General features: G+C 35.3%; 2 protein-coding genes across 9 annotated transcripts in view; both read left to right on the top strand.

The window, feature by feature from the left end:
• Positions 1 to 17,308, top strand: part of AK7 (adenylate kinase 7) — a 26,229-nt gene extending 8,921 nt beyond the window's left edge. Inside the window, exons 8-17 of the mRNA XM_026079450.1 lie at positions 392 to 482; positions 2,885 to 2,962; positions 3,715 to 3,864; positions 5,428 to 5,556; positions 6,047 to 6,218; positions 7,728 to 7,856; positions 8,864 to 8,932; positions 10,748 to 10,945; positions 14,000 to 14,220; positions 16,787 to 17,308. Coding sequence (XP_025935235.1) covers positions 392 to 482; positions 2,885 to 2,962; positions 3,715 to 3,864; positions 5,428 to 5,556; positions 6,047 to 6,218; positions 7,728 to 7,856; positions 8,864 to 8,932; positions 10,748 to 10,945; positions 14,000 to 14,220; positions 16,787 to 16,954 — 1,405 coding nt within the window. The 3' untranslated portion in view covers positions 16,955 to 17,308. The remainder of the gene's footprint in view (positions 1 to 391; positions 483 to 2,884; positions 2,963 to 3,714; positions 3,865 to 5,427; positions 5,557 to 6,046; positions 6,219 to 7,727; positions 7,857 to 8,863; positions 8,933 to 10,747; positions 10,946 to 13,999; positions 14,221 to 16,786) is intronic.
• A 2,816-nt stretch (positions 17,309 to 20,124) lies between these two features.
• Positions 20,125 to 69,801, top strand: PAPOLA (poly(A) polymerase alpha). 8 transcript variants are annotated; one of them, XM_026079594.1, is made up of 22 exons: positions 20,132 to 20,533; positions 30,993 to 31,163; positions 31,910 to 31,976; positions 33,545 to 33,626; positions 34,101 to 34,210; positions 36,125 to 36,178; positions 39,486 to 39,597; positions 40,952 to 41,041; positions 41,137 to 41,275; positions 42,778 to 42,850; positions 44,257 to 44,377; positions 45,338 to 45,422; positions 50,240 to 50,293; positions 51,087 to 51,206; positions 52,873 to 52,982; positions 57,080 to 57,201; positions 58,922 to 59,064; positions 60,409 to 60,509; positions 62,135 to 62,355; positions 62,751 to 62,816; positions 65,434 to 65,511; positions 67,648 to 69,801. In XM_026079594.1, exons 1-22 carry the CDS (start codon positions 20,526 to 20,528, stop codon positions 67,741 to 67,743), a joined length of 2,223 nt encoding a protein of 740 aa, XP_025935379.1. In that variant the 5' UTR covers positions 20,132 to 20,525; the 3' UTR covers positions 67,744 to 69,801. The 8 variants fall into 8 exon arrangements, 7 of the variants coding, with proteins under 7 accessions (XP_025935381.1, XP_025935380.1, XP_025935379.1 ...); XM_026079597.1 differs by lacking the exon at positions 20,132 to 20,533 and adding an exon at positions 28,851 to 30,676; XM_026079596.1 differs by lacking the exon at positions 40,952 to 41,041 and having other exon boundaries at positions 20,125 to 20,533.
• Positions 69,802 to 72,089: the final 2,288 nt, after the last annotated feature.

The following is a 72,089-nucleotide window of genomic DNA, read 5'->3' as shown; positions in this document are numbered from 1 at the left end:
TTTCAGTTTCTTTAGTACTAGGTAGGCCTCCTGGAAATTTTATCTGACTTGCACTGGTGCTGTGCTTTTAAGAAATTACTAGCAATACTGAAACTAGAACATAGTATCAGTTAACTGGTGCAGAAGTTGATCATGGGCTCTGCAGTAGCTTAATTAATATTTTCTAAAGATGTTGCTTTTTATTCTTGGGACTTTTGGCCAAGCAGAATATCTAGTTGTGCTTCTTATGACGGAAAATATATATGAAAATGTCATGTTCTGAAAAGTTCTCCAAGACCCTACGTATCCTTTGTCTTTGGACTGTTTCTGAAACATGTTTAATGATAAAAGCCCAATCTGCCAATCTGCTTCCCTAACTATTGTTACTTTGACTGTACTTGCTATGTTTTAGGGTGTTACAAAACATAGCAGACCATAGGCCAAAGACTCACTACATAGTTGCAGTAGATGAATCTATGCACACTCTTAAAGAATTAATAAAGGTAAGAGATTTAATTATTTTTTCAGATATTTGTAAGGTTTTGAAAGCTATACATAGTAGATGTCTCTGGGCCTTCCTGAATTATCCTGTATAACAAATGATAGAAAAAATATTTTGAAATTCTGTAAGACTCTGTCCTTTAAACAAAATGCATTATTTGGACCTGATTCTGCAAAGCTTTTGGCTTTTGGCAAAAGTCTCGGTAACTTCAGTAGAAGAGTTACCTAAGAAAGCTCTGCTGAATTAGATATTGTTATGGGATTCACAGTACTGCAATTAGATGTTCAAAGTCTTTTAAAATGTTTTTCCCTTGATTTGGTAGGAAGATATTCAGATTATTTCTGAACTTTATTTCAAGATGCTTGGAAAAACAAAATATCTTCCAATTTGTTTAAGTGACCATAAAGCAATTAGTCAACATTCCTTTGGAAGAAACAAAGGTCAAAATATTCAGTGCAGTTGTGGTCAACCATAAGAACACAAAAAAAATATATAATGTGCACCTGTTACATAAAAATAAGCATAAAAGAGGCTAAAAATATTAAATCCTTAGAGGAGGGTAGAGGCTATTGAAAGTTACATTATTAGAAGTGCAGGGCTTGCATGCTACCCATAAAGGAAAGCTTGAGAAAGAGAAAATGAAAATTGCCATGGTTAAACTGTAGGCTGAGTGAAACAAGGTGGCAGCCTTCAAAAAGTTGTACTTATGTCCGGATGAAGAAAATAGAAAGGATCGTAAAACCTGGCAGGAAACCTGGCAGGAACAAAACCTGGCAGGAAACAAAAAAATGAAGATTAACTGTCAAAAAAGAATCAAACTGAATAGTCTGTCTTCAAACACTTCAGGAACCAGTAGCCTGCCAGAAAATCTATAAGGCCAGTAGATGGTTATGGTATAAAAGAAGCACTTAGAAAAGAAGAGGCGATAGCAGAGATGCTTTGTATTAATGTGTGTGGATAAGAATTTGGAAACATCTTGATGTTTCAGGATCTCTTTATGGTTGACTCATCAGAGGATCTGTATAAAACTGAAGTGACTGTAAAAAAGGTTATAGAATGAATTGACAAAGTGAACACTAACAAATCACTAGAATCTCATGGTATTCACCAAAGAGTTATGAAATAACTTAATTGCTAATTCGCGTGTACAACCTCCTGCTTAGCATTGTCCTGGCACTTGAAGACTGATGCATGATAAATTTGATGCCAATATAAGAAAGGTTCCTGAAAAGTTTGGGGAATTACAGGYCAGTATGCGTAATACCACTGGCCAATAACCGGGTACGTTATTAGAAACAGTAATAAGTAAATGCATTAAAGGACACCCAGATACAATTGATCTGTTTGGGAAGAGTCAATGTGGCTTTTGTTAAGGAAAAACCTACTTTGGAAACCTACTGAAGTTCTTTGAAGTGACCAGCAAATATGAACAAGGATGAGTGAGCTGATGTAATCTACTTGAATTTCTCAAAGGCTTTCAAAACAGTGCTTCACCAAAAGCAGCTGAGAAGCTGCTGGGCACCCTAGGAAAAGAGAGTGGGTCTTTTCATGAGTATGTGATTGTTTAAAAGATATGAAATAGAGGGCAGTAGTAAATGGACATTTCTTGTAGTGACAGGAAGTTATCAGTAGAGAGTTCTGCGGAGAGCTACCTTGGCTGGGAGCTGTACCAGCCCAGGGGAAGACTGGAGAAGTACGTGGGAGAGAAATAGCTTGAGAGTTACTAAGTACACAGCAGCCGTTTCTAGTTTAGGAATTTTCTGAGATGAAAATAGCTAAAGGCTAGGAGAGTATTAGGAAGGAGTATCATATGTGCTTTTTGTGTTCTTGCTTTTGTTTAGGCATCCACTAACAGCCACTATTGGAGACAGAACCCTGGGATATTTGTAGATTTGATCTGGTCCTGTAAAGCCATTCTTATGTTTTTATGAAATCTAGTCATTTTTTTTAGAGTTATTGTTAAAGGGCTGTAGGAATAACTAACAACTTATCTATCTACAGATGCAATGAAAATACTAATATGGAGAGTTATTGGTGTTGTTCCATTGACCTTGAAACCTATCCTGATTCTCAACAGAATTAAATGTTTCAAGAATCTGAAATGGAAGTGCTGGGAAATAAAATAGGTCTCTGCTTAGATCTTAGCAGTAGGAAGTCATATATGGATTTAAGAGCTTTGGAACACTTGGGGGTTTTAATACAGAGGGCTTGATATATAGCAAAACAGAGGTATTTAATACTAATATTAAAGTTAATATCATAATGTTGGTGTTCCAAATCAGTATACTGATTTTTCAGGTATAGTGTAAAGTAAAATTTAAAACACAGATATTTCCAGAAATCCTGTTCACTTTTTTCAAAGAATCTGAATTTATGTATGTATTATACTTTTTTTCTTGATAGTGTATCAGCAAAAATGCTGGACCTGGAAAAATTGAGATGATTCCAAGAGAAAATGCATTCTTGAGCAAAGAGTTAACAGTTAGTATTTTTTTTTCTTTTATTACTTAAGGAAGGGATATAATCTTAAAGTATGGTAACATGAAATGTATTATTTCCTTATTTATTTCAGTACAAAAATATAACCCTAAAACATGGCTAAAAAAGTATCTACAGTATGTTTAAACTTACAAAATAAATAAACTGAAAGTTTAACCATCCTAGAACAGAGAATTTTGTGGAGTTACAGCCTGATTTAGAAAAGCAGAGAAACATTGATGTCACTGCTGCATTGAGCATACAGGAGCACTCTTACAAAACCTACACAAAATCATAAAAACAAACAAAAATTTTAATAATGAGGTGCTACTAAGGCTGATGAACACAACACATGTAAATTATGTTATATTCATGTATTTATCTGGAATAAACTGTTCACGGAGGCAGAAGAAAGAGACTCCTGCCAGTTTTAAGATGATACTTGATAGATTTATGAAAAAGATTGTTTCCTGCAATAATATGGAACCTCTGTATAGTGCAGAATAATTGCTCAGTGGTTACTATTCCAATAGTTGATGAGAATACTTAAATATAAATGCACATTGAAAGATCTTTAAATTTTTAAAAAAGCTTAGCATTTCTGGTTTGCTTTGTGCAAAAACCTTCTTCTCCTATGCTTTTATTCTTTCTGTTCTCTCCAGTCCATCSCAGTCTTCAGTTTAAGGTAACCAACATTGCCCTTTTAACATGCATAGCTTAAGTCTGTAAAACAAAATGTACTTTTGCTCCTTCAGCAATCACATTTGGATATGTTGCTTGTGAACCTACGAATGGAGGCTATGTTTCTGAAAGACAATTTCAACATTAAGTGGGTAGCTCAGAGAGGATTGGTGGAGAACATTGAAGAAATCCTCAAAGAATACAAGGAAAGTCGAGGATTACTGGTAATGGTTTGGCATATGCTATTTTAAAGTGTTTTCCTCTTTTTCAAACAGAAGTGATTATATAAACATATACTTTTACTTCTTTAAGTGACAACACTTGGGAGACTGATAGAGAAGCAAAGTAAGTGGACATATAAACTGAAAATTACATTGAAGTTTAAAGAGAATACTAGTTAAAACTGTCAGCTACAATTTTCTTTCTGTTTGGCCTAAAACTGAAACCCTGTAAGTGAAAATAAGCTTCCCAATGGAGAAGCTGCTGCTCTGGAACTAGTTTCTGTATGCAATATATATGACATCCCTGGTATATTTTGTTTTTAAAATGCAATAAGTATATCTTTTTATTTAAGCTTTTTTATATAATAGATTCAGTAGTTAGGAGAGTATTTTGTGTCCCTCGTTATACTTAGTGAATCAAGATATTCAACTGCCATATAACTGTCATTTTACCCCCCTCCATTTTGTAATGACCTGAACAACTCTGCTGTTTTCTGTTACCTGAATACAGAACTTCTAAATATTTAGCTGTATAGGGAAATAGTTATTTAAAGTTACAGAAAAATGCTTGCATTCATACAACTGTTGTTTGCCTTTGGTATGATAAAGCTGTTTAGTGTCTAAATCTTGTTAAAACTTTGATGGATTCAGGAAGTGTAAAACAAAATACAACTTATATTGTTTGTTGGAAGTCATTCACTGAAAGTATCTGCATACATCAGAAAGGATTTTCAGGTCTGAGTTTGGGTTAAACTGCTCTATCTGTGTGTGTATGTGTGTATGTATGTAATTCAAAAAGTTCAACACAAACTATAGGCATGCCAAGCAGGAGGCAGAAGGCTGGCTAGACCTTTGTTTGCTAGACCACCACTCTATCGAAGTTTCAGAGTTTGCACTGTCAGACTTCCTGAATTAGGATAGCAAGTTTATCATGTATGGTTTTGAGTTACGTTGTTGCATGATATATTTACTAAATATATACATAGTGGTTACAGTTATTCAACCTCTGTCAGGATAATAGGCTGAATCTTTGTTAAACAGAAAGTGGAGAAATCGTTAGTAACTTGGAATTATGATGGGGCTGAAATTTTTAAAGTTAAAATAACCACTGTGATGACCCCGACTCTGCCTGAGTTGGGGAATGGAGCTATTGCATTTGCATAGTAAAATATCTGCCACGTCATTCCAAAATCCACTGCAGCTTGAGGTTTAAGATGTCTTATTTTGTTCTGTTTATGGAGTTATGTTTTGTCCCTTTTGATCATTCATACCCTAATAGCGCCACCATAAGTTAGTCTGTGAGTTTAGTAAGTAGAACTACACTATTTCTTCAAAGGTGAAATTGTACCATTAAGTTAAATAACTGTGTAACTCAAAGTCAGTGGAAGATATAGGAGATATTCAAGGACATGATAAATACTTAGTGTAAAATAAACTAAAATGTATTTTCAGCTTTAATTATTTAAGGATAATTATTCCTATTAGTTATAGGGAAAAGAATGTTCCTTTTAAATAAAATGATCCATTTTGTTTGAATGATGTTAAATTTTTATCTTTCTTTTGCAGCCTTTCAAAATTTACATTCACGGTCCTCCTGGAGTTGGGAAATCTACCATTGCTGAAAACCTCTGCAAGCACTACAAGCTACATCACATTAAAATAAAAGATGTGATTTCTGAAGCAATAGCAAACCTGGTGTGTTGCTAACTGTTTTCTAGTATTGTTATTATTTTAGTGTCTGTGATTTTAAAATGTTGGGCATTATTTTAAAATTAATTAGAATTCCATGATTTAGCAGTTTAAGAATGACCATAGGAAACAACCATATCCAACACAATGTATTGAGAAGTGAGAATACACTAATTATTTTGTAAGTTTGGGTATGGCTGTTGACATAACTCGCTTTCTCAGTTTTCTGACCTAAAAAAAACCTAAATAGTTTTAGTAATCTACTTTAGAATGGAAAGATCTTTTGACATACTATCACCTCTGGGGGATGCACTCAGGTCTTTTTAGTGATTGCAAGTTGCTCACTACTTTACTGTACAGRAACATATTTGAAATTAAGATATAGAATGGAGTGGGGTTTTTTTGTTGGGGGGGGGAGTGGTCCTTTTATTATATCTGTGTATAAAATGAAACTCAGCCATAATATTTCTGAGTCTGTTCATATTGTTGTCTTCAGGAGAAAATTGTGGCTCCCAAAGAAGTAGAAGCAGACGATGTGGAAGAAGAGGGAGATGATGATGAAGAGGAGGGTGAAAATGTAGAAGAAGCACAAGAGTTATTAGATGGAATCAAAGAAAGCATGGAGCAGAATGGGAGTAGGAAACACCAAGTACTAAAATGGGATTTAGGTAACTAGTGCAACCCTATACAAATAGCAAATAATGCAACAAATTTGTCCCTTGGAACTTGTAGATCCTTTTAAAAGCAAGAATCATGCCTACTCCATTTGTATTTACCTTATTAAAAATTCAAATACAATTGTGAAATTATACAACTATATTGAAATGTGTGTGGCTGTACATGTATAAAAAATATCTTAATCAATTCAGCTATTAAAAGCTATATATTTAAATACTGTGGTGGTTTTTTAATGGTAGATGTTTTATCTGTCTACTTTTTTGTACATTTTATATAATTATTTTTAAACTATAAATTGACAAATAAGTAACAACTGAGTATTCAGAATCTTTAGATTCTTGTCCAGTTCTTTTTCTAAATTACATCATCTTCTCATAACTAAGAACACAATTAATGTAATATGAAGTAAAAAGTTAGTGAAATATTTCTTAATCATAACTGCAAAGCAGAAAAATATTCCAGTGAGAAAAGCAGTTAGTATGCAGTCATATGAGATTGTTTTTAAATTCTTTATACCTCATTTTGGACATCTCCAATGAGTAAATAGCAATTATTCAAGAATCGTAAAGTCTGCAGATTGAAAAAGTGCCATAAAAATTGCCATTACTCAAAAGTACTACTTATCCTCTATGTATGAACCAAAGTCATGGGTTTTTGACTTAGTCTTAACATTTTCATTGAGGGATACCCCTTAAAATGCATTCTATCACTACAGTTTTACCTGATCAGGATCAGATGTATCTGCAAAGCAGTGTACTTGTAACTCATCCAAAGATTTCAGTAATGAGATCTATGGCAACATCTTTTCTGCATGCTTTGCTTTATTGTTTAAAATAATAATGTCTTTTGAAATTGTAAAGTACTTTGATGATTACAATGTTTTATAAATATTTAATTAAGACTTTCAAAAGCTGAAGAATAATAAAGTAGGAAACTGGAGTCAATGGTTACAAGAGGAGGAAAAATCAGGGCAGACCAAGCTTTTTTTGTCACACATTTGCTCAACAATGTAGGCCAAATTAATAGACCACCTCGTACCTCAGTCTATTCATCTGAAAGTGAAACCTGTAAATCCTATTTCACATTTGTGTTGCAAGGCTATTCTTAAGTCTTATTGTTTATTGTAGATATAAAACATGATTGCTTTGTCACATTTTTTTTCTCTCTCTATAAATGCCTCCTTGCTTCTTCTATTAAAATCTGAAGAAAGTTTAAAAATTCTTGGGACCCTATTGCGTTATTCTAAAATATCTAGTTCAGTTTTTAGTATCCTTAGAGTTCTAATATTTATGTCCTTGTAAACACTAATAAGTTTAATTTATACCTACACACTACGTAGATCTCTGGCAACATGTAACATACAAATAGTTACTCAAAATGTATAATTATTTTTAGAGCCTAAATAAAAGCTTCTCTGATAAATTAATGAAAAGGTTAGTAAAATTTCAGATATCTCTTTTCTATAAACCATGTACCTATTAACTGTCTTTGTGTTTTAGGTCATCTAGATGATCAGTATGTTATTAAATTCACAAAGGATAAGCTTAAAACTATGCCTTGTAGAAATCAGGGATATGTTTTGGATGGGTTCCCAGAAACCTATGACCAGGCAAAAGATCTTTTTAATTGTAAGTACTGCTGGTCTTGTTTTTGCTACTGTTAATGTTGTCATTATCATTATATTTCTCATTGCCATATTAGTTGTTTATCAACACGGCAATAATTGCTGTGCAGGACACACAAAATACTTGTTCTCACAAGCTGCTCAAAATTTAAAAAGGATTGCAACAAATGTTTTTTTTAATTTAAGCAAGATATTTTTCAGGCTATCTTTGCTGGCAAAGTAATAAGTAAATGTATGAATATGGCAGACACTGTATTGTTTTGTGTTGGACTACTCCACCTAAGCATGCTTCTAAGGCAGAATTTATTCATGATATGCAAGGGCTGCTTAACAAGGAGATCCAGCCAGTATGCCGATGCACATTCTGTGTGGGTATCTCAGCTTCAGTGGATAGGAGTTCAGTGGAGCTCTGCAACACACACAGTCAGTAATTTAGTCTTCAGACTCTGAGCAAGCGTTGTCTATGCATTAGGACCAAGTATTATCTACATATGTAAATTACAGCATGAGGTTTAAAGAAAACAAAAATCAGTCCTGTTTATCTTAATATGTTAGGTTGTAAATTACCATGTTCAGCTGATGCTCTTCAGGCACCTGAGCTGACTATTCAGCTGGAGAAGAGCAGACTGCTTGGAGGCAGAAACCATTTTAACCATACTTCTGCAAACTGTTTCTACTCTGTATTCGGAGCCCTGACTCTGTTTTTAGCAGAAGAATTTATGGGACAGGAGGAGAGACCAGGGTCAGAACAATGCTACGGACACATTTTTAAATTGCATATGTATGCATATACTTCTGCTGTATAGGTGAATAAATATTAGTGTCCCATAGGAGAATTTTGTGGTGACTGGCAGCATTAATGACCTCTCTAAATCAGGGTCCAGTTTAGATTAATTACAAAACAGTATAATTTGAACATATGCAAAATTATATTTGTGCTGGGCACCTTTTTAGCAAATGCAATGATATTATTGATTCAAATGACAATGTCAATTTATTCTTTTGTTTTAGTGGAAGATGAAGATGAGGAAAAGGAAATTAAAGGCAAAATACCTAAATGTGATAAATTAATCACACCTGGTAAGTTTGACAGATTTTTATAAACAGAGGAGTTTTCAAATTATTGCTACCACCAACGAGAAGTCTGAAATACCGCTCCATCTGTTCACATTTTATTTAACATAAAAGAAATATCTAATTCATGTTATGCTGCTGCCCTTTTATTTGAAAGTGAACAATTAGTCAAAAGGAGGGTTTTGGTTTGGTTTGTGGGTGCCTTTTTTTCTTGCTTTCTTTTTGTGAAGATGGCACATCAAATGCTTGCTTATAACAATAGTAGTGGCTGCCTTTGTTGTGATTACAGCAACTATTAATGGAACAAACATGAGCCCCTGAACTTGGCATATTAAAAAGACATGTTTATCTTTAGCCCTTTTTAGAGTTCCTTGTACTTCTTAATATGATATCTTGAAAGACGTTACCAAATTGATTTTAATACATCAGTTAAACTGGGAATTAAAAAAGGATGGGTTTGATCTATGCAGAAATGACTGCTTCCTGGTGTTTTCACTCTTTTTGATTTCTTTGGAAGTTCTGATTACGTTTGAACAATACATTTGGCATATTTTGCATTATAAGATGCATACACTTAAGCATTGTAAAGGTTGAATTTCTAAAATGCTTAGTGTTCTTTGCAGCATGGTAATTTAACGGCTTCAGTGGAAGTGAAGAAAATCCAGAACTTTCTGAAAAATTCCTTAGTGAATGGGACTTATAGCACTTATGTGAATGGGACAAAGGTTTGATTCAAAAAGACGACTTCTAATAAGATTTTGACCACTTATGAATTTCTGGAGTAAATAATTTCTTTTGTTCATAAACAGTGGCACTTTTAGTCAGCATTTTGAAGTAGAAAATGTGAATTATTATAATGGGTTGCAGAAATACCACTTTGTCTCCCATAACAGACTTCAGGCATGGGATCTGTTTTAAGAAGACACCTTCTCAACCTTGGAGAAAACTTGTTTTAGAAAACTGAATGAGTTGAAAATAATTTTTTTCTTTTTCTTTTTTCTTTTTTTTGGGGGGGGGGCATTTTGGGGGGCGAGGGCTGTCTGTAATTGAGTCTGTAAATTTCTCACTGGCGTCAGAAGAATGATTTCCTGATTATTTTTTTTTCCTGTTAAATTAACAGGTTTCAATAGCATTAATGATATTAGACAGAAATACAAGGAAAATATTGTTACAAAATTATATGAGTTAATATTTAACAAAGCACAAATTCTTTTGATTTTTTTGAGTTGATAAAATAGAGCAAGATTAAGCCTAATTAAACTATAAATATGAGACTTTTGAAGTATAGTAGGGAGATACAGTTTTTATGTATCCTTGAAAGCTTTCTGTTGTTCCTTTCTACCAGCGTACTACAAATATAACTGATGCTAAATTTTATGGCATGTGGCATAGTGTGCTTAAAGCACTGTTTGAATTTATTTTAATTTACTTTAATTCAACAGAGATACCTTTGTTTATAAGATTAAAAATCATAGTATAGGGTGATCAAATTTTTGACAAATGAGTTGTTAAATTTTCCAGTGTCACTTGCTACTTTGGCTGCACTAAAGAAGAAGAGTCTTGCTGATACTGCTGAGAAAGAATTTGGTGAAACTGGAACATGCAACTCCTTTCTGGACATGTCTCCTCTTAATAAATACTGGTGGTTTGCTCTAAATGGAGACGTTGAATATAAGGCATTTTGTAATGAACTTCTGTATAAAGATATATACAATTTACATCTACTTATGTTAATTTATGGTTTAAAATAGGTAATAAGGAGGAAAAATAATAGTATATGGCACAGAAATTAATTCTCAGAAAATATGTTCTTCTTCACAGAATTTGTTATTTCTTTGACTGCACCTGATGAATTCCTTAAAAACAGAATAATGAATCTCCCGGAGAGTGTTGTTGCTGGAACTCATTATACTCAGGACCAGTTCCTGAGATCTCTTAATCTCTTCAGAGAGTTAAACACAGAAGATGAGACTGTTCTCAACTATTTTGATGAACTTGAAATACATCCTCAGATTATTGGTATGAAATAATTTTTAAAAATTACATACGCTCTTTAGAAATAATGTAGTAAATGTACATACATATGCAATATTTCTAATTAATAATATTAATATTGATATTAATTAATAATAAATATTCAATAAGCATTTAAGAATATCTGCAGAAATATCTGTATGCCCTTAAAAATTCTGAGTCATTCTCATTGGTTCAAACAGTTAACCTGTTTTAAAAATTTGCATTTTAATTGTAGGCTAAATAACCAAAATGATTTTCTGACATAGGTTGCAGACTTCTGCACTGGCATCCTTCTGTATTGTTGTGATAGTATATTTCATGGTATTTCAATGTTGAAATTGCTTATACTTTTTTAATTTAGATTTATCCTCAGGTGCCATGATACTATGTGGGAAATTTGTAATAGATGAAGTACGAAAGAAAATGATTAGTGACTTAGGGCAGAAGTTTTGTACTGCTCCTGTTTTGTACTATACCTCTATGTAGGAAAAAATTTCTTTCTTACGCATTCTCCAAGAAATCCTGATCTGTCTGTTCATTCAAAACAGTCTGTACATTCAAGACAATGAGAACAGGGTGACAGCACTCTTTAGAAAATTCTTTTTAGGCTATGGAGAGGAGGGAAAAAAAAAAAAAAGAAAGAAGGGGAGAACAGGGGGAAAACCCTGGAACTAGAATCAAATTGGAGATATTAAGAATGTCCCTGTTTGAGATGGGTTATGAGAAGTTAATTATGGAACAGCCTGAATGATAATTGAGTTTCTCTTCTTCTTTATGTAATGCCAGTCATTATAGAGATTATCTTGAGAATAATACCGTACTTGTGTTGTAAGGAAATATACTTGTGGACAAAAATGGTGTGTTAATATGATGATTTTAGGTTTAGAATTCTTCCTAAATTACGCTTCTGTCTTTCCCCTTCCAAGTATCTAGGTGCATATTATACCTCTGCCGAGTGATTTTTATATTCTGTCCTGCTTATTCTCTCATGCAGTTTTCCACTAAATTCTATTTTACCATCTTTCAATTTACAGAAGGAAGGAGATGATAGGATGTAAATATTAGTTTGGCTCTGCTCTCTTCAGCTGATGCTATTGTTTTTCGTATCGGATTTAATACCAGATTTAAACAGAGACTTGACTGTTTTCTCAGTCATATCCTGAAGGAAGTTGGCTGGGTTTACTGACTTCAGCAGGGATTGGTTGAAGAATTGTGCTTGATTCTTTAAATATTGATTTGAATTAATCAAAACTTACTTCCATATTAATTTGGGAAAATCATAACATATGGTCATATGAATTGCTTTTTTATTATTTTTTCTGAGTCTGAAATACAATTAGTACAAAGAAGTGGGCTTCAAGATTCTGGAAACCCTTATTTTCTATAGTGACTCACTACATGAATTCTGTAAGTCAGTTTTCTTTGTGTCTTGTTTTTCTCATCTGCAAATTGAAAACAGTCACACAAGCATGTTAGATCATCTACAAAAAGGCATGTTAAAATTATAATGGTACTTTGCTTTGAAAATTTAATTTATGAACTCCTTTTTTGGTGGTGGTTCCTCTCGATTAGGATCAGTGCTAACCCTATTTTTATTTAAAGACATTTATCTTTGTAGATATGCAATTAATTATGATTACTGTAACATTTGCATTGAAATCTTGCTCGGCCATCTGAGAAAAGACTGCAGTCTTTGAGAGCTCAAATTCAGTGCAGACAGAGTTCTAAGTACCTTAAATGATTAGAAAATAGTCATTTAAAGTATTTCTAAGAACTCATTAGTGCAAAATAGTTTGCAATGTAATTCATATATCCAGTTGCAGCTAAAATTACAGAAATAATGGACTGCTTGACATAGAAAATTTAAAATTATTTTAATTTGGAATACTTCAGGAATGTAATTCCTGATTTTTTGATAGAAGAAACTAAAAAAGAAACTTTATCATGTAGAGTTATGTTATCTTCCTGCCTTGGATAATTAGCAGATTTTGGACCTCAGGTCCAAATCACAACTGCATCATCTCCTGGAACAATGGCATTAGTAATGGCCTCCTACGTTCTGTCAGAATTAGTGCTTAGAAAGACATGAGAAGCATCCTTTGCCAATGGCTTTCAAAATAACTTCATAAAGCAGAGGAATGTATACTAAGGACTATTAGATTCTAGTCTAAATTCTGTATTCTAGTTGTTCTGCTTTTTCCTCTTTCTCTGCTTGCTCTCCTTAGCCATTTCTGTGCCTTTACACCCCCAATCCCTTACCATCTTTACCTCTGTATTTTTAATCTCTGTATGCCTGAAATTCCCTCTTTTCTTCCTTTCCATGTACATTTCTATACCCCTTCTGCCAGATGCCTCCACACGAAATACACACAGAGCCCAGAAAGCCCTGGAGACAGTCTCCATTTTTCTGAGTGTTTTTGCAAGTCTGATCCCCAAATAGCCTCCAAAGTTAAAAGCGAGAAGTAATGAAATGAAAGAGATCTTGCTCAGACCCTATGCCCCTAGGTGAAGCTACAGATTGGCTTTGTAGGTATAACATAGTAAGAGTTTAACTAGAGATAGGTCTACATTCAAAAACAGTGCATGAATGAACTTTGGAGAGTTTGTTGCCAAATTCTATCAGTCTGTTGTGCAACCTGTGGGGCAGAGAGGGTGGGATTCAGAAGCTTACAGTTTCGTAAGTTTGGATGATCTGACATAAGACTGGCTGAAGGAACATCTCAGATGCTTCGATGACCTCATTTTCAAGTTTCAAAACTTAGGCAAGCTGCAACTGCTGAGCAAAACAGTTTAAAAAAATCATTTAAATACATTTCTCTGTAACATCATCTTGAAAAGACAAATTATTTTAGCTGAAACTATTAAAGAAACTCAGGCATAGAAAATTTATTTTATACAGCAAAAAATTGGCAGTTATAGACACTTGAAAACAACACCTTATAATGGAAAATTCAAACAACGTGGACACCATATATTGTTAGGTCTTGCAGTTGTTCACCGATGATAACTGATACTTGACAAAAGCCCTGAAAATTTCTCTCTTGTATTGTTTAAAAGATGTAGCCAAATTTGAAGATCCTGAGAACAGAATTATTGTAAAAGATATCATTAAAGAAATTGGGGAACCTCGGAATTATGGTTTGACAGATGAAGAAAAGGAAAAATTAGAACGCAAAGCAGCTGAGGAACGTCTTGCCAAAGAAGCTGAAGAAGCAGCTGAGCGAGAGCGTAAAGAAGCTGAGGAAAGGGCTGAAAGGAAGGAAAAATGGGAAGAGTGGGTAGGTTAATACATATTTCTGGGAAACCATTATTATTTGTGTGATTTAAAAAGTAGAAGCAAAGGGGCTTCCAGCAATCTGTTAGGCTTGGAAATGTGGCATATGCTGCTATACTTGGAAAATGTGGCATATACTCTCTAGTTCCTTATATCGTACTTCGAATTTGGCTCACAATACCTTTATGATGAGGCCCTAATTAAAGAACATAGTCTTTATTCAATTACAGACATAGTATTGTTTGCATGTTTATATCAGCATATGTTTAAACTAACTTTTCTGATCCTCCTTTTCTTATTGCTGTGTTATAGCTCTTTTATTTTACCATTTATAAATATCTGCTATAATCCACTGTAAATTTTTTACAGTGATGACTTTCCATAACCAATCTTCTAGGAATTTTGCACTTTGTTCACTTTATTTCTATGGAGCTGACAAAGTCTTATTTATCATCCTTATTACTTCATTGAGAAATATTCAGGATGTTAGGTATGCACAGTGCTTAAACCCTAGTCTATGAAAGTAGACTAGATCAGTGAGATGTCTGACTTTGTCCTCTGTTTCTAACAAAGGCTGTATCATCTGTTGAGAGGAATGATTAAAAAAAAAAAAAAGTTTAAAGGTTTCCATATAAATTCCAGTAGTTAGAGGCTGGAAAATGCCCTGAAGCATGTGAATGATATTTCTTCTGGTATTCCTGGGTTGGTCTTTAAATATGTACTATTATAATTTGATATATTTTCTATATATAGTTGTCAAATAATTTATAGAAAGTCTAAATTCAAGTAAGAGGTGCTTTTGCTCATATTTCCTTGACATACTCCATCCTCTGTTTTAGCAAATTGTCTTTAGCCATTGAAGATGCCTTTCAAAAAAAGACTTTTAACTCCACATTGTCTGATCACTATTCCAGTTTGCACTGGAGCTCTCTGCACTCCCAGCCTGCAGGAGAAACAAGGTTAAGAGCTAAGCAGGTTTTTAGTGAGGAATACCTGATGCAGTCTGAAGGATGCTTTCTGTTTGCTAATACTTTAATAAATACTTAGTATTTAGGGTACCTCACTTCACGGGATTTGCACCTGATGCTTTTTTTTTGTATTTACTTTGCCACACTTAAGGGCATTTTAGGTAAGTAACCTGAAACGCACACTACAGTAACTTCTTTGCTCTCACCCAAAGTCAGGCTGCTTCCCCAGAAGGCAGCTCTTCTGTTGTCTCCTTTTAGAGATATTTAAAACAAATTGATCATTCTGAGGAGGAACTCTTTTCTTACATTTGAATGTGCATACCCTGCACATAATACCCTGAAATTGCTCACTTTTAAACAAGCTTTTATGTTGCTCTGCTGTGGGCTTGTAAATACAAGAGTTAAGTTTTCTTTGTTATCTCTATGCTTATTTTCAGCTTCATTCAAGATTAAATAGCATTTTGTGCTCTCCAGAAAGATTGTCTGAAAGGCTAGCAAGGATAGTTAACACATTTTTATCTACATTCAATTCAAAGCCATCTGACTTTAAGGAAAGCAAACTGCACATTATTTGAAGCTAAAGTAGGTGTTTAGATAAAATGTGCACTTAAATAGGCAGGTACTCAGGAAATCTAAGCAACTATTCATTTACCCTTGAGATTGTAGATTAGCTACAGTCTCTGGGTAGAGTGACCAAAGACCAGATGATTTATTGAATATCGCTCCTGGATTGAATGAATCAGGTAAATCAGTTTTATTGGAACATGGCTTTTGTATCATCCTTGAGTACAGAAGAGCAGTCTTCAGAGTTTTCTTCAGAGTCTCTTCTGCTTGTTGTATCTATCTATGACTCAGGCTACTGTTGAATACRATGAGAGAAGAGAGTACAATAAATGTTTGAGTAATCTTCTGGCTAAAACTATTGCAAGTACAGATGCTATTAAGTGCTATTAAATAGAAGGCTAACTCAAGGATTTTTTTTCCCCTACTTTCTGAGTGTAATCATTGTATTGGATTTGACCAGAATACAAGAATAATTTTAGCTGATGTAAACAGATGTAATTCACTGGCTTTTTAGTGTATTGAGCTCTCCTCCCCTCAAAAACAACATAAATGAAAGCCTAAAAAAAGAGAATTTTGAGGCATTTTGCAGTTATTTAGAGAGTCAAGGCTCTTCTCAGAATTAAAACACTCTCCTGCCCCCAGTTCAAAGAACCGTCAAGAAATTATCTGCATTTGCAATAACAGTAATTTTTGAAGTGATACATACTAGTGTTTCCCAGTAATTTTGCCAAATATCTTATAGAAATAGGAGCATGTAAAACAGAATAACCTTTCCTTTRGGTGTTAAAGAGAGTAATAAAATAATTTTACTAGATACATTATTTCAGCTTTCATCATGCTCAGTTCACTTTCCTCAGCATGCCCTATGATCCAAATTTAAAAAGGAGTTCATAATTGTGCTGTTAAATGTGGGTTTTAAAGATTTATCCGTGGTTTCTAACTCCTATTATTTCTCTAGGCCACCATTATTATTTAGTCAAGTGCTATTTGGTAAATGCTATACATTTTCTTCTTTATTCTTTTGTTCATTATTTGTAGAACAAACGTCTGGCGGAAGTGAAGAGACAAGAAGAAGAGTTACTGGAGGCCCAGTCCGTTCCATTACGAAACTATTTAATGAAACATGTCATGCCCACACTTACGCAAGGTTTGAATGAATGCTGTAAGATCAGGCCAGATGATCCAGTCGATTTTCTGGTAAGGTGATTACATTTTTTTTTCTTAAATATCTTTGAAAAAGCTTAATGGAAATATTCACTTAGACCCAAAGAATCTTTGATAACATAAGGACTTAGATTCTTTTTCTCATTTTCATAATTACAGTTCATTAGTGGTTAGTACCTACAATTCAGGAGAGCAATAATTACTGTTAAAATCAAAGAATACTGTAGCTACTCTTTATGAGATGGTTTGACACTTTGTTACCACTAAGGGGATCATCTAATTTTACTATGCAGTAACAGGAGAGAAGAATTACTATTAGAACTGGTCCTGGTGTGTGAGCTCTCTCCCTGCCCTTCTTATGTACCCTGCCAATTCTGCAGTGACATAGGGGCCTGCAGAAAGAGGGACATCAGTTTCCACACTGCTTATACAGTTCTAGGCACAACACTACCTGTAATCGTAATGATCAAAGAAAGTTCTTTCATAATCCCTTTCACAATACACAGATAAGCTCAAGAGTAAATCCATAGAATTGCAGAGTAATTCAGGTTGCAAGGTACCTCAAGTTTAGTTCAACCTTCTGCTCAAAGCAGGGTCTACAGTGAATTCAGATGAAAACTTGGCCACCATTATTACTGTACTGCTATTCTTACTCAGTTTCCTAGGAAATATATTAACAAGTAATCTGTGTTATAATGAAAAGAAACATTTTTATTAGCTAAACAAAAGCTTAAAATGAATGCATCAGTATTATGTGCCATTTTAAGCAGGAAGAAATGTTTAATTGTTTTAACATCGATGACTGATGAGTGAGTGATAACTACCTGTAGTGGTAGGAGGATAAGATCTTCCCTATTGATTACATAACTTGTAAGAACTCTATTATCTACTCTTTTGGGTCCAGAAATCAGGCCCTAGGGTACTCCCACCTAGGATTTTCCATGGAGTGCAAATGCTGTCCTATTAACCCATGGTAGAGATGGGGTCACTGCTGCCAAGGGGGAGAACATGGTAGGTAGTAGTTGTGGGGAAGAGGTTTCGCTAACGTCTCTGTCAGAGATTACATCTTAGAGCCATTTAATATTTTCTGTGATTTTGTTTAAAGCAATGTTATCCACTGTTTTTGTTAGTTTGTGTGCATTTTTAAATTGGGCACTTGAAAAGATATGTAACTTTGAAAATCTTCTGTTTATAGGCAGAGTATCTCTTCAAGAACAATCCTGAAATCGAATCAGATAAACAGTAAATCCTGACAGCTGTAGATACTGTGAAATAGAAAGGCAGAACATTCCTAATGCATTTTACCATAAAAATACTTAGTTTTTGAAATGTTTTTGTTTAGGCTTATTATATAATCTTCATTTTTATTTCTCATACTGTATTACTATGTTGTATTCGTTCTTTAATGTTTCTTCTACAAGAGCAGTGTTTACTACACATCTTAATACATTTGTGCATCTGTATGTCATTTATTTATGTGAAACTGTGATCCATAAGAATCCATTATGTCTCCAAAACTTTCTTCCTGGTTTATTTCAGTTACACCATCTAGCTAAGCAGGATATTCTTGCCCTGATCCATAGTGGAAGTAGGCAACTTGACTGAGAAAAACTTTTCCTCCAAAAAAGAAAGGTTGTTTTCACTGAAAATGGAAATAAATAGAAGCAGCAAGTTCTCTTACTTCCTTTGCTCATTAAACGAGAGGCTTACATCACTAAGAACACGTTCAGTCCTGCAGCAGTTTCAACAAAAATAAGCAAATGAGAATTTTTTACAGGGCATCTTCTCTTTGCCCATCAGCTAACAACAGACAAAAAGCCATGATGCAACACAGGCCTCTTGTGTTGTACTAATGACTGGCTGGATGAATGTTTTCCCAGTAAAATCCGTAAATCTTAAGTTTTTCTTTGGTACCGTAGAAATTGGTGCAATTCTCATGACTTTTACTATTTCTTCATCATTCAAGTTTAATACATGTTTTTCATAGATTCTTGAAAAAGCATCTGGAGTTTCTAGCTTGGTCACAGGGACTTTTCCAACTACAGTTTGGCTGCCATTCCCTTTTCTTATTGATTTCATACGCCTTTCAGAGAAACTGCTGGTAAAACTATGCTGACTGAGCTGAAACCGATATTATATTTGGTGTAAAACGAATATGTAAATACAGTATTTTGCCAAAACAAAAAGCAAGGACTGTTGGGAAGAGGAGGGAAAAAAACCCTAAAAAAATGGTGACAAAAACATTTTAGCTATTTTTTTAATATAAGAATTATTAATGCTCTGTGTGCTTACCTAGACATTTCACTATTTTTACAGAAAACTAGTCTTATCTTGGCTGTCTTTACAGTCATACAGCCATGTCTTTGATGAGAGCCAGGAACAGCACTCAGAACCATCACCTCTTATTGTTTTAAAAAAAAGGGGGGGGGGGAAGATCTACAATTGTTATATGCTGTCAAGCCACGTTACCGTTTATCTTATGAGCCATTGGGAGATGAATTTGTAATTTGAGAGACTTATTTTTCGATACAAAGACAAAAAAAATAGGACATCTTWAAAAAAGGGAGACAAAATAGTTTTTTTGCTATAATACATTTACTTTTCTAAGAAGAGATTTTCTTGCAGAAACATGTGAAGAGCTGGTGATTTTTCCCTTTAACTTCTTCTGAAAGCTATGCCATCGATTGCAGGCAGAGCTTCTGAAAACTGTTACTAGAAAAGCGTGTTTTTGCTCTGTGCGGGGGGYGAAAGCGAAAACACGTCTGACGGAGGTGAATACGAACAGAGAGATGCAAACCCTAGTACTGCAGCTCAGCGCAAAGCAGCGGGGGCCACCAGGCCGCTCCGGCCCGCTTCAGCGCGGTGCCGCCGCCCGGGCCGCGAGCGCTCTACAGAGCTTTTTGCTGCTCGTTGGGGTAACGAGGAGTCGTGTTCCCCCCCGCCGCATTAGTTTCCATGGCAATTAAAGGCCGCGCTTACGCCCGCCTGGAAACCCCCCGGTGCCCGTGCAGGTGGTGAGCTAGGCCGAATCCCTGCGGGAGCCCGAGCAGCAGCCCCGCGCCCCCCTCAGCCCCAGCCGCCTCCGGCCTTGCCCGGCGCGAACCCGACAGCGCCAGAGCCAGGCGCCGCCTCGTCTCGCCGGGCGCATGCGCCGCCGCGCAGCCGTTAGTGCTTTGTTTTCAAACCCGGGCTCGCTCCCCCCCCAGCCGGAACTACGGCTCCCAGGATGCTCCCCGGCCTCGTGGCCGCTGGGCATGCGCGGGCGAGCTAGCGTGCGCGGCGTGCGGGGGTGGCCGCGCCGCTGCGTAAGTCCCCCCCTGTTCTAGAAGGTTGCTGTGGTAGCGCCCGGGCGCCATGTTAGAAGGCCGGAGGGGAAGAGGAAAGTGAAGCGGCGGCGGCCGGGCCTAGCGAACGGCTCTCTCTTCCCTCTAAGGTCCGACCCTGGCTCGTACCATGATCACGATCCCCGCTTCCTGGCGGGAGGAGTGACCGGTCCGGAGGCAGCAGCGGTGGGGGAGGACGAAGAAGAAGAGGAGGAGGGAGAAGGGGAAGACGCGGTGGTGGTGGCGGTGGCGGCGGCGGCGGCGGAGGAGGAGGAGGAGCCGGAGAGACGATGCCGTTGTAAGTTGGAAACCTTGTAGAGCGTCTTAAAAGCCTCTGCCTTGTTACTCCTTAGCGCTCCCCTCGTAGCGCCCTGTGCTCCCTCTTCGCTGGGGCCCTTTCTCCTCGCTCTCGCCCTTCCCCCTCTCTCGTGCTTCCCCCCCCCCCCGGCCTTGGGCTCTTCCGGTGCCGCAGTGTGAGGGGCTGTGGGGCCGCTGCTCGCCGCCCAGTCCGCGAGGAGCGGCTTTCTTTCTTCTCCCCTCATAGCTGCGACCTCAGAAGGAGATACTGAGGTGCCTCGTACGTTATTGTTGTTGTCGCTTTCTCCTTCGCTGTCTTTTAGCAGCGAGCGCGAGGGGCTGCGCGGCCGCGGTGCGGATATCCGTGTTGGCGGAGCGGGGGCAGACTTGGCCCCAGCGCGAACTCGAGCCATATCAAGCGGGAAGGTACCGCATATCTATCTTCGTCTTGCCTTCCACCTGGCCGCAAAAGATGAAGCTTCCCCCCCCCCCCCCTTCTCTCAAAGATGTCGCCGAACCCTCTCCCCCAGTTGCTGTGTGAACGGCTTTTCCTCGTTCCGTGGGGGGAGAGGCGCGGGGGCCGGTTCTAACATGCGATCCGAGCTGAGTCTGCTGTCTTTGCAAGATTCAGTCAGCCAGTCCTCGGTGACTCCGAAATGCCAAGCCGCTTAGCGGCCCTCGCTTCCAGCCCGTGCGAGGAGCGCCCCCTGGCCGGTAGTAACGAATGGCGGTCGCCGTTCCCCCGCACCGCCATTCGCCGCCGGGAAGCTGGGGGGCTTTTCCTCTGAAAAAGTAGGCCTTGTCCTTTTGACCTGCCGTGCTGTAACCGCTCTCGTAGTCTTGAGGGACGAAGCGGGACGTAACTTAATCTCTGTTTCTTCGCTGGTCGTTTTTTTATTCTTAACGTTTGGAAGGTCCAGATTGAGACAACAGAACTTCCCAGTCCCTCAGTTCCATAATTCATAATGTTTGTACTTTATCTTAAATTAAGTCGAGAAAACCAGCGATGGACAGGTGGTTAAGTGGCTATTAGGAATAAGATGTGTTGTTGTTCTAGGCCTTTTGGGGTATTCAAGGAGAAATACAAAAACTTGGAGTTACTGTGTTAACTATAGTTTTAAATACGTAGGGTTTATGTAAAGAACAGCCCTGTTTTCCTGTTGTGCTTGTTTTATAGAGTCTAAAAACACTTTTGTATTAGTCATGGTGCAAATAAGACAAACAGTTCAGCTGAGTGGGGAAAATATAGAGTGGATGAGTGCAGAAGGAAAAATAGTTATGCTGAGGCTTTGTAACGAGATTGCAGTGTCTTTATAGATAAGTTTTGCTGCTGTTCATTATAACAGTGAAAAATTCCCAGAACCTTAACTATGGAGTTGGCTAGGCTTTTTTGCTCCAGGAAGATGGGAGGGTGTTTATACTTTCTGCTTTCATTCTTGCTTATTTTGTTGTAACTACATAAATACCAAATGCTTAATAATAATATTTCAAATCTGGGCTACTTTTAATGAATGAATTGGGCTACTAGTTGCCTTCAACTTTGAAGAGCTTAAGAATGACTTTGAAATTTTTCTTGCTGTAGGAATTCATGATAAACTTTAAAAACTCTAATAATATTACTTAAGTGTATTGGCATTATTCTAAAATATTGCTTTTTTCAGCACAAACACTAATTAGCAGCCATACTGATAGAAAAGGTTATTCTAATGAGGAAAGTGGTAAAGTTTTCTCAAATTCTGCGTTTGTTCTATTGTTTGTGCATTTGTGGGGTGGTTGACTTCATATTACTCAGTCAAGGCTTTAAAGCAAGCATTGCAATGCTAGTAATATTTTATTCCTTGTCTGTGAAGTGGTACCTCTGATTTAAGTTTAGTGAGTATTTAATGTTTAGAATATTTAAAAACTTAGTGCTTTTCTGGCTTCCTTCCACTCAATGCTTTTTGATGTTAATCTTCTGACTGGAGGGTGGAACAACCTTATTCATGTTGTCACTGCCACAACTTTCAGGATGAGGAGCAAAATATATCTGTACTTTTTTCCCCTTGTCTTTTGGGGGAGCCTTTAGAATTCGTTTTTTTAGGGTAGTGTCTACAATTGACAGGCCTACTCAGAGCTCATCTCACACCCAACCAGAGATTAGAATCATCACTCTCTACTTCAAAAGTATTATTTCAGAGTTCTCAAGAAGCAGTTCTGTGTATCAAGTATAGCAGTTCTGATGCTGTGTATGTGTGCGTGTGTGAGAGTGTGTGTATTTTTCTTAGCAGTATGGTACAAAACTATAAAAACAGGGACACTGTTTTTTACAAGGCACTTAAATAGCAAGAGAATAAACTCAGGTTCTGGTGATGCTGATAGCTGGCATTTGCATAAGCCTTTTAATGTTTAATAAAAATATTTGTTTTCTAGGATTTATATGGGCATTTTTTATGATTCTTAGTAACCTCTTGTGAAGAGGTAGCAGCTGCTTAAAGGAAAAGCCTTTAACTTTTAATTGTTTAAAAAACTTATTGGAAATGAAAGTAGTTATTCCCTCTGTTGTAAAAATATATACCAGTGAACTGTTAGGTAAAGAACACTAGTTCCTGTGCATTGTCTGAAACATAACAGTAAAATGCCAGGGAGCAATGAAGCTTACTAAGCTGTTAATATGTTTCAGCTAGGGCTACACTGTATGCAGAAAGGTTACTGACTCAATGAAGCAGCAGCTATGTTTTTGTGAATTGATGAGGCACCCTTTTTACATAACTTGGGTCTTCTGACCCTCCATGTAGAGAAATAACAATAAGAATCTGTTTCTTGTTAAACTGCTGTTAAACATTATTATGCAGCTTGTCAGCTGAACTTCTGTATCTGCTGAAATCACTGCAAAAGACTTCTCTTTATCAAAAGTGGAAGAATGCATGGAGTCATATATGTGAACCGTTAAAACTGCCATAAGTGCTATAAAAGTTTAAGTACTGTCGGTATTGATTACTTCCACATTAGAATTTTGGAGTGTTGTTAGTGAAGTTTCTCAAGCTTTACTGTAGACAGTCTTATCCTCACGTCTGTTTGGAAGTAAGACTTTGTTTTATTTCACTGAGCTTTGTTTTAGACAAATACAAAAAATTGTTGTTTTGTTGGCTTTTAATTAGTGATTGTTAATTTGTATGTCAGAAGAAAGATGAGGCTAAACATGGGACTGGGAGTGAATTAAGTGCATGTTTCTGAACAGACTGAGCTCAGGTTTTTACAGACTACATTTTAGAAGGAATTAAATATACTGAAGGAATTAAATATATTCATAACTCTACAAAGGGACTGAACCTGCTTCAGAAGAACTTAATTTAAAAGGCAAAGTCTTAATTTAAAGGGATAACTGTATTAATCAAGAAGAAAACAAAACCTGTACTGAGGATTAATTTTTGAGATGTAGTACAGAGGAACTGCACTGCAAGTATGTAGTTTCTGCAGTAGCTTTCTGTCTGCTAATGTCACTCCAAAAAAAGACCAAGTTGATACTTATTAACATGGAGGTACTGCAAAGAACTTGTAAAACCCACATATTTGTTGAGCAAAATTCACCTCTGAGGCAAATTAATCTCTTTGCAATGAAATGCTTCATCTGATTTTAAGTTCTCTGTTTAATATTTCTAATATCTTTTGAAACCTCTACTTCTTTTCTTAAATTGCTACCTATGAAATATTTTGTCTCCAAAATAATAGTAGACCTTATTTTGATTCAAGTGCTGCAGAGTTCAGTAGAAGTTTCTGCTATTTAAACTTGAGCAACTTCTTCTGAAACTGTTGTTTGCAAGAATGTTATGAGTGGTGTGTGTTTCTGGACAGGCTGTTTTCACTCTTCTATTGTGCAAAGACTGTCCCAAACTGAAAAGCTAGAGAGAACTCAAGAATGAATTAAAGGTTAATGGAATCTGTATGAAAGTTCTTCCTTCCACTATAGTTCAGAACCTCTTCTTCCGTATTTTTGTTGCTTGTCATTGCTTCAATACCCATGTTCAAATCTTTTTTCGGATATCTTCAAAACCTCATTCTGAAAGCTTCTTCATAGGTGATCTAAACGATCCAGCAGTTTTCTGCTAGATATTCAAACTTTTTATTCAGGAAGGACAGCTGGGTTGTCTTAACCACTTAAAATAATGTTCCCCTTTAATTTGCACAGACCTCATTCAGATTTCCTGTCTATATTTCTTTCGTATAGGGTGAGGGCATCACCATTAAGCCAGAAACTTTCATCTTTATGTAAAATTGCCAAACTCAGCCCTTACTGGAAGAGACTTAAAAATGTAGACAAGATGCTTCTTCTGAAATCTGACATAGTAGAGCTTGAGCTATGCGAATTTAGCTCCAATTGATCAACTAGATGGTGTGTTTATCAGTTTTGCTTCAGGGATCTGAATGTCTTACACAAGTGAAAAAGAAAGACTGGATTTATCGATATAGTCAATGGAGGCAAATGTATAGTCACTTCCCTTTGAAGGAGTGTACATGCCTGGAAACTTTTCAGCCCTCTTATGTGTCTTTATTTATTTCTTCCCCTTTTGCACGCTGTTGTGAAACACCTTTACCAATGGCTACACTGCCACAGTTTATTCTTAATTCCATATGTATTGATAACCATATTAGGAGGTACGCCCTACCAAAACTTGGGATTCTGAAGGAAAAAGATCTTTTAGCTATACTGCTGTTAACATAATACAGACTAGAATTTCATGTGCAGTGTTTATATGAAAAGTTACGTTATAGGTGCATTTCATTAAGAATTGAGATTAATTCATGTTTGAGATGAAATTTTGGATCATAACATTTCAGAATTAAGCCACTATAGCTGTCACCCAATTTGCAGATGGTTTAAACTATCAGCCTATGCTCCTCAGTTCTCAAGGATAAATCTGAGCAACAACAATAGCATGTTAAATTTAATTGTACATCTTTTTATGCAACTTTTGTTTTATCCTGAGCTATTGATAGACAGCTCATATTCACAGGAGAAAAAGTTCAAGATCTTAATGCATATATTTGGATGACTAGAACCAAACAGGAAAAAAAGCCCCAAACTGTTTCTTATTCTTCTTGGTGTTTAAAAAAAAAAAAAAAAAAAAAAAAGCCTAGTCTAAAATAATTTAAAAAAGGCTTAAGCATGCTTTAAGTTGCCTATCAGACCCTGACAAGGTCTACTAAATCTGTCGCTGCTGTTGTTAGGATTGACTAATTGGAATGGGATTTTCTGTTGCTGTTTAATGTTCTTTGCTTTTTGTTAATGCTTAACTACAATGACTAACAAATTTTACCCCCCCCCCCCCTTTTAGGGCTTTGACTTCTCTATCCTTTTAGCTATAACTAGCATTGGCACTTACCTGTTGGTTCCCTCTGAATAAATTTGGTAATTTAAACCAAGGTATTCCAAAGGTGGTGGTATAGTGTGTTACAGGTTAAAACTAAAATGTCCGCATACCCTTTCAAGGGGAGAGATTTTGGAGTAGAGGGTGATCTTTATGGTTTCATAAACAAGTAAAACATCAGAATGCTGTATGTGATCATCAGTGTTTTCTGGCTAAAATGTAAGATGTAAATGCAATGTTAAAGGTGGAAGATGGAATGCAATGTTAAAGTTAGTTTTCAGTGATTTATTTTTCACTTAAAAAGCAGATAGCAAAAACTCTACTTGAAATTTCTTGGCTTTATGTGAGACTGTGCGGGGGAAGAGGATATACCTGTAAATACTTGCTTGCTCTGCAGTAATTTTGAAGATTTACTGCCACTTAAATGCATGAATATTGGGTACTTAGCACTTAGTTTATTTACTCCTTAAGTGAGTTAATATTAACTTTCTTTGCCTAGTATCATTTGTTTCTATAACTTAACAAAGGCATTCTTCAAGTAGCTTTGTGTGCTAAGTAAAACTTAGAATAGGCTGAACTTCAGTGGATGTAAACATTTGAGCTTCAGTTTAAATGTTTTTAGCCTAAAATATGTTAGTATTGAAAAGGATGTAGGTAATGTTGAAGTGTAAGCTTCGTTGCATCTACTGGACTTCTAAAGTCTTCTAGAAGGCAGTTATCCTGAGACTGTTACATACTGTTCTGCTAAAAATGTCCTTATTTAATGTTTCTCAGAGATAAAAACATTAGTGGTTAGAGAAAAATGCTACATAGTATATATTATGGAGGGCAGATTCACAGCTATAACAGCTCTGGAAAATAAGAGATTTTTTTTCCACTACATTCTAGAGGAGTGTCTACGAATACTAGAGTTCGTTCTTGTGAGTTTGGTAAGAGTATAAATCTGTCTAAAAGGGTTTGTGTGATGAGTATTAATCTATGCAGTGCCTAGATGCAAGTAATTTATCCAGCTTGAGAACAAAAAAGTAGAGACAGCACTGCCTAGATTTGTATGTGTACTTATGATTTATATTTTTGCTCTTTGCAGATGGCTAAACCATTTTCTGTGTCTTTAGATTGATCCATTACTGTCTCTGCTGCTAAATCTTGAAAAAGGCTAGTACCTAATGTCCAAAAGACTTAATTTGATCACCAACTGGAGTGCACAGACTTCTTGAACCTCATGCCTTGTGTTGGTTGTGTATTATTTGCATGAAGAATATGCTCCTGTGGGATTGTTCCATTATACATGTACACAAAGTCACTTAATGATATTCATAGTTCTGTTACATATCATTATCAATCAGTTAATGTTGAATGTAGGGTAGGAGATGTTTGGACCTACTGCCCAACTGTCTGTTGGTACAGGGGCACCAGAGGTATCTGACTCCTAAGCTGGACTAATCTTGTGCAAAACAGAAGCAGAAAGTTTGAAAAGGGATGCTCTCCTTAGTCTAAGAACTTGTAGTATTGAATCCTGAGCCTTGAAATGCAGGTGAAACTTTTGTGTAGGGCAGTCCTTTGTTGCTGACAGCATCCTAGTTTCATTTTTATAAAATACATTAACATAAAAGCAGTAACTAAATGTTTTTTGTGTATAACAGTCCCCAGAGATGTACATTGACTAGTTTGTTTGAAGCTGTCCTTTCTGTGAATGGTTTCAAAACTTGTTACACGCCCCATGACTGTGATCTGATGCTGTAGAGGCTTGAAGATACTGCTGGTTTAAGGAAATCATGTCCACATGTTGCTTTGCTAAGACAAACCTGCACATCGGGCTTCCAAGGTTTTGCTGTGAACCAGATCAGGGAAGCAATCTAATGTTGGCTGTTCTTTATGTATTGTAATTTTGGGAGCAAGCAAAAGGATTTTTTTTTTCCTTTAAGTTGCTGGTTCTCTAAAAGGTTAATGGTGTGGGCCTACAAGCAGATATCAGTAAAACTGAAGAGGACTGAGTAGGAAGGAACAGGTAAAAGACAAAGGGCTTGGTCAGCAATACTGACTTCAGGAGTCTGCTTCACTGGGTCAGGGCTTGAGTGATGTTTTAGAAATCTAGAAACAACTTCTATCAAGCTGAATTTTGTTTACTATTTCAAGGAAGCCTGTTATCTGTGTCAAATTTGATATAGTTTCTAGTTATGGATATGTGAAACTTACAGTGAAACCATTTGGGAACTTTTACAGAAATAAAGCTAAAATAATGATTGCTTTAGCTTATTGCTTTAAAATTATGTAACCTGGAAAACCTTAATTTGAAAAAAAAAATTAACAATAGTTAAATTTACAGTTTCCCCCCTCTTCTACCTATCTACTTTATGGTATAAATAAACATCCCTTGGATATGATAAATATTTTTAAATGTAGTAAGACGTTGTTTTATGACTGCTTTTTTGTAACAGCTAAGTGTCTAAAGTTCACTGCTTGAGCTGCAGTTTGTGTTGCTGTTCCTAAAAATAATTTTTGAAAAAAGAAAAATTGTATTTAATAGTTTTCTTTGCCATTAATTAGTCTCTGTTCTATACAATTCGTCTGAACAGCTTTTTTAAATGCTTTCACTCACACATCAAGTCCTAAAGTTTATACGATTTGTTCAGTTACTGTCAACTTCTTCATTAGCTGATAAAACCTCCCCTTAAGCTGAAGGAAGCTGTGTCAAATCATGTTCTCAGAAATGATTAATTGGGTTTTGATTTTATGTACAGTGGTTTTCTTTAATTTTTTTTTTTTTTAGAAACTCTTTCCTGCTTTGCTTTTTTCACTTTTGTTAATGGGTAGTTGCACAGGGACAAATAGGCTTGAACTTTCTTGGTAAGAAGCTTGCATTGCTGCTGAGTTCTTGATTGCAAATTTTATATGTATATTTTAAGATTCAGTCCTCATGGAAATGAAGAATTAAATCCTGAGGAGGAAAATTTCAGAAAAACTTTCCCTATGGAAGTGAAAATAAAGCTGTGCTGTAGGATTCTCCTCCTTCCCCCAAATACGTAGTCAGGCTGAAAAATTGATTCTTTTCTAGTATGGTAGAAATGGACTTCTTGCATAAATGTGAAGGACTAATAACAACAGTAGTGTTTATGCTTACAAGGAATGAAACCTTTACATAAGCTATCAACTTGAATTTTTCATGCATGAGAATCTTTTAGCCACTAGTTCTATGAAAATTGAAGGAGACTAAACTGATGTTTTACCTTTTGCCCTAGTAAAATGAATAATTGCATTCAGAAAGAGACATTAACACCACTTTTTCTGGTTTTACCTGAATTAAAAATATTAAAGATATTAATTACGTCTGGTATGAAATATAATCATTACTTCATGCTGATGAATGGGAACAATCTTATGTAGGAAGATTATAACTTTTAAGTACTGAAGATTAAAATTTTTACATAAATATTGCCTCAACTTTCAGGTAATGCTTGTTTCTGAATTGCTTGCTTCTGTTGTCTGAAAGGTTTTTGAATAGCTGTTGCTATAACAGTCACATTTTTTGAGTTGCTTATTTTGATGAGAGGTCATAATGTTTCTGTTGGTATCTCAAGAGTTGGTTAACTTATCTAAGTTGCTTTCATATTTTTTATGAAAAGAAGTTTTTCAATATGCTTAAGAACAGTGGTTTGTCTATTTTAAAAATCAAGGGTGGGAGACTAACATTCCTAGTTTAGAGARAAGTTGTCAAAATAGATCAGCAAAACTTGTGCTTAATGCTGAAATAACCCATAGAACTATTTTAATACTGATTTGTGTAGTGCATTTTTCTACATCTGTGAAATATATCACTAGCAAGACTGAATGTTCTTAAAGGTAAAATTTGTCTAGTTTACATGTTAAAATTAAGTATATCATTTGTTCTAAAATGCTGAATATGTTTAAAAATGGTTTTTAATAGCTAACTACTTTTGCTGTTATCAATTCACAAAAGTTTTAATTAAGAGATATAGACGCAGTAATCACTGAATCCAGACACTTTATATTATACAGGAGCGTGTTCAGTTTTGAAATATTCGGCCTACTAGCCTTAAAGCTGAAGTGGTTCTGAAAATAAGGCTGTGTTCAATTATGAAGATCAGAGATGTATACCTGTTATTAAAAACCATATGATTGTTCGTGTACCCAAGATGCTGATGTAGGAAACCTATAATTARGTTCATAGTATGATGCTACCTTCACATCTGTGTTTCTGCTAAATTTCTTTTGCTTACTTTCCTGCCCTCTCCTACCACCTTCAAATATGGGAGAATTGACCTATTATTCTTATGCTTGAGGTGTGGCTCCATAAGTACTTGTCTAGCTTGAAAAGTGCAAAACAAGAGGTCTARTAATTGGACTGTGTCTTAATGAACTATGTCGTTGCAGACTTAACCCATTGCAATGGGTGGACTTTACTCTAGGTTTATTTTCCTTTTTAGAGAAATACTTATATATGAATTAAAATGTCATGTTAAGGAAAAAATGCAATTTATGAAATAGTTTCCAGATGCAGTAAACCTACCTAAGATAGGCTAAAGATACCTAACGTGAACTATTCCTTGAACTTAAATGATGGTAGGGACACTGCTTGCATCTGGGGTACTTGTGCAAGGCAAAGTCTAAGAAACAAAGTCTGAAATTCCTTCCCCCTGCCCCCTCATCCCCCATATAGCAAGAATATATCTAATGATGGCATGCATGTGAATTGTTAAAGCAAGTTTGCAGCTTGGATTGAGCTGATGTTTTTCCTCCACCATTCTGATACACAAGCCCACAAAGAAGTCAGCTTAAAGGTAACTGTATGGTGCTGTTGAGCTCAAAATGTGCTAAAGCCTCCTTATGTCTGTGAATGTTTTGAGAGTTAAGTCAGCTGATGTAAAAAATCATGCATCATAGTGACTTCTCACCTTGCAACCAATTTTTAGAGATGGAGGAAAAGTAATTCTGTTGCTGTCGTTAGTATGAAGAGTTAACACAAATTGGTCTGGGATGTGGCTGCTAAAAGTAGGCTTATTTTTTTTCCGGGCTATGTGTTTCTATCTGCTAATCTGATGGGAATAAATAAAGTTATATTTTGTTTCTCTTGGTAACTCTATCCACCTTTATTAGTCCTGTTACAACCCAGGGATCACAAACACAGCAGCTACAGAAGCATTATGGCATTACCTCACCGATCAGTTTAGCTGCCCCCAAGGAGTTTGACTGCATGCTCACCCAGAAATTAATTGAAACCCTAAAACCCTATGGTGTATTTGAAGAGGAAGAGGAACTGCAACGCAGGTGAGTAAACGTTCTAATGCTGATTTTCTCATATCTTGAGGTTCATGTAGCTGATTACTTAACCTCAAGCATGTTTGTTCTTTCAAGTGTTTTTTTAAAATGGCTAGTGAGATATGAAACTTGAACCTTATTCCCTTAACAGGAATACCTCAAAATGTAGAATGGATCAAATCTTTAAATATAGGAGGCTGGCTTGCATGATTTCTTTTTTTCTTTTTTCTTTTTTCTTTTTTCCTTTCCCCCCCCCCCCCCCCCCAACCCCTTTTTTTTTTTTTATTTTCTTTTTTTTTTTTTTTTTTTTTTTTTTTTTTTTTTTTTTTTTTCCTCCCCCCCCCCCCCCTTCAAAACTACTTAGTTGTAGTGACCCTTGCTTTTAGGGATTTTTCCTTATTCTTAAGCTTTCTAGAATTTTTTGCTTTCAGTACTGCTTCTCAGTATTCTTTCAGGTCCATGCATTTTATGAATACAGGTTTTGTTTTGAAAATGAATAGAATTCATATACCTAAAATATGAGCAGGCCTTGCGTGCCTGTATTTTTTTCTGAGCTTAAATGACTTGAACATCTTTAGGTAAAGGGGAAAGTAGCGGGAATGTTGTAAGAGTGACTGTGTGTGTGTATATATATAATGAGCTATAATTATATCTGTAATGTTATTCTAGTCGACTCATAATGCTGATCAACATCTGGTAAATAACACTAGTTTGCTATAACCTCATTATATGTGATTCTGATGTTTTATCAATAGGATTCTAATTCTGGGGAAATTAAATAACCTGGTAAAGGAATGGATACGAGAAATCAGTGAAAGCAAGGTATGGATGTATTTTACATAAAAATACTCATGTTAAGACTTTTGTAGAAAGATAATTATAATCCTAGTTTAAACATGATGCATCTTAGATTTGGGAAGATCTGTTCAAACTGGAAAAACAAATGCAACTGTTATGTGACTTCTTTTATTTCCAGGCAACATTGTCCATTTAGAGTTGTTATGCGGTTAAACTAATAAATATTGGGAAAATTTGTGGGAGTTGTAATACTTATTTTTCAATACTTGTCTCATCTCCCTAGGTAGAAATACCATTTTTGTAAGTATATTTATGTATAATCCTGTGTTAATAGTATGCCTGCTTTGGCTATGTGAACCAGTGCTAGATCTTAAAATGTATTTCTTGCAGCTTTGAGATATATAGGGTCTTTTTCTTCACTTTGAATATTCAGTTTTAGATGTTCTTATCCTGTAATGTTGCTTTGTTAGACTGTAATAATGATAGTATCGTATTGGATTAAAAAAAAAAAATTTTTTTTCATTGAAATCAAGCCAGGTTATATAGGTCTCTTCCTCCTTCCCCCCCCCTCTTTTTTCTTCTTTTCCTAGAGGAATACGAACTTGTAAAAGTTAAGATGGAAGTGGCTTTTTTAGCCCCCCACCCCCCAAAAAGTATTTTGCTTTGAGTATGTTCAAGTTTATATTTCTTCTGTATACTTCTCTTGTGAAATAGGCATTTATACATTTTTCAAAGCTATTTAAGAAAGCTGTATACATGTAGGTTCTTGAAAGTAAAATAGCAAGAGGAACTTGCCTGGTATAAGATCTGAAGCCACTTAAGTTCCTACAGTATATATCATGGAATAACAGATTATCAGTTTAATTACATCTTTTACTGAATGACTGTTAATATAGAGCTTCAAACTGTAATGTATCGCATCCTGTTTTAAAAGGGTAACTGTCTTTGGCCGCACTGCTGTAGGTTCAGGAGTTCTTTAAAGATAAAAATGTAGGAATTTTAGTAACCTTACACTAATAAAGATACCTAAACAATTCTATGAAAGAATAAGCACCTCTCTGAAAACCAAACTTTTATCTAAAGGAGCATAGTATCTTGTAAGTGTCTTTGGTTCAAAGTTGTTTAATAAACACTGATATGATAAATAGTATTTTTCTGTAGATTTAAAATGGAATCCATCATTAATTTCTCAGTCAGTTTAAAAGCCTGAGTACTGAGCAAAATGTTTAATGTCCATAGTATCTCTAAAGTGTTGCTCCTGAATAGTAGAACCATTAGAACAAATACCAAATTTGAGGCAGTAATGCGTAATGTAGCCGTAATATTACAAATAGTTCCCAAGTGGCAAACATGCTTCTCTTTCCTTTAAATACTAAATACTTATATCAGTGACCTTAAAAACCTTAAACCTTAAAGCTGTTCATCAAAGACAGTATATTTATACAAAGAGCAGACTCCTACTCAGAATGGTGTTAATTTTTCTAACTTAATATCAATTTTCTAAAATGTTTTTGGTTTTCGTTTTCTCAAAAGTTGTGTGTTTCATTATACTTTGCTAAGGTGAAATAACCAGCTTTATTTGCTCCATTTAGAATCTTCCACAGTCTGTAATAGAAAATGTTGGAGGAAAAATTTTTACCTTTGGATCGTATAGATTAGGGGTTCATACAAAAGGTAAAATTTACTTTTATTATAAGAACTCTAATGATATATCTGTAAATGCCATGCTTAACTAACAAAATCTTGCTTTGATTTTTGAGGTATTGTTAGATTTTTACGTCAAACATCTCTGTTCTTCCTTCGTTCTAAATAAAACTGTTTGTGTCATGTTATGTTTGCAAAATAGATAGCAAATGAAAATTAATTTTAAATAGAGAAAGGTGTATACTTGGCTTCTCAGGTTTTGTTGAAAATTGTTATAAATGTTTAACAGCTGAAGGAAGAATGTGTGTATATATATGTCCAGTATGCTTAATGGCTATGAAAATATTTTTCATTTGGTTTGGCTTGGAATGACTTTTCATTGGACATAACTGTAGGAAGAGCAAATAATTTTTTCTGTTTGATTGCAAAAACATTTCTGACTATTGCTGGCATTTTATGTCTGTGGAGTGTGAATAACCTAATTGTGCTGATAAACACTTTTAGGTGCTGATATCGATGCCCTGTGTGTTGCACCAAGACATGTTGAAAGAAGTGATTTTTTCACGTCATTTTATGAAAAACTGAAACAACAAGAAGAAGTAAAAGATCTGAGGGTATGCGAATTGTCTGATACAGCTGAAGTAATGATGCTTAAACRTTCATAGTGGAAAAATGATGCATTAAAATAGGCAAAAATAACTTTTACTGCTAAGGCTTGCACCGAGTTGTCAGTTAACCTAGAGCAAGGCCTATCACCATATTTGAAAATAAATTGAGATTCTTCTAAGTCTTCTCTGTTCCTGCTTACTAGATAACACCAGTTCCAAAATCTGGATGGCAGAATAATCTCTTAAGTATGCATTAGCGCTGGTAGATTTCGGCTCGCTGTCTGTAGCAGCAGACRGATGTAAATGCAAGTGCTTGGTCCTGATCCTTTTCAAGATAACTTGTGTGTTTTTAATTAAGGTTTTAAAAACAGTAGGATAACAAAATACTGTATAATTTTATGCTTATATAAACCAGTACTGTGATACTAACAAAACCTTCTATTTTGGCTGTCAACTGTGCATCTGAAAATGAAGGTAACCTTTTTTATTTTTTGCAAGTGTCTCATTATTGCATGCTTGTACAAGACGTTTAACATGTAAAGATGAAATTTTCCCTCTTAAGAGTGGAAGAGATGCTGGTATACAGTATTCTGTTTTCATTATAACTGAATGACAAGCCTTTCTAGGTCAGCTAGTGAGAAATTTAAACTCAGCATTAGCTTGGAATAAAGTTTCTCTTCTTTTCTTTCTTTTTAGATGAAGGTTATTACTGGCAAATGTTAAACTCTAGTTTGGTTTAGTCCTGTTTTGTCACAAAATAAATAGACTCTCTCTGCAGCATTCTCTCGCTCTATGTATTCCCTAGCTGGTAACAGTGTAGTGCAAGCATCTGGTCATGATGCTACATGCACTGAAGCAATTGTGTTGAATGCATCAGAACCTTTTTATAAAGTAATTTTCAGTTTTCTAATCTTACTATAACCTTTTTTGGTGATGAGTCAAGCTTATGTAGTTGATGTAGCACAAAGGTAGATTAGAACWTGCACGCTATTGAATCTGCAGTGATGCCAATAACCTTTAGGTCAGGGTGTTATAACATTTTAAATCATGCCAGCTAAGTCTAAGAAAACTTGTCTACCTCCATCTTTGGGGAACCTGGACTTTCAACATGAGTTGCTTTAGTGAGTGAATTTGGGAGACTTGCTAGCTTCGTATCTTGTTTAGGATCCACCCTGTCAACCAGTAGGCTAAGATTAAATGTGTAGGGGAGCATTGTTTTCTCTTTTCAAGAACTGGAAGACACTCTTAACCTCTGGCAGTTCCTAGATTTTCTTACTGGGAAAGTATATAAGGCTGTCATAATGCTCTCTGCTCTTACAAAAGCAGTGTTCTGCAGATTTGGCATGTTCAGGTGCTCAGTTGAGAAAGGTTACAGGCTTAACATCAATTAATGAGCGTGTTTAGGAAAGATGCTGGAACTTTGGGAACTGGTGACTTGCAGCTGGATTAGATGAAGTCAGAGTGCATAGTCGTCATACAGTTGTCTCCTTGTTAGTTGTCCAAAAAAATACTCACTGTGGAAACAATAGAAATAAGAGGCCTCTAGAATACCCACAGGTTGGCCTCGGAGTATTCAGAAATGCTATGGGGAGTAAAAGATGTCTGATGATGTCCTACAGTGACAGAGGAGGAGAGTTGGACCTTGAGGTAATATTGTCAGAGCTAGTCAGTATGAGTTTGGGCTATAATTAACATCTAGGCAGCTGTAACGCATAGTACATAAAAGCATAGAAATTAAGTCCTTACTGCATAAATCTTCAATGGTGAAGAAAAACATCGGTGARGAAAAAAAACTGAGCTCAAAAAATAGGAAAGCATCAACACAAACAGTGTTTCATTGTGATTGTTTAGACCTSCTAAGCTATTGCTTGTAAATGTTATTCTCTATGCTGAAAATAAAATGTAACTTTTTTTCCCCAGGCTGTTGAAGAAGCTTTTGTCCCAGTTATTAAACTTTGTTTTGATGGAATAGAGGTAAAGATCTCTTTATTTTGTTTTGGTAGAACATGGTTGAAACAAAGCTTTCAAGATCTCAGTCACTTTAATGGCGTTTACATTAGTGAATATTACATAAGTCACAATCCTAAGTTCATATTTACATCCTTTTGACGAGTTGTATTTATCTGCAGTTGTGTAATTTAAAGTGAGACTTCAAGTATATCAAGACAGACTTGTTTCAATCTTAAAGTTGTGCATAGAATATTTTTTTTGTTCTTTTTTAGGCACTGTTACCCACTTGTGGTGATTATTTATCATTTAATAGAAATTACTTTCAGAAGTCCTGAATAATGCRAACATTGGTACTTTGTAGGGTAGGTCAGTAAACTAATGTGGCTTAAAYCATTTTTGGCTGTTAATGACTAACTCTCCAGACCTTAAATTCAGATTTGCTTCAAAACTTTGTATTACAGGAAGTTCAGATCTTTGTTCAGGTCTCAAAAATCTACTGCTGAAGGGARGCTGGGTAGTCCCTTCATCCTGATCTTTTCAGACTTCTGTTTAGGTCTGACCAAAGCCACTGTTCTGGTCTGTCAGTTTCTCTCCAGTTTATCTGTCGCCTGGTGGTCAAGCTCTCCCGGAGTGGATGTGTTCATGCTGCTTAATGGAGAAGGCAGGAAAGGAGAGAAGAATGCCAAAGTTGTTTTGTTAGCACATTTCCCTTGGAAAATTGCAAGGTTCTTTGTTCTGTGGGTGTCTGCATACAGTTACTATTCAGCAGTGAATTTAATCAGGATTTTTCAATTTCCAAAATTATACAAAATAAACTCACTTAACTTGAGTTTTTTACTTTTAAAGTTTTTTTCAAACTAGTGGTTAAGAAAATATGAACGCTGCTTTCAAAAGATACTCTGTTAATCTTCTTTTTCAGACCATTTTATAATCAACCTGTCAGCTTCTCTTGGTGACGAGACAAAACATACTTGCTCTTCACACACACAGTTATCATTCTTACCTGGTTTATGTTAACCACTGGCTGGTGGATTTAAGGAAACTACTTCACAGTGGGAAAGAATTTTCAGGTTAATCTTCTGACATGTGATAGTTTGCACAGTAGCCATACTTAGCTGTAGTTTTTACTCAAGACTGCAGTTTCTTCTCTCTCAGTTTGAGTTGCATCTCTGCCTTGCAATTGTAACAGTCCTTAGTGAGGGCACTGGCAACATTTGTTTTGAGTCTCAGCAAGGAGATGATTGCCCCTCTCTCCTCCCCCTTTTCTAGCTTTACTTATTTGTATTTTCTTTGATATTTATTGCTGCTTAAGCAGGAAGATGTGTTTGCTCCAAATTAGAGAGAGATGGTACTATATAGTAAGCTAGCCTGTGAATTTGCATACATGTCAGCCACTTTATTACTGTCCATGTACAGTTGGGTATTAGGAACTCCAGTTATTCTGGAGTATTTATTAATTGTTTACAGAGCTTAGGTATTCATTCTAAATATTGAAACTTGCTGTAGATACCTTCTTTTTAATTCATTTGCATTAAAGCCACGGTGTTTATGTAGGTTTTTTTGTTGTTGTTGTTTAATGGAATTCAAAATTCAAGCCTAAACAGGGAAACAAAAAGACTCTCTGCTATAGGAGTAGTAGTATCTTGTTCCAGTATAGTAATTTATCATGGGCCCTGGTGGCTTAGGTTTAGGACTGGAGACTTAACCTATGCTGCTGACAAAGCATGAAAGAATTCTAGTCTCTAACACTGACTTATCCCAACACTTGCAGCTGTTGTTAGATCATGGTTTCTGATGATTGTGTCTATGCCCAGCTTTTAAGTACTAAAAGGTGGAGAGTGTGTTTGTGTGGTTTAGTGTTTTCTTAATCCAGGCAAGAGGTGCCATGTGTTATTCTATAAAGAAAACACTAATTAGAGGAAAAGGGCTTTAGCTTAGTGGTGATTCTGTCAGTTAAACTTAGAAGTTTCTTCCACTACCAGTTTCTCCTATATGATTTTGTGTTCTTGTTTAAAATTGAATTTGTTTTTTTGTAGAAAACTGAGCTTTTTCAAAAAATGACAAAGATGGGCTGATTTGAAAAATCCTTTTATTGTCAGTAAACTTTAAATCTTTAGAGATGCTTGTTTTTCTAGAGGTCAGAATAGGATTTCAAGCTGAAGCTCATTTTGAACTTAATTACATTGAAAGCAGTATTTTCAGCTTAATTAGAAACTTCTTCTTTTAGTGTACCTTCTTGTTAAGAACAGCTGTTACAAACTTTAAAATCTGCAGTGCCCTGAATACTTTAGAGTACTTCTCCAAATAAGTTTGTTTGTTTGCTTTCAATCATTTTAAGAGATGGGTACAATGTTTTAAGTATTTACTAAAAATTCTTAATTTTAAAGTATCTTTAGCTTCATTTTTATATGTATACGTTATGTCACTAGGATGGTTTTGTTCTTGGTGCAGTAGCACTAGCTATTTCATCTTGTAGGTGAAGCAGTATCAGTCTATGATGATTAAAAACCTAATATGATGAAGGTGGCTTGTTGCCTAACAGACCAAAGGCTGATTTGCTCTTTACATGCTCGTCATACTGACTGATATCTGATCTCAGACTGTAACAGCAAACTGACTTCCCCAGTATGCGTATGCCCTTTTTGCATAGGGAACAGCGTAAACTTCTGCTTCTGTACTGGATAGTCTCTTAGATGYTCTTGATTTAGAAAAGCTGTGATGATGAGTTACTGCAGAAGTAACAGCAAAGAAAGTGGGCTTTATTTCACCACTTAAAATTTTATACACTTGCTCAGTAGATTGCTGGGTTTTCAGAAATTTGTTTTCTGTATTTAAATATCTAGAGTTTTCATACTGTTTATATATAGAGATAATTAGTTGCATGTGTGCTTTACAATGTTAGATGGAAAAGGTCTCTACCACTCTTTCTGTATTTCAGTGGTTGTTTTGAGAATATTTAAACTAGCTTATGCATTCATCTCTTATTCTGACAATATAGTAGGCTTTTGCATCCTGAACCTAGAAGTGGTGCTTGTCCATAAAGAATTTTTATTACACTAATAAGAATGGACATAGTTTTTATATATGGTGTGGTTCCTTGCTGATCATAACCCAGTATATATTTCATTCTCTTGGAAGAGGCATCATAAGATAGGTGAAGCATCTGAAAGTGTTCCTTTTAATGTTTGGGAAGGGAGTCGGAGCGTGTTGCTTAAAAAGAGACCAACTGTATTAGAAATAGTACTGGTTTTACAATTAGTAAACCTGATTAAAATCAGTTATAGAACAGTAACTTGACAGAAGAAAAATCAACTTTTTTTTTTTTTTTTAGATTGATATTTTGTTCGCAAGATTAGCACTGCAAACTATTCCTGAGGACTTAGACCTCCGAGATGATAGTCTGCTTAAAAATTTAGATATTAGATGCATACGAAGTCTTAACGGTATGTATGTACAGTTTTGCATATAAACTTCTTTGTCAAGTCTTTCAATAAGTACCCTAGATCATTTGATACAGGGGTTTGGTGGTGGACTTTACTGAAAATATAGTGACTTGGTATCTGGAACTGTAGTTATAGCCAGCTTTATATATCACTTTGGAGAGAGAGGTTTTTTTCCTGTTGCTCAAATTTTTATAAAGTTTCTTCTTTTAACTGGGTGAATTCAGTAAATTGGGTGATTCAGTGCCCTCTAGAAACTAATGGGACTGTGGGACTTGTGTGGAGCGTTATCTGCTTTAAAGATGTACGTATGTTTTATCATTTGTGTATGTTTTAATATGTATAAACAATTATGGGATTATTTCAGTGATAAATTGGAGATATCAAAACACTGCCAGGTTCAGGCCAGCTCTTTAATAGTTTGTGAGCTTGTATAACTGTTTTCTATAATACTGAAACTTTAAAAATTTGTTACCAATGTGGGGGAGGGCAGGGGCTTCAGAGTATATGCAACTCAGGGGGAGCTCAAGATATCATTAGCTTCTGTTATGAGCTGAAATTTTGATTATCTCAAGTGATATTGGACATGCATAAACTAAATTTGATAAGAGTGGGGGGAAGACTACCACAGCAACTTCCATTTTGTTGTGAAATTAATATTTGTGCAGTCTTTAGAATTCATATTTGCCTTTCACTTTTGTGTAGCTTCTTTGAAAGGAATTCCTGGTCTTAGAGCTGGTTGTAAGAAAATAGCAATATCTGCAACCATTTATTAACCCAATTCTTGATTAAAAATCTGTCAAGCAGGTAACATTGTCATCTATAATGTTGTTCTTAAGCCTTGCAATATCCCATCAAAGTAATGATATAATTTATATATTTAAAGACTGTTCTTGTTAGACTATTCTTTTTACAAATTAAAACAAAGCTTTGATTTATGACTTCCAGGTTTTCTGTAGGTCCATGAAGGCTCATAAGCTTTAATTGGCTGCATGTTCTGTGATGTACTGCATCAAGTTCCATAGCAGTAGAATTTAGAAATTGTCCTTTTCTAAAACAGCTTGTGCTGTATCTCAGTAGTTTATTAATAACAGAAAACTGGGTAGCAATGTAAAGTCATAGCTGTAAATATGTGAATTGTCCTCCTGAGTGCTTCTGTAAAACAGGTTAGCGGGGAGGGGACACAAAGACAACAACAAAAACGTGAAAATGTTTTCAAATTCAAAACAACAGTCATCAAAATAMAAAGTGAGTTTCCAAGATGTTGATCAAAAGTTTGATGGCTTTGAAGGTGGGGGGAGGGCAAGGGAGTGAAAAACTTGAGGTGGTAAGGATAATAGATGCTTTCTTTTGGCAGGTTGCCGGGTAACCGATGAAATTCTGCATCTAGTACCAAACATTGACAACTTCAGGTTAACACTGAGAGCTATCAAACTGTGGGCAAAACGTAAGCAGTTTTATTCCAGAATTTTTGAAGCTTTCATTAACCTTTATGGTTACTGATAACTCTCTCCTTTTGTCTTTTTCCTTCTCAATCCACAGGCCACAACATCTATTCCAATATACTAGGTTTCCTTGGTGGTGTTTCCTGGGCTATGCTAGTAGCAAGAACTTGCCAGCTTTATCCAAATGCAATAGCATCAACTCTTGTACATAAATTTTTCTTGGTATTTTCTAAATGGTATGTTGTTTTTTTTTAATTTAGATTACACTAAAATAAAATTGTTTTGTAGACACTAAATTTTAGTCCTGTTTTTATGGTATTTTTTCAGCTGTTATCAGGTTAAGTTGGTAGTTGAACATTGTCTAYTCTTGGTGCCAGAGCTTGGGGCTTTTCAATAAAAGTCATTCAACATGCTTGGTTCTTGAAGTATCCAAAACAACAATACTCAGTTTTTAATTAGAATGCTCTTAAATACTTGTTGAAATGCAACCTTATGTTTCAGATAAGCCCCTTATATAGTGCTAAATAAGAGCATATGCCCAAAAAGTTAGTCATTTAGCACTCAGATACTTGGATGATTGGAAATGGAGGTATGTCAGCATCTGTTTTAGGCACATAGCTTAAATGCAGTTCAGGAGGACCAGAGGCAGAAGTCTGTTTTCTTTATTTTCTCAGTGTGGAAAGAGAGAGGGGAAAGTGTTTCTGGATTAAATGTGGTTTCATAGTTGTGAGCTATTTCACTCAGATTATTTGAATAACTTTGGAAACAGTGGGAGCATTCCAGGTAAATGTGGAGTGAACTGGAAAAATGTACTTTGCAGATTACCACTGAATACTATTTTCCTTAGATCGTCTCTGGACACCTATATTCTTCATGAGGTGTTGACAGGTTTTTAGAATCTTTGCACCAAGTTTTTGCTTTTCTTCAAGTACAGTATCTTCCTTCTTACAATTAAGATAATTACTGCAGTTTCACTGAGTCTTAAATCGATTGACTTTATAGCCTTCTTTGAGGGCCAAAGTGTTTATTAGTATCTTACAAAACAAAGCTATTATAGGAAAGTTGGTTGCAAATGCCATTTAATGTATTCCTTATACTGTTGTCAGTTTTGTATGAGATTTCTACAAATTCATAATTGTGCAAACCATACAAACACCAAAAGATTGAACTGACTTTATATAAGAAATACTTCTATAGGAAGATAACCTTTCATTCATGGGAGTGGAGGCATCTTGAAGAATGGAAGTGTTGCTTTTTTTTGTTCATTTGTTTCATTCAGCATGATTTCTTTTCATGATTTGCATTGGAAAAAAAATTTAATTTAGTGCATGTGCTTTGTAATGATGCTGGCTGTTGCTTCTGTAGTTTGACCATGAGACAGCTAGCATGAAGGTAGATGCAATGTTAATCTTCATAGAGGAATTTGTCTTTGTTAGGTGTGTAATTCAGGAGTCTATAGGAGTTTGCTTTAGTTGCCTAAACCACTGGTGATAAAGTTTCGACTCCAAGACATCAGAACATTGAATTTACTTTGCCTTTGAGAAGTTAATTATAGCCATATTACAGTTCTGGACTACAGATTATTTGAAGGATTACAGCTAGAGCAGCTTAGTCTTGAGGAAATGATACTTTACCATAAGTGCCGAGTGAAGAAGGGTCACATTCAAAAAGTATTGTTTGTTGAACATAAATGGTTTTATCCAATAGTCTTATTCAGTGCTACAATCTTTTTAAACAGGGAATGGCCAAATCCAGTGCTATTGAAACAGCCAGAAGAATGCAATCTTAATTTGCCTGTATGGGACCCAAGGGTTAGTGTATTATTTTTTCCCCTATAAGTGACACTGTACAATAAATTCAGTTGCTTAAAGATTCCCAGGTGAACTTGGGTTTATTAAACTTAATATTTTGATACTATGTTTTCTTTATAGTAACCTCTAATTCCCCTGAGTGTGGAACAAATTTAGCTTAATTCTGTAAACTGGCCACTTAAAGCACACTTACTGAAAAAATGTACTTTTTACTTCAACTTTTGCAATAAGTGAGCTTAATAGATACTCAGATTAATTAGGTATATGCCTTAAAGCAATACACTCTTGAAAAATTGCTTCTTTATAACAGTTCACTTACTGTCTGACTTGCAATCTGTTATTTTGTAAGTGTATTGAATTTGCTGCAATACAAAAGTCTCAACTGAATATGGCTCAGTTCTATATGGTTGTTTGTATAGTAATGTATCTTTTCATCTTGGACCAAAGAAGATCATAACTTGATTTGTAAGTTGTTTTGTATAGTATTTATAATATTGACATCACTGTCTTTGTAGCACTTCCTTGGATGTGAATGCCATTCAAGCAGACAAAATAACAGCCTCCAGCAGGCACATGGTTCATATCCTCAGGTTTCAATAGGGCATAGTGTCAATGGCTCTGTTTTGTTGATTTTAGTACTTGGTGCTCAGCTAATCTTTTTTGAGGGATGAATGCAAGCACCAGAGACTGAGTTGCACAAGCTTTGTTTTTTTTCAAATCTGCTTTTCTGGTTGACGGAAATCTACATTTAAATAATGTGAGACAAAGATGAAAACAGTATTCTTAAGTCACGCTGTTATCCTTGGGATAAGAGTTTGAAGTCAGTGTATGATGTGAACTGTTTGTGCTGTAGTAGCTAAACAAAATGTGATAAGTTAAGGACAAGGTTTCATCCTTAACTTTCACTTACGGCCTATGAAAGACAAAATTATTACCCTAATGTTATTTAAATGTAACTTTTTCCCTGTGCTGTTCCCTCATTGTTTCCCATATGCTGTTTTAATAAAGGATATGTTAATGCAAGTGCTGCTTTCCTCAGGTTTCCCAGAGCCTCTCATGTTAGACTGGCTCGTCGTTTTCAGTTGTGTTACAGGACTAAAGCAAAAACAYGTTTCACAGGGTCTCAAGACAGCTATTTCTCTGAAGGTGCTCATGTGGTGATAAGGTATCCTTGTTTTGATGTGCTCAGAAGCTAATTTCTATTAAAGAGAGAAATTGTCCTGTTCAGTTGGTATTTCTAAATCCAGAGATACCAGCATCTTGAGCTTGATATAATGCTAAATTTACTTGATCTTCAAACTAAGATGTCATTAGAACTTGAGACTCACTTTAGCAAAGGGAGAAATCCAAATTTATTAACTCATGTGTGTGCTTGAAGAAAACTGATTGGCTGTTGTTATATRTAGGTAAATCCCAGTGATAGGTACCATCTTATGCCTATAATTACACCAGCATACCCACAGCAGAACTCTACCTACAATGTGTCCGTTTCTACACGGATGGTCATGGTTGAGGAATTTAAACAAGGTAAGTATTATCTTATGCTCTCTATATTAATGTATTCAAAAGGATTTAAAGTAGTTCTATTGTGGATACCCTTGTTTTGAGGGGGGAGGTGGGAGGATGTTAAGTAACTTTTTGACTTGAGAATACTTTCTAAAGCAGGTAGAACTTAGCCAATCTGTTATGCTTCTTTTAGCTGTAAGTACCAAATTCCCTAGAGGACTGCTGTAAGTTTGTCATTTACTCCTATAAATTGAGGATAACTTATTAGAATCCCTTGTGCTCTGAAAATGAGAGCTACAACTGAAAATCTTTTTTTCTTTAGTCTTCTTCTACTGGCTTTAGATTCTGTTTTGCCACATGGAAGACTAGTGTAATAGTCCCATTTGATGGCAGGTACTAGTCCTAATATATGACAGTCGGCTTGCTCAGAGATAAGTGCTCCAGACTCGTTCAAGTAAACTACTTAATAGTTACAATAGATGTGAGAAGACATTGTCAAAGCAAGGAGAGGACTTGATACAGAGAGCAACTACCATAAGCTCTCAGAGACAATGTAGTAGCTCATTGTCTCATTTCCTTGCCCTGTCATACAATGCCTTACACCAGAGATGATTCAAGTACTGTAAGAAAAATCTCTACCTTCTTTGGACTGAGCAGGTTTACTCTATGGTGTACCTAAAAGGTTAAATTGAGTTGTGCTGCACTGCAGAGCAAAATTTTATTAAATCATCAATCTGATCAATTAACTTAAGCTTCTAAACAAATTATTTTATTGAAGTTCTTTTTAATAATTAATAATATGATCTGAGTAACTAATGACCACTTTAAGAAAAAAGGTAAGAATGGAATATAAACCTTGTTGATAAACTCTTTTGAGGAAGGGGGAGAATAATGTGTAATAATCTTAGTTCATAAGCTGTTTTACTCTGGATAATAAGCTGTATTTAAAAAAAAAAGTTTAAATTTTTTTTTATAATTTAGGTCTTGCTATCACAGATGAAATTTTGCTGAGTAAGGCAGAGTGGTCCAAACTTTTTGAAGCTCCAAACTTCTTTCAAAAGTACAAGTATGTATTTTATGGCATGGCAGAATGTTTAAGTTTTATTAGTTAAAATATCTAACGATGCTCTGTGGCACAGGAATTTACATTCACGTCCATTAGACTTCCAGAAAAATGTTGTGAGGATTTTTTTATATAGAGAAGGAGTGAGCACTTTTGTCCTTTCTCTTAGAAAATTAGTAGGTTCATCAGATACTTGTCTTCAGTGTGTAACTCAGAAACCTGTTAGTCTGTGACTAGATATCTAGAATGTCACTAGTTAACTCTAGAATTGGTATGCTACCAATATAATTGAAGGCCTGTCAGCTGGTTTGACTAACAGAAATGTTTTTTATTGGTGTCAGTAAGCATTCTAAAAATGGGTCTTACCTCCCAGGAAACAAGATATTAAAAGAACTAACTCTGCAGGTCAATATTTAAGATGAATACCTACTTGAAACTGTGTGCTTTCTTCTGTCAATATAGTCAACAGTTCACTCTGATAATAAAACATACTTTTTACAGCTGTGTTGACTAACTGCCAGATGTACTAGTTATTACTAGATTTTTTTCATTAAAGCTTAAGGCTTTCGGCTCTTTATTAATACTTTACGCCTAGCTTCTTTAATTTTGTAATGTCTCTGCATTAAGGTAAATACTCAAGTTCATACTTTTTACGTATTTTAGGGTTTCTAGTATTATGCTTGTGGGGCAGAAGCTTGTTAAATGTATATATTGACTTGCTGAAAGTTGTATTTTTATAATAAATATGGATTATTAAAATATGGACTACATCTTCTTTGCCCTCAGTTGAAATTTTGGAGACCCATTTTTCTTGAATCAAGATCAAGTATATTTTACACTTGTTTCTGTGTTGGGTGGTTGGTTGGTTATGTACTAATCTAAACAAGATTGAAATATACAGTTCCCCCATTAAAAAAGACTGCTGACCTTCATAATGTGTCTGTGTTTTGTTTCTATACCTTTTGCATGATAAAAGCTTTAAAACATTTGGATGGCTTTTATGTTGTACCTTGGAGATTAAATTTGAAAACTCTTAAAAGGGCACCTTAAAATTGTTCATTCCCCCCCCCTCCCCCGAAGTTAAAAGTGGGCTGCAGACAAATCAGTTTCTGCTCAAGAGGCTGCTAATACCTTCCCTACTACATTTTCTTTCAAGTTTTGAAAGAAACAATAGGAAGCATTAAATGTCATTTGAAATAATCTCCATTTTAATGTAGTTTTATGCGTACCAGCTTTAGCCGTTTCATCAGTACAGCAATAAAAGCTTCTTTTGCCAGCATTGAATATCCAGGTTTTGTACATTTTGCTTTTGTTTTTTTCAACTGTAGAATGGTATTATGGAGCCTGCTAATTATTTAAAATAAACAAGATTTCATCTGTTACGCCTTAGTAAGTCAATTTAAAAGTTTGGTTAATAACTTTCCACATAATAAAATAATTATATGCAGTCATCAGTATGGAATAAATGTGGCTCTTCGTGGTCAAATATCCATCTGAGAGTTAGGTGTTTTTCTCTTCCCTGTCTTCTTCCCTCTCCCCCATTCACCCTGGTGTTTAAATTATAGGTATCATGAACTTGTTTGTGCTGAGATACAAAGCAGTGTATAGTGCTCTACCAGATAAGAAAAAATCCAATCCTTGCTCTGAGACATTTACCTTTTTTAAAACATTTCTCCCCGAATGCATTGCTTTAGTATTCTGTATCAGTGTTAATGGCAATTAACTTCACTAAACATCCATGATGATCATAAATGCTTTTGCTTTGTTAGCCCAGTTTAAAATAAGCAGACTTCAAAGATGTGTGACTAAAGAAATCTGGAGGCTACTGCATGCCTGCATGGCTGGAACAGATTAGAAAGAGGGAAATCTGTGGGTGTGTTTTTCCTTTTAAATGTCAACAATTATTTGAAGTTAGGAAGTTGCAGTATGTGCCATCTGCACTTCATGTGGTTTTAGATTTTCAGATGGGGGGAAATGGGCAACAAAGGACATACGCTCATACACTTGCTGGGTATAGCATTTTGCAAGAAAATGGCAAGAATAATTTCAGACTGATAGAACATCAACATGCAGTGTTACATAAGACTGAAGTGGCTAGAGCTTTTTTAAAACCAAGTGAAATGTGGTTATCAGAAAAAATAACATTCCATTAAATGAATTGTMGCATATTGATTCTTTTTTGTAAAGATAAATATCCTACTGAAAAGATGTAAATAGAATCTAAACATACCTTTTACCAGGTATTTTAAACAGTTGCCTGAATATGACTTTAACTAAAGCAGTGGTTAACTTAAAGTAGGAAGCCTGGAAAGCCTTATGAAGAAAACCTGGAATAAATGTGTCCAGGTGTTCTCAGTTTTGAGTAATATCTTCCTTTATGCCCTCTTTAAAAATACTTCGGGTTTTTGTAGGTACAGTTGTTAATAGCGTAAGGTAATTCCCAAATAGCTGCATTCAGTTTTTTTCATAAAAACTTAATGATGATAGGGAGTGTGAGGTGGGAGGGAAGAAGCACTGGGTTTCTAAAAAAGAATGCTATATACCTCAAAATGATACCATGCATCTCAAAGTAATGATAATCACAGTTAGGAAGTAGAACCTTAACAATAGGAGGTTTTCCCTGTCTTTATGATAAAGTAATGGATACTACTGAATTGGACATACTCTCTGTCTATAAAATTGGAATTAAAGACTCAGTAAAAAATCTTGTCTCTGTAAAACTTAGTGGTGGGGTTTTGGACCCTAAAAAAGAAGTGTCTTAAATTTAACATCAATTTAATGCTCTTACTGAAAATGCAAWAGACTTCCAGTCACTAATTCCCCCGTAGCACTGTTTCGTAAATTCTTGTGTGTGGCGGAGTGCCATGATACCTTTTTTCCTTTTCTTTTTCAATTTATATGCCATAACTAGCAGTACCTGAGCAAAAATGGAAAATCAATTAAATTCATAAATATGACTTATTTACTTTGTCTAGGCATTAATAAAGCATTGAAGCATCCTTCACCAACTAGTTGAGGCTTAGACTTTGGAGTTGTTCTCTAGTAGTGTTTGTTTGAAAGAGCTGCTTTTGACATGTAACTGGAAAATGAGTTTCTCCAAATACTTGCAGATTTGTCTGGTTTCAGTTCATGCGTGGTTAAAAACAACAGCAAACTTAAGTTGCCTTTCCCACTGAATGAAACACATTTTGCATGTGTGTGGTACATATGATGTAGGAATCTTATGGCTAACAGTTGCATATCTAGTGCTCATTAGAAGAAGTTGATGTTAGAAATGAGTGACTTCTTGCACAGTTAGAGTTTGAGGAAAAGGACCTTTTTCTCTCTTTCAAGGTTCTTGCATCGTTGCTGAATTCCAACTGAATTGGCAGAATATGTGCGTGTTTCCAGAGAGATATAATATTCTGGAAAAATCTGTTATACTTCTGCTTTATCTCATTTTTCTAAGCAATACTTCTGAGATTTTAGGAGTATAAATAATTCAGTGATCATGTATTACAAGTAACTAAAAGGAGCATATTTTAAATAAGATRATAGGAAAAACTTAACATTTTATTATGCATTTAATACTGTCAAAATAGAAAAATCAATGGATAATATGCCATATTTAGAAGGGGGATAAAAAGTCTCTTCAGATATCTTCTTTCTGCTCCTTGTTAGCTCCTTTACTTTAGCTGACTTAATTCAAATGAGTATAGCACTTAAACATTCTTTTCTTCCCCCTACTTCTACATTAAAAAAAAAAAAAGTGGAAATGTATAGTTACCAATTTGATCAGTTGATTTTGATTTACTGTTACAATTTGAAGGCCTGTAGCATCAGAAGACCCTTTTTGCATCTTAGTATTTCACTATCATAGGCCTCCTTGCTTTCCTTTCCCTGAAGTCAATGTACTAAGGTTTAATCCCTGGTGTTATCGGTGTTACTAATTAAATCCTATTCTGAAAAGACCTAAATAAACCATTATTTTTAGGCATAGTTATTATTATTATAGATGTTAAAATGATGTTAAAATTGACTTCCCAGCTAAACTTCTGAAAAATCCTGGCTATAGGCATGTAGTAARTTTCTTTCCAAGATTATGAACTCAAGTTTAAAAAAAAAAAACAAAACTGATCCCTGTAGTCATCTCCCATTCCACCATCCTTGGACTCCTTTGTTTAAAATAACATTCCAATTTTGTATACCATTTGTTTGGGATTTATTTGCAGTGGATAATACACTAATTATCCTAGAATATAATTGAAAGCTTCAGGATTATCATCAGAGGAAATATTCCTTGTGAAGTTTCAGACAAGTGTCTAAACACTGTTTTAAAATGTGGGTATTCAATTTTTGTAAACTACAATTAATACTATTATTTTTGACTTTGGTAAATGAATATATGTTAACCGCTCATCTAACTCTTCAGAAATAATGTTGTGACTAAGAGAAATGACATCTGTACAGGTGCTTGTGAACAGTTTTTTTTTTACTTGCAATGAATCTCTGCAGTAGGCAGCTAAAGCCCTGTTCTCATTAGGTTTTGAAATTTCTGTACTGTTGTTCAACTGCTGTTGTTACCCCCCCACCCACTAGTATTAAAGTGTAGTTGCAAGTGTCCCTCATCTGAAACATCTTGAGGTCTGTTAGTCACGTGCTTGGGGACTGTTTAACAACCCCTTTGTCTACTTAATTACTTAATTTTATTATAGGGTATGTACTTAAGCTAATAATCTGTGGTTTGCAATGTAGAAGTTATTGAGAAGTTTTAATATTAAACTTTGAATGTCTAGTTTTAGAAGCATAAATAGAATAGCATATTGTCTTTATCTCCAAAGGCATTATATTGTACTTCTAGCAAGCGCACCGACAGAAAAACAGCGACTAGAATGGTGAGTATAATGCTTGCTATTTAAAAACAGACAAAAAAACCTGTCAACCTGGAGGCAAGGGACTGTATAATATACCCTTTAACAAAACAAAGTGGAGCTTCAGTGTATCCAAATTAAGTGGATGAAGAGATACTTTTTCTGAAAAACAGTAAAAATGAAGAACTGGGGAGAGAAAGCTGTTGATTGCATTGTGTTCTTCACAGCACTATCATGTTCACTTTAAACTTCTTAGTTCCTTAAGTCTTATGCACCTTTTTTTGGTAAGAAAGGCAGTTTGAGTAGGTATGTTTTCAATCTCTAGAACCATTGTTTCTCAAAAAAAAAAAAAAAAGCCTCTTTTCCCTGTTTCCACTCTCCTCCTCATTTTTTTTAAGGCAGTTCTAAGATTGTCAGGTATTGGGAATTTCGCCTTTTAATGTTCATCACCTAAAGCCAGAAGAATATTGGAGAAATAGGTGGGAGTGTTTTGTTGACTGGCTAGTCAGGAGTTGATGGAAGAGATTTTTTCTCCTTCTTACTGATGCATGATCTCTTGCTATTGAACTTTATTTGTAAAACCAGGCTGTTAAGAGTTAATCAGGGAATTCTTAAGCTTCCTTTGCATTAGTTTTTTTTAACGAGTTCACTTGGTTTATTGATTTGAATTAATCTGTCTTGTATAGTGTGCTAGTTCATTTTCTCAAGTATTAGCATAAGCAGAATGCTGAGGATTTTATCCTCCTTGATACATGAAGTTAGATACTTCTGTTATTTCGTATTAACAAAAACTTGCTGTTAAATGACATTTATGCAGGGTGGGCTTGGTGGAATCAAAAATTCGTATTCTAGTTGGAAACTTGGAGAAGAATGAATTCATTACACTGGCTCATGTGAATCCACAGTCATTCCCAGCACCCAAGGAGAATCCTGACAAGTAAGCAAAATTGCTGTTTTCTCTTGTAGTAGTTGAAGGACTTAGCTAAAATACAAATTCATTAATCAATAAAATAAAAGTTTTTATAAAACTTTGAGTAGATGAATTTTTAATGACAGTATCTAATGGTGTATAGTTTTAAGCTGTTCTAAAGTACTTTGTTCTGTGTAAAAAATGTTTCTAAGCCAGAAAAGTTCTAATGAAATAATATGCAATTAGAACAGTGTTAGCAAAAATATAACGTTTTGCCAATAATACCAACTCTTTGGTAGCTACTGGTACTGGACTACTGCTGTTTGAGGACCTAGTATCTGATGGTAACATTTTTATTACAAGGCAGTACTGAGAACATCAGGCACAGTGTTGAATGATTTAACTAGACTTAATATTATTAAATAATGGTAGTTGGGAGGCATATCACTTAAACTTGGTAATGACTAATGGTAGAATTCCTGGGGATCTGGAAACAGTGGAGAGAACACCAGGCACCTCAAATTGTCTGATATGCTAATGGTTTCTGGACTCTCTGTTTTCTAGACTGTTTGGAGGTGTGTCCTAAAAACTCTCCCTTCGAGACTTTRTTTTCTGGATTGAATGTTTTAATGAACTTGTGAGAAATCATGTTTTTGTATGAGGTGTAAGAAGGAGGAAGAATTTCTGTTGGGAATATGTAAAAAGCCTTGTTCACATTCCACACAGCCTGTTCCAGACATGAGCTAGGTGGATGTGACTGTATGCTGCTCTTTTCTTTTTTTAAAGTTAAGTGCATAAATTGCATATATGTTCCAAGTAACAGTGGACAACGCAGGCAGGACATCTTCACCATTTTAGTGGGTAAAGAGGAAGTTAAAATCATGTTCATGTTGCTGTGCTTGCATAATCAAGGATTTTGATTAGCACTTGTTTCAGAGGACTGTTGCTGGCAATGTTTTTAATGAAAAGTTACTTTCCAAATGTAAATAGTGTAGATACCTTCACCTGCCTGCCTAAATTTGTTCTTTAATTGATTGATAAATTGGCTTGTTCTGAAATAGTCTTAGAGGGAAAAGATTTTTAAATGTTAAATGTCATGAGCTGCTATGGTAATAGAATCTTTTCATTAGACTCTTTGATAGAATATAATAGTTCATTTTCCATGTATGTTGCGTGAAGATGAGCTTTTAAGGGGAGGCTGTTCTTACCTGAAAACTACAATTTGCGGTCAGACTTAAAGCTAAAAAATTTGGGGGTTGAAGACAAGCTTAGGTGGAAAAAATCAAAATTGTTTTGTCAATGGATGGATTAGATCCTGATTTATTTCAGGGTCAGGTGTTGAAAATCCATCTCCTGACAAACCTACTTCCTTTCAGTTGTAATGGCTAGTTGTACTCCTAAAAGGGAGAGAATCTGCATAGAAGCACACATGAATGAAGTCACTAACTGATAATTGTAGTTCTTTATGTTTGTTGGAAATAGTTTGTTAGYGTTTCATAACTTTTCTGTATTTCAAATAAAAAGTGAATGCCATTAAGTCAGCTTTGGCTTCTGTTTTTCTATGCCTAGCTCCCCACTAGCTAGTGCTAGTGGAACTAAAACGTAAAACTATTGTCTATTGCAGCAAATACCTTACTAGATTATTCAGTTCTTTGGTCAGAATTACATGACTGTCTTATATAAAACTTTTCAGGGAAGAATACCGTACAATGTGGGTGATTGGATTGGTGTTCAAGAAAACTGAAAATTCTGAAAACTTAAGTGTCGATCTTACTTACGACATTCAGTCTTTTACAGACACAGGTGAGTTTTGGTTTTTAGATGTTTAGATATTAATAAATTTTTTGAATGATATCACTTGTCTGTTTCATAATCTAGTCTCTGAGCAGTAGAATTGTACCTGGACAAAGACTAGCAAGATTTGGTGAAGGCGTTTAGGGTGTTATTTACTTGAAATACAGTTTTACTGACCTTTAATGCTTCTAGACACTTCAAGTTAAACAGTTTTAATGAAAACAAACTGGAAATTATTGAAGTAATACACACAAGTCTTTCAAATCTCACTCTAAATGGTAAATTATAGTGTGATCTTTGTTATTAAATAGGTAATTTTGTTATATGCAATCAACCTAGCCTAATCTCCTTTTGACAATATGTTTTAGTCTAATTATTTTTACATTTGGTGAAATTTCAAATCTAGTGGATAAAAGTTAGGTATCTAGTAGATTTAGAATGAAATGCTTTTTAATCTATGACAGTTAATTCAGTAAAGGGTTTTCATACTAACTTGTAAGTTAATTCAGTAGCTTGTACTTGGTGTTGTTGGGTGTGAAAGTAAAACCTTGGGTGTTGTGTTTTTTTGGGTTTTTTTTTCTCTCTTTCTCTCTCAATTTGTTCCCTTTTGATTTGCCAAAATCATTTAGAATATGCATAAGAAATTTGGAAGCAAAGAATTGGTAACAGCTGGAGGCTAAGACTAAGAAAGGATTAATATTTGCAATATTTTTTAAAAACAATAGTTAATGCTTAAGTATTACATGCTTAGGAAGTTAAGGGAGTAGGTTCAGGTACTACCTAATGTACCCTGTCTCTAGATTTCTAAGACTCAGTGAGTCTGAAAGTGAGGAAACTGTACATTTCTTATATGTTATGCTGAATATGGTTGTTTGTTTGTTTTTAACAGTGCCAAGATTTGAAAGAGCTTTGTCTCATATAGCTGCCTTTTTTCATTCAAGGGGATATTTTCCTGAGATAGCTGGAATAGCCCATTTCATTAAACGTGGTGAAAGTGAACTTACACACATCCTAATTTTTGAGAATTTGCTTGAGGATTAGCAAGTGGTTTAACTGTATGGCTGCCGCGTTGGGGAACGGGAGGGGGGAGAAGGGGACCTATGTATTACAGTTTTTTTCAGTTTTTTAACAGTTTATAAATTGATTTTGATAATGTACTTGACAGACTACAAATTTTTATATGAAAATCGTGCTACAACTTTCACTTAAAATTTTGAATCTGATTTACTTATACTAGCTTCAAATCAGAAATTTATCTAAATATACGCAATTTTAAATGGAGTAACATTTCACCAAAATAATCTTAATATATAGATATATAGGTATATGACATAAAGATTTCTGTTTAATTTGTAAACAAAATTCCAAAGCAGCCAAGTGTCAAACAATTTCTATTTTTTTGTCATTTCAGATTAAAGTAGTTATTCTTTCATTGTTTTTAATCACATAGTAATATGGTTTTAGTTGTGTATTTTAGTAAGTAACTATTTGAATTAAGATTTTTTTTTCCCCTCATTTGTACTGACAGATGAAAAGACTTAATTTGAATGATCATGATGTTCAAAGGTTATGTTCTTGTAAGCCTTGTAAACAGGGTGGGATTTTTATATCTTAATGATGCTGATTCCACATGCTTTTAACAAAAAATGTTCATTATTGAAATAGTTGAGTCTTTAGGCTTTAATGAAGACTAATTTGAGAAGGATCTCAGATGAAGAAAATGTCAGTTAAGAACTCCAGCAGTCATTTTCTTGCTGCATTTTTTCCATTGCCATTGAGTTTTGCATAAACTTTAGGGAAGAGATGCTTTCCAATGTGCAATAGAACTTTCCAGTTCAGAGATTGTTTTTGTGGACCTTCTCACTTACATCTGTGAGAGATAACTGGTTAATTATATATCTAGCTTGAAAACTTAAGGATTCAATTTTTGAATCTGAAATTAACTGCAGTAAATACTTAAGGTTTTCACAAGTATCCTGCAGCTCTTTTATTCCTCCTCCTTGCTGTTGGATTATAGGAAAAGGCTCAGATTTTTCTGCATCTTCTGAATTCCTAAATCAGCTTCTGCCTTCTGTTTCCAGTGTAGCTTAATTGTCTGCCCCCCCGCCCGGCTCCAGTGCAGAATCCTTCAAGCTTAGGCTTGCTACCTTAAGTTACCGACTGGTCATTTTATATGTGTAGTTGACTTGCAGACAGAAGTAATTATTCTGAAAATGTGTCTATATATACAGTTAGTTGAGCCCTTGCTGCTCTTACCCTCTCCCTATTACTTTTTTCCTACTCCTACATTAAATCTCAGCCCTTCAATAAGTATGCATATCAAATGTGTTGATGGAGATAAAGAAATACTGAATATGGTGCCTAAAGAAGAATTAAAATTTAAATATGAAATTTTCAAACATTATCTTCTGAAGTTCACTAAGTTCTTTCTCCTTCTCCTCCTGCCCAGTTCTATTTAGAATGCAGGTGACCTGTGTGATAAAAATGGGACTATCTGCATTTTAGAAAAAGCTAAGAGTTGCTTAAGAAGTGAATTTATACCAGAAAGTTAGCTTTGTTCAGGGAGTTTTAATGACCAATACATACATTCATTGTGTAGCTAGTTACTGTACTTTCTAAAATCAATGACCTGAATATTTCTCTTTTTCATACCTTGTGACTGTTTTAAGAGACTCATTCTGAAAACGAGATCTGATATGCTTGGAACAACTACAGGGGTGATAGACAATTACTTTTTGCAGCTCTGATAAGAAATTCCTAATGTTAACTTTGCTCTTCCTAGAGCTTAAAATTACATTGTATTTTCAGCAAATGTGTTGTGTTGCTTTGGTTTGAGTCATTCACTTGTGGTTAGTTAACCTGTGCAATGGTGCTGGACCTTGAGAACTTGAACAGATTAACATAATTACGTTCTGGGGGAGCTCTGTCATAATTGTAGTGGTTAAAGAAAGCTGCATTCATCCAGCTTTCTAGTAAAAAGAAGAGTTGGAAATTGAGCATTTGTTTATTCATGACATATTATCTTGAAACTTCAAGATTTATAGACACTTTCTAAAGCTCTAGGGGGTACTGTTTGTTTTGTTTTTTTTTCCCGCCTCCATTCACTGGCTTAGTTTTGCAGTATGACTGCTTGAGCAGAAAATGTGTTTGCTCTGTCTTTGGAGTAGATCCTAAGATTCTATCAGAACTAGCTGAAGTGTTTTCAAGAATGAAATTAGAGTGAAAATAGCATGCTTTTTAGCAGGAGGAAAAAGGGGACGAAAACCTCTTCACCTCCTATTTGTTCGATGAGATTTCTCCCTCTGTTTACAGAATAAACAGTGAATAAGGGAGATATCTCTTTGTTTTTAAGATCTGCAGAACGCTTTTGTTATTCATACATCTGCCACAGCTTTGTTTGATGTTGTATAGCAAGTCAGCGCAAAAGACGACCAAGTAACTTTTCATGTTTAAATGGCTTTACTTTAAACTCAAAATGTCAGCTTGCGGTGCTGTTTCTTTTCCAGCACTAACCATGTTGACTCACTAGAAGCAAGTGTTCTGAAGTGATGAAGAGAAACAGTAGACATAATTAAAAAAAAAAAAAAAAAACTTAAATCACTTCTGTGTAGAGACTTAATGATATCTAAGTTGCCAGAATAATTTGTAATATATTAGCTGGCACATTCAACTTCTGAATTAGAACCCATTTGTGTAGGAGCTGCATAGAAAAAAACTGAATCTACAGTGAAGGAAATCGTTTTATGTAAATACTGTAATTCTTATGAGGAAATCTTACTTCTGTCTCTAGTCTACTCAAGATGAAATGAGGAACTAGCTTCAGCTCTGATACTGTTAAGACCTTTTAACAATATAGTTGAGAGAAAACTGCATGTTTTCATGAAGTTTTCTTGGAAAAGAAATAGTGTTTCCAAGTAATATAGTGGTGGTTGTGCTATCAGTGCTTGGAGAGTAGACAATTCACTATTTTCCTCCAGAATGAGGAAAAACTATGCTTGTTCCTGAGAGTGATAAATATTCTGAAGTGCAAATCATTTCTTCCTGCACTAGTAAGTGCACTTTGCAAAATGCTTCAGTGATGTCTTAATGTTCTCCTAATTGTGTAGTTTATAGGCAAGCAATAAACAGCAAGATGTTTGAGATGGATATGAAGATTGCTGCAAGGCATGTGAAACGTAAGCAACTTCACCAACTGCTACCTAATCACGTGCTTCAGAAGAAGAAAAAGGTAAACTTTAATAATATTTGAGAGCACTAAAAATGCCATTGAGTAATGATTCCACTGTTATTTGATTTGTAAATCAAAAAAATAGAAACATTTTGAAAACTTAGCTTTACCTGTATAAGCAATATGATCTCATAGACTATGGTATATATGTACCAGATGTGCTAAATGTAATACTGGATTTCCCAGAGCGTCAACACCACGGAGTTTAATATCATCTTTGGTCCTATTTTATTCACTCTAAGATCACTTGCTGAAATTTATCATCTTCTGTTGGCATTCCTAAACTAAATGGATTTAAATCAATTTAAGAATGAGATTTTAAAGCTGTCTTGTTATTGTATCATGGAAGTCACCTAAAGGAAGCATCTGTAACAATACCAATGTAATTATCAGTCAAGCAAGTCTTGTTATCTTCAAATTTTTCCTCTTAAGTTACTCTTGTTCAGATTTTTCTGTAGGTTTCCTAAAGATAAAATCTCATGTCATTGAATAGAAGCGAAGCAGGATGTTGGACTTGTTGCTACCTTCTGTGTCTAAGACAATGATCTGTTGCTTTAACTGAAGCTGAATATTTTGAGGATAATTTGACTGAAAGTGTTCTCCAACCTGCAGTGTGGCAATTTTCAGAATTATCTATCCTTTTAGTTAAAAAAAGTAAAAGATTTAAGTGACAGCTGACGTCTGAAAATTGCTTATTGCCCATCCAGAGTTTTTTCGCTCAACATGTGGCATACCTGTGCAACCATACACGAGAAAAACAGAAAAATTTTTTAATAAGGCTGTTTGATTGGATGTGATTTACTTTCAGTGGGGACAGGAGAGAGGGAGTAGASTCTTGGATTTAACAATTTGGTCTTTATTTAGAAGTTCCTACCTATTTATATCAACTTAATCTGAAAGCTACGCCACCATTATATATTCTGTTTTAGGTATATCTGAATAACATGCTTTATTATTAAAGCTGTTTTAAAGAGTGTTGAAAGCTTTTTTTAAAGATTAGAAAATCTTCTATCGAAACCAACTATAAACTTATTCAGCACATTTCAGAGAATAATGCAAATATTTAGTAACACATCTCTTTAAGCAGTACTATGCCATAGGAGGGTTTTTCTCCTCCGCTAATGTTCTGATTATTCAACTGTGTATGTTCAAATTGGCCTCTAAATTCTCTGTATTAACTGTGATCTTTCAAAATCTAACCTTTGGTGTATTTCAGTATTACTTTGAAGTTAATAACAGCAGTATCTCTCAGCTCAGAAAAGCAAAGAAACTTGAATAAAGGTGAAAATGCAGTCACTAAATACAAGAAAAAACAGTCTTATGGTTTTGAACATCATTGATGTTTCAGATAAATTTTGACCTTAATTGCAAACATGAAAATGTAAATGCTTGTACATTTGACAGGACAGTTGATTATTTGTATAAAAAAAGATTTGAAAATTATCCATTCCTATTTTGCATACTTGTTCATTTTGAAATGCTCCTATTTTCAAGTTTCTTCTAAAAATGTACTTACATAAGCACATTTTAGGCGCAATTACATGCTTAGGTTGTGGTGGAAGCTCATTATGGTTAAATTTTGGGTGTCTCCCCGCCCCCCCCCCCAATAAATGAAACAGCTAACACTTAGTGTAACTGAAATATTCTTTCATTTGCGTCTCAGTTGATTTTTAAGCCCTTAATGAGATTAACAAACAATTTTTTGTCTTGTGGATTACAGCATTCAACAGAAGGAGTCAGGTTGACAGCTCTGAATGACAGCAGCCTAGACTTGTCTATGGACAGTGATAACAGCACGTCTGTGCCTTCGCCTACTAGTGCTATGAAGACGAGTCCATTGAACAGTTCAGGAAGTTCTCAGGGGTAATGATGACTTTCAGTCTTAATTTTAATGTTGCTTTCTGTTCCTGAATATTACTTGTGTTAAAAGCATAGAAAGTACTGTGTGCGTGAGATAATGCTGTTACATCAAGGTGTAAATGTACGACTCAAACTTGCAGACATTTGTATTTCCAGTTTGAACACTAGAGCAGGACTAACGGGGGGTAGGGTAGGGAGCATGGTGTTGGACGGCAGATGAGGAGTTACGAGGCTGGGTAAAGACAGGAGCTTAAAATCAGGTGAAATAAAAACTTTGTGGGGACTGCAGTAGGAGGCTGTGAGAGGTAGTGAGCAGAAAAATGAGGTGTGAAAGATGGAGAGTTACATAAGTTTTGGATGAAAATGTGAGACAGGGAAGTATWGGCTTTCTGCCTCAAATCAGTAGTGCTGCTGCTATTACTGATGGTAACTGCAAATTAAGCTTAGGAACATAATTTTCCGTTATATTTTCAAAGTGTACATATTAATATTTATCTTAATCCTAACTTTCTGGTTTTTAAGTATTTATCAAAACTTCAATTTGCTTATGTATATTGTATTTCTAAGCTCTCTTCCTCTATGATTCTCATGTTCCTCTATTTGATAAACAAAGAAGTCAATAACATCAGTTTCCTGCAGCTGTTCGGTAGTGGATGTGTATTATTAGATGTGTAGGATAAAATACTTAAGTAGTGAACTTATCTTATTCCTTTTGATCCATGCTCTTTCAGTTAGTCTTTCTTGGTAAATGGTTTCCAACACTTGGAAAGCTCTAACCATGCTATTAAAACAAGTCTGTATAATTATTAAGCATGATATCTAGGATATCACATTTGAAGTGAAACTTGACATGGATTGTTTTTAAAGACTTAATACTTCTCTGATTTTGTCATGTGAAATTCCAGTTCTTTACTCAGGACTAAAGTTAAAGTAGTAATGGTGTGTGTAAATTAAAAACAAACTTTTTATTCTAGTCCTTCTACAGTGGTTTTGTTCCATTCTTCAAGAAAACTAACTGCTGCATTTCCCTCTGCACCTGATTTGTGCAGACATTACCTCAGTTTTTGCCTTTTTTAATGCAATTTCATACTGGTTTAAAAAGCTTTCTCTGAAGTGATTCAGACTAAATACGTGGAGTGTTTTTCATAGTGCAAGTTTGATGGTAATTTGCCAAATGCTCTATTGTGTTTTCACAACTTAAAATACTATGTTATAGCACGCACTGCAATTTAAGTGAACTAAAACTCAGCTAAAGTAACTGGCCACACGTATGTTGTGGTGAAAGGCAGATTGTATAATCCTGTAGGCACACTTACATTCAACACTTTGTCATCTTTCTCTTTTTAGCAGAAGCAGTCCTGCGCCAGCTGTAACAGCAGCATCTGTGACCAACATACAGGCTTCTGAAGTCACTGTGCCACAAACAAATTCCAGTGAAAGCTCAGGGGGTAAGGAAGACAGCATAGTATGTTGTTTCTATTGTGTTTTTTTTTTTTTGGTAAAGTTTACAGAGAAGCAGTTTTTCTTTCAATTTGAGACTTTCACGCGCATATGCTGTAACATTTGCTCCTTGTTTTACAGATTAACTACTTTAGAACTCAGGATATTTTGGTAGAAATCTAAAAATAATTATTTTGTAAAGCAATTTTTATTTATTCTGTATTCTTCTGTACTGATGTTTGTCATTCACAAGAGTAGTAAAGGTTTTCTATGACCTGAGACAGATGATGTCTGTAGCTCAGTTGGTCTGGTGAGAAAAAGATGTCCACTCTCTAAAGCTGGAAGAGCTATTTTTGGATTACTTCTACTCCATTTGTAGTTAAACCCAAGAGGCAGTTCTGCACTGTCTATTATCCATGCTCCCATGTTGCTGCTATTCCTATTTCACTAAAATGATTCTAGGATTGAAGAAGATTCAGATGGAAGCAGAACACATGCTCCTTAATGGTATCTTTTCAAATATGTCCAGCTACATTTGCTTTATCTTCCATATTTTCTACCTGAAAAAGTAAAACTCAGTTAATATTGCTGCAAGTAATTGCCTTTTTAATGAAAGAACAAAGGCACCTGGTGCAAGTCTTCACTTACTGCTATGGAGTTAGCTGTTGTTGTCTTTTTTTGTTGGAACTTCAGCCGTAAAGAGGGGAGCAAGTCAGAAATTGATCGCAGAGACCAATTGCTTAGCCTTTAAAGATGAGATCTCTCATATTCCTGTCTTAGACGTGTAGGATGGTGGAGTCTTACTGTTTTCTGTTTTTTAATCATAAATCACAGTGTATCAGTGTGAATAAATTTGTTTTTGAGCACTAAATGAAACTTAAATGGCATAACTGTTTCTGGATTTGGAAGCATATCAGCTGTTCATCTTTGTTTTTGGATGAAACAGAAGCAATCACCTAGTAGTTATTAATGAAAAACTTCTGCAATATAATTTTTTTCTCATCCTGAGGGTCTCCCTGTGTGCAGGGTCTCCCTGGGTGCACTTACTTGTTTGAGGTAGGCAACTGATGAGGTAAAGCTTTGTCATATGGAGCATTTTTCAAATGGGTATATGGAATGTCAGATCTTAATATCTGGTGCTCTGTAATGACTTCATATCTCTAGGGGCTTTCTCTGAGGCTGAGAAACAGTAAAATTCAGGTTTAAAGTTGACAAAGAGAATGTCAGATTTCTCTTGTGTTTGATTAAGGTGCTGTATGCCCATACATATATGACTCAATACAGAGATAGTAAAACTTCTTTGGGTATCAAGAACAATATGGCTATATTAGCACAGAGCTCCATCTGAGCTAGTGTACCCTGCTGTTTAGCAAGGCTGATTAGACCAACTGAAATGTCACTGACATGGCTACCGTGCTTCTGGTACATGAATTTTCTCTCACAATGAGCTTGAAACTAAACTATGCTGTGTATGCATTTTGTTCCAGATGTGGTGCTTATACCATTAGCTTACCCATTATGCCTACTTGGTAACAGTGGTTTCAAAGAGAGACCAAAAATACCAGTGACTGAACTGAAATGTCTGAGTTCGAAACTAATTTTGCTGAAACTTCTTAAATTATCTTACCCATAGGTACTTCAAATGAAAGCATTCCTCAAACTGCCACGCAACCAGCCATTTCTCCACCACCAAAGCCTACAATCTCTAGAGTTCTTTCCTCAACGCATCTATTAAATCCATCTCCAAGAACTTCAGGAAATGTTGCAACAAAAACACCTAGCCCTGTCACAGCAGTGAAAAGGACATCATCTCCCCATAAAGAAGAGTCTCCCAAGAAAATAAAAATTGAAGAGGTATTTAAGACTTTGAGATCATAACATACCAATGTCCAAAATATCGAACACTTATTTCTCCTGCAGAGAGCTGATTCTCGTATTCTAGGATTCAAGTATCTGGTTTATATTCCCTACTTGGATTGTGTAGGTTCTTTATGTATTCAGTTTGCTTAGGTGTTGGTATCATTTTTGTTATGCTGGTATTTGTCATATGTGACACACTTATTGGATTAGCACAAATGTTTAGGTTCTAAGTTCTGGTATTCTTAAAAGCAGATTTTTTTGCATTATGAGACTGTAAGCCCTTCAGCTGATCCTGTCTGTAGAAACACTTTGACCTCTTACTTTCATGTTTTTTTCTTTTTTTAATACTGTATTTTTATAAAAAGTTTCTGGGTTTTTTTGCATTTCAGCAGGATGAAATAAGTGAAGATACTAGCTGTATAGATGTGGATGAGCATGAAAAAATGGAAACTAAGGTATGTGTGACTAGATCATATAGTTTTGTTTAGATTAATTAAGACTTTTGAAAATTACTATGCATTTCCCTAGGCAGCGTAACTGATAGTGTTTGTAGATACGGTATAGGCTGTCCATTAAACATGTCAAAAGCATATGTTGTTTTTCAAAGCAGCTGTTAATATTAATGAATTGCAGTACATTACTCACTGTCAGGCTAAGCTGAGCCTCAGTACACTGTCACATAGGACAGTGATTTCTTTGGTCATTCACAGTGTTATGCATAGCAGAAACCTAATAATTTTTTTAGTCAAATTTAATTGGAGTAGGGATGTGTCTGTGTGCCTTGCTTTAGCTGCAGCCCAAACCTGATGAGCTTTATTCGTTTAAAGAGCACTTCTATGCATTCCATTGGATTTTTTTTGAATGTTAGACTGAGAATCCTAAAATCACGTGTGAACTTGTTCACTTTTTTATCTATAAAGCTTTCGAATGATGGTGATGGTGTTTGAAGTCCTTTCTGATAGAGAAATTATTTTATGCGATTCGGTAAACTCTTGGTGACCTTCAGAGATTCAAGCATGTTCCTCCAGTATTTTGTAATTTAGGAGACAATTTTTCTGCTTACCAGTGAGTAGAAAGGGTGACAGGCTTTGTTTAGCCATATGATAGCAGCTCTCTACTTGAACTGACACTGTTTTTATGGGGTGCGTTTTGCTATCCTTGGAATACTCTGGAAAATGCATTGAGAAATTGAGATATCTATTAGAACACCCAAGTGCTTTGATTTATAGTGTTTCCACACTCTTGAATGAAGAATTGTAATTTGTTATATAGTCGTCTTGAAATCTCTTTGAACTCAAGATAGGTGAAGACAGAAATGCATTTAATTCTAACATCCAAAATAGATCCTCTGGTTACAGATCTTTATAGTAAAAGATATAGGTAATCCTGTTAGGATTTAGAGAGGAGACTGACTTTTAAAGCTATCTCCTTAATTAGGCTGTTTCTTTCCATACATATTAACATAAACATATTTTGTCTTCATTGAAGTGGAAGCCTTTTATTACAGTAATGGTCTTACTATATGGTACCAGACAAACTAACAGGTGGTTGTCATTAGAAGGAGAATGTCCCTCTCTCCAGCTTCAGCCATGCAGTCCCACTCTTTTACTTGAAAAGCTGACTGACACTTATCTGGTCATCCAGAAAGCTRATTCAACTCATTAAATTGACAGGAAAACTGTTGCAGTGAAAAGGTGGAGAGGATTTTTTCCCAGATTAATGAGCTGAGTTAGTTTGTATATGGTCAGACAACTGCCAGCACTGGCACAAGGGGAACAAGCAGGACTGAGACCTCCTTTCTGGTGATAATGAACTAACTGCTCACCTCAGACAAGCAGTGAAACCCTACCCTTGAAACAGGTGTGATCTTGTCCACTTGACTGTTTAAATACCTCTTTACATTATGGAGGAGAAAGTCTGCTCCTCTGCAGCCCTTTGGTACTTAACCCACTGATAATCCCACTGTTTGTTATGACTCCTGAGCAAAACAGTTCCCCCCCCCCCCCCGGGTTGTTGAGCTGAACTTGCTCACTTGTTTGTGCAGAAGGGGATGGGGGCAGAGGACTGGGAGAAGAAAAAAGTAGATAGGACCCTCACCCTTTTTGAGCAGGCAAATGTTAGATTGGCTCATTTCTTGTGAAACTTCATCCTCTCTATGCATGTCCTTGAAATAAGATGTTTTCTGTTTAACCTTATATTCTATATCAATTTGTACATTAACAAATGCATGTAATGTAAACTTCAAAAAAGCCATGTACTTGCTCATTAGTAACTCTCTAGAAAGGAAGGTGATTTTTGACTTTTTGGGTAAGAGTGGACTTTGAGTGATTAACTTCTCCTCTTGCTCCCTCTTCTCCAAACAATTTTTTAGAGTATTGTAACAAATCCACAATCCTTTTGATTTTGAAGACTGTATCAGAGAGATGAAGATGAGGTCGTGTGTAGAGACTTAGGATATTTGGGCACCTATGGTCTTTAGAGAATTTTGGAGCTGTGTGAAAATTACTTACTGAGTGATGAAGTTGATGTTCTGGGAGTAACTGTCCCACTGTGGTCACAGAGATAGTTTGTCTCAGTCTTCATCTTCAGCTGTTTGTGAAATTGGTTCAGTGACTTAAGCTTAGTTCCTTAGTGTTAAAATAGTTTGCTTAATACTATATTTGTTATAAATTCAACTGCTTTTCCACTTCTCCGTAACATTTCACGTGGTCTTCCTTGATACTACACTTTTGTCTTTTATGAGTTGAACCATGTATAAGGTTTTCCAAATGTATTCTGCATAATAAACATTTATGTTTAAACAAGTGACAAATAAAAAGTGATGTTGCTTGTGTTGATGTCAAATTCCCAATTTGCAGAACATCCTCAGTGTGATGACTTCTGTGTTGTATGAGAATCAGTAGTGATGCAGCCAGCCATGCTTGCCTTTTTTGATATGCTCTATCTGTGCAACTTAAGGCATTCTGCTTAATGGAGTTCTGCATAAATAGCTGCATAACTGGAGCCTGCAACACTGTGTAGCCTTCAGAAGGGTATAAGCAAGTCATTTAGTTGAGGCTTTTGGTTTTCTAGGAGCAACTTGAGACAGAAGTGAATGTTACTTCTCAACCAGAACCTCTTCAGACAACAACTTCTCTGCAAGCTCCTCAGGTACTGGCTTTAAAAACAATGCATCTATGTGTGTGCTAGTCTGTGGTGACAATATTGAAATTAAAATGATCCAAGTGTTAAAAAACGTACAATTTTTAATATCCATTGTATGGAAAGTTGCTTGTTGTTACTGTCACAATTTTTGTGTTTTAGATGGTCTTTGATCTTATTGAATGTGCATTGTAGCTAAACATGTATGGCTTGCCATACAAACTGACTGAAGCCGGATTCGCTCTTCTGAATTGTGCCTTCAAAGTAAGGGGCTCAGTTTATTCCTTTGTGCTTTGCACATCACAGAATAATCCTTTCTAACAAGGAAACAAATGCTTTAAATAGCTGCTGTTCAAAAATGTCCTGGTAGAGGTTAAGAATGTCTGAAGCATAACTTCAGATTCTGATATTTGGTGTATTAGCCAGCTACGTTGCTTCACTGTAGATTTTATGAGTGGAAGGAGCATTGGAAAAAACTTAAGAATTCCATGGTATTCACTCTATATTTTTGTTTCTAATATTGTAACAACTTTTCCAGAATGTCTTTTGACTTTACTAGCATTTCTAAGCTTCTCTTGTTGCTCTTCTGATTGAAGTTTGATTTTTTTGATCACAAAGCATTTTATGCACACTTTACCCATGAAGTGTTGTTTAGCAAGTATACTGATTGAAAAAGGAGATATATTGCAATAGTACTAATCGTATTTGTTATCAAGCATTTTGAACTATGTGAGCAGTATCAAATGCAGGTACTAAAATTGTTTGGCTGAAACACTAAATGTTACACAGGCACTCTAAACTGCTTCAGGGAAATTAGTTTCTTTATAGATCACTTAGTGTACCAAGTTTATTTCTGCTAGTTGTTGAGGGATGATTATATAAAGTTTTGTATTTTTACAAATTGAGTGATCATTGCTGTAGCAAAGGTAATCTGGAAACCAATTTAGTGGGCCTCTTCTGTCATTTTTCAATATTTTCATTGGCTTTATTTAGAACACATTCCTGCTCATATTGGAATAAATAGAAATAATATTAAACAGCAGGTCAGTATGAACCAGAGAGTGGGCTACTGGCAGGAGGAGAGCGGTGGGGAATAGCTGGGGAAGGATCAGGATTGTCTAAGCTATTTGGCAGTGAATCCTTGTTTCTTTGGACTTTGCTATGGTATCAGTGAGTGCTAACGCAGTTGACTTTTTAAATGAAAATTTGAAGCAGTGATTTTAACGCAGTTTTACCCATGTATCAAATGTACTTTATGTAAATTTTGAACATCTTTAACATAAGGAAACTTTCTAATGAATCATGGGAAGCAATGCTTAATAACTGGACTATTATGATATAATGGATACTCGAAATAATATGCTGAAGTGGAGTAGAAGTACTTAAGAAGAAAAAAGAAGGGGGGAAAAAAGAAGAGAGACTGACCAGTGTAGAAATACAGGCTTCTTCGACATGTGAAAAATGAATGAATCATACTGAATCTAGAGTGTTTCTTTTTTATTTTGCTTCAGTTATAGCTTTGCTGAATGAATTCTAATTCTTTTAAGTGGGACAAAGCTGTTCAGATTATTGTCAAGGTAAAATTCTTATCRCAGTTGTCTAGTACTGTTTTAGAGTTCTTCATGCCTCTTCTTTGTAAAGCATTGAGAAAAATGGGAAATTTGGCTGTAAAGAGCTTTTAAATAGTATGAAATGAGAATGTATGAAAACGCATCCTTTCGCATTGGGGACAGTTTTTCATCGTTCATCCACAAGAGACATGGGGCTTAACACTGAGTTATTCAAAGCAATCTTTAAATACTAAAGATACAGATCAGATGGTATCGCCTATCAAGCACCCCTGTTTTGTGGATATTATGCTTTATTTACAGGTTATTARTAGGTCCAGCTTAATTTCTTGCACTTGTGGAAAAGAGAAATAGGTGCTATGAAGAGACAGTTGTATAGATTTTCCTTAATGACTGTGTAGGCAAAGGAAATGTCTACATCTCTACTTACAATTTGTAATTATCCTAATTTTGGTGTATTCTTAAATATTCTCTCAATTATTTTGTCATTGTTGAATTTGAGTGCCGGTTACTAAAATATTTTTCTTTTGATTTTTGTGAGATTAAAATACAGCTAAACAACTTCTCTTCTTTTCAGAAAACATCCAGTACAGACCTTTCAGATATCCCTGCTCTCCCTGCAAATCCTATTCCTGTTATCAAGAATTCAATAAAATTGAGATTGAATCGGTAAAAACAACCTCAGGGGTCCATAAACAGTATCTGCCAACTCAACCTGTTGTCTTCTAATGCTAGAAAAAAAGGAGAACGAAGGGTGCAAGACTAGAACATGATCGCAATGGATTTAGGTATATTTTGTGCACTTCCCTTTCTGGGCTAAAATCACCACTTGATTGGAAGTCCAGGTTAGTATGTGAAGCCAGGAGTACTATTAATGTGTTAGCAACAGTTGCATTAAATATTTCGAAGGATTACTGCCTTTAAAAACATGAACACTATTTGTAGCCATATTTGACATTCTGATTAAATTTATGTTCGATGCATTGTTTCAAAATTTGAGATAAAACTGGCATAAGAATCCCTTAAATGCACTTTTATGTACTTTTTTTATTGGAGTATGACTAATTTTAGATCTTCAGCTGATACACTTTCATTTTATTGAAGAATCTCTTCAATACTAGTAATTTGCAAATTGGATGACTTTCTRTGGTATACTATGCATTGAAAACGGTGTATAGCATATCTAGTTCAACTGCCATCAAGCAGCAGTAAGCCTTTAAAATTAAATGTCAAATCTTGAGGTTATAAGACATATGTTGAGAAGATAATTGGGAAGGTTTTGGTATTGGTGGGACATGATTAAGATGTGGTCTACTTTTATTTATAGGATTATTTTAAGGTGCATACAGATCAGCAATCAAACAGCAGATAAACTTTCCTTTGAGCTAATCAATCTCCTTATACCCTTTTTGATCCCTTTACTATATTTCTTGGGAAAAGCTTTTGCGTTTAGTGTTTTTTTGTTTTGTTTTGTTTTTTTGCAGCTTGTATGCACAATATAGGACAAACAAGCCAGAACCCTTAATTTTTTTTTTTTTCCTACTTACCTTATCACAATACCTTGTGGCTTGTAGGCACAAATTCAAAATTTTGTCCCATGACTAAAATGTTTAAGAAAATAGTGTGCCTGTGAAAACTAATACCCATCTTGATGGCCTTTGAATCACTAAATATAAGATGATTTTTGTACACTCCATAAAAGTCCTGTATGCATTAAAAAGCTTCAAATTTTAAATAAAGACAAAAAGATTTTTCCCCAAGAATTTTAACCTTTTTATTTTAGATGGCTCATCAGAAATAGTTTTACATACTGAACAACATTGAACTTTTAAAAATCATATTTCTTGTAAGCACTTGACATCTAGTAAGCTCTCTTACTCCTATCTTTTGTTCTGTAGTCCTATCAAAAAGATTAGTAACAACTTTTTCTTTTAAAAGAACTGAATCTCTCATGGCAAAGAACATCAGTATTTGAGGAATGTGAGGGGTATCAGCAGTAATACCAGATGTAGATAACAAACTTCATGTTACTGTTACTTAGTCTGAAATAAGTGGGATGTCAAATCATACTTCTCATATTTTGATTAGCATGTTTTATGAACTCCCTTCTCCCATTGTGCTCCATCCTATTACATGTGCATCTTTCATGTTAAAATTAAATTACTTACACTCTTCCCCTTATCCTTCTAAATTAATTTTCCAAAGTCAGAGTGTAGCTTATCTTTTACTTAGGCTGTGCAGTAACTGAAGGGTTTTTTTTTGCCATTTGTCTAAGATGTCTAGTAAACAATACTTCTCTTTTCCTTGGCCTGTGCAGCCTGCTGTCGTCCACCCCCAAAGAAGGTTATATTAACAGTTGAAGTGTACAAGGTGTCTGTGTATTTTGTGTAGCTATGGAGTTTAGATCGAAATTGCCAGGCACAAATTTAGTCTTGTCATTTTGTTTACACATCGGAAAATCTTTTTCATTTTATTAAACGTTTCATGTAACTGCACCCAAGTTTTGCCAAGCTGGAAACTTGGAATCTTTTTCTGTATAGTGACTTTTTAATTCTAGTTTTCATAACCTGGAGATCAGACTGTTGCTTTCGCATGATGTACGTAGTGTCTCATGACTGGAGTTTGCTTTGTTTTATAGTATCTGTACTCCTTGTATTTTTCAAGAGCTATTTTGTAAACAGATGATGTATTTCTCCATTGAAAACACAATAAAAAACAGCACAATCCCATAGTTGCCTGATTTTTCTGAATGCACAAAACTTCTTTTACTCTTAATTCAAACTTGTCTGTTAGATTTTCTGCTAATATAAAACACAATACCACCTAAAGAAATAAATACTGCATAAAAGAATATTCTGTAAATAAACCTGATGTTGGATTTGGGAAGTAACAGGATGCTAAGTTTTAGTCTGTTAAAGGGAAAGATTGTGTGTTGTATGGTGGGTTTGAGTTTTTGGGTCTGGAGATGGAATTTATTGACAAACACATTTTAAGAGCATCTTTTCCCTGTCTCCTGATTAGGACTCCATTTCAAAATCTTGAACTCTTTAAAGGCTGACAAAACTAGAAGAAATGCATGCGTAAACAAGCTGGAGCTGTAWTGTTGTCTCTAAAAGTTTGAACTCAACTTTATTTAAAACACTAACTGTAACAGTCTTGGCATCTTACACTTGCTTTCCTTGCAAGTCACTCTCTCTTCCTTATGTCAGCAGATGGCACTATTTCTCTTCTTGTCAAATAGTTTAAGCTTGCCCTGAAATAAAAGTAAAAATTACAAATAGCTGTGCATCATTTGATTGATCTTCGTATCAGCATGAGCCCAATCCTGCCTATTGCTTGATGTGAGTAACTTTAATGAGTAGCCTGATTTTTGACTACAGTTTCTTTAACTGCTAGAACCACTGATGATTGTGGTCTTCATATTATAATTACCCTGCCTAAACCTTTGTGTTGTGTATATTTTTTTCACAGCATGCAATTGCTTGTCTTATTTAAAACAAATTCATCATCTTTATATCTTACCCACTCCTTCTCCCTTTCCTCTCAGCTGATGTTATTTATGGCTTTAATTCCTCTTATTTTTTCAGACCAATAAAAGTCTGCTAGTAGTAGAAATAGATTCCTGGTCAATGTATCTAAATCTACTGGCAATAGGGTTGTGTTTCTGAGTTACCTGTCATAGACATCTAGAAGTAAGTTCACGGACTCAAAGATCTGCAAACAAGAAGTTGAAAACTGCTGTTGTAGAGAAAATATTCAACATTAATATTCTGTGACTCTAATGGTTTTAGATATACTGGGTATCCTGATTTGAATTAGACTTTTGAGTTGATGACTTTTAACTAAACTTGTGCTTCTCTGTTGTGGGTAGTGAGTGTCATTGCAATGTCTTAGTGTTGTGGGGGTTTTTTTGGGTGGGGGGGAGGAGGGGTTGTTCTGGGATCATTTTGTTGTTCTAGAAACTCTAAAACTTCTAGCTGAGTAAGTAATGAGAAGAAAAAGGTATCAGTTGCTTAGTAAATGTATCAATACAAATATCAATTTTATTCAACAATACAAAATTAAGACTGAATACTTCAGCTTCTAGAATAACCAAAACTAATTCAATATAGCAAGAATATGTTACGCTTTACTGAAGCTGGAATCTATACTTAAATACCAAAAAAACTATGGGGTGAAGAGGAAGCAGAGTGATTATTTTGCTCATAATACATATTTTTTGGAAGTTGCGTGAATTCTTACAAAAGGCATTCCACATGTTAAAGGGATCCTGGCAGCCCTTGTATAACTCTGAAAACCCTAGACGAGTAGCTTTGTTGTGCTTCATCGCTGGCATCATGGCAGCTGAATGGAACTTACCCATCATTTGTCACTTAAATGCACAAGTCTTGAGGGTGCGCTCATGAACACTACATGCATTCATTAGGTGTGTATGCTGTAGGCTCACTTTTTAAACATCTCAGTGTTCATATTGGGAAAACATCAGTAATGATACTTTTTTTAGTTTACTTTAATAATCTTAGCAGAATTAAGGATCTGTTCAATAGAAACAAAGCATCTTGGATTTGCTGATAGAGGCAGATGCAGTCTGATACATTTACAAAGTTAAAAGTAATAATTTGAAATATCTACAAACATCAAACACCTGCTACTGTCATCACCAAAAGAATGCAAACTTTGATATCAAACTTCAGAGTGTTCTATTTTATTATGAAGAAGATAATACGGTGAGCCACTGCTGGATGTCCCATCTGTTTTTTGGATATTTAAACTCTTTTTTTCTTTTTTTTTTTTTTTTCCTTTAATGAAGTTTAGGCATATTTGTATTGTTCTGACTAAATTCTGGAATGCTATCTTTAGAAAAGTTTTTCTGCACTTAGTATGGGGATGTTCTCATTCTTGGTTTATTTAAAACATTTCACCAGAATACTGAGATAATAAAAAATATTGATGTCATTAAAGAAAAAAAAAAAGCTGAATGGTAACTGTGACCTGGTTAATTCTTTAAGTTTTTACCTG

The sequence above is a fragment of the Apteryx rowi genome, unplaced genomic scaffold (assembly GCF_003343035.1).
Source record: "Apteryx rowi isolate R43461 unplaced genomic scaffold, aptRow1 scaffold_5, whole genome shotgun sequence".
Lineage (NCBI taxonomy): Eukaryota > Metazoa > Chordata > Aves > Apterygiformes > Apterygidae > Apteryx > Apteryx rowi.
Note: the sequence above shows the minus strand (reverse complement) of the source record. Positions and strands in the feature narration are given on the sequence as shown.

What these genes read in the sequence shown, in the direction of transcription:
- PAPOLA (XM_026079594.1), top strand. An exon ending in GAGAAATCAGTGAAAGCAAG is followed by an intron (nt 31,977 to 33,544) that starts GTATGGATGTAT and finishes TGCTCCATTTAG; the next exon opens with AATCTTCCACAGTCTGTAAT. An exon ending in TTCTTGGTATTTTCTAAATG is followed by an intron (nt 41,276 to 42,777) that starts GTATGTTGTTTT and finishes CTTTTTAAACAG; the next exon opens with GGAATGGCCAAATCCAGTGC.